Source organism: Ptychodera flava, chromosome 21 (genome assembly GCF_041260155.1).
Source record: "Ptychodera flava strain L36383 chromosome 21, AS_Pfla_20210202, whole genome shotgun sequence".
NCBI classification, from domain to species: Eukaryota; Metazoa; Hemichordata; class Enteropneusta; family Ptychoderidae; genus Ptychodera; species Ptychodera flava.
In genome coordinates this window covers 356,989-426,088 of record NC_091948.1, presented here as the reverse complement: position 1 = coordinate 426,088, position 69,100 = coordinate 356,989, and the positions used below count along the sequence as shown (strand labels likewise).

At 37.5% G+C, this 69,100-nt stretch overlaps 2 protein-coding genes and 1 long non-coding RNA gene across 8 annotated transcripts in view; all 3 read left to right on the top strand.

The window, feature by feature from the left end:
• The first annotated feature begins 12,477 nt into the window (after positions 1 to 12,477).
• Positions 12,478 to 16,880, top strand: LOC139120921 (uncharacterized). Its single transcript, XR_011549177.1, has 3 exons — positions 12,478 to 12,804; positions 16,662 to 16,706; positions 16,844 to 16,880. It is a non-coding gene; the product is annotated as an uncharacterized lncRNA (long non-coding RNA).
• A 7,484-nt stretch (positions 16,881 to 24,364) lies between these two features.
• Positions 24,365 to 52,139, top strand: LOC139121020 (sodium-coupled monocarboxylate transporter 1-like). 5 transcript variants are annotated; one of them, XM_070685601.1, is made up of 17 exons: positions 24,365 to 24,379; positions 29,031 to 29,090; positions 41,905 to 42,044; positions 42,244 to 42,463; positions 42,897 to 43,014; positions 43,539 to 43,606; positions 43,836 to 43,990; positions 44,949 to 45,071; positions 45,507 to 45,592; positions 45,849 to 45,899; positions 46,676 to 46,734; positions 46,890 to 46,978; positions 47,658 to 47,800; positions 48,069 to 48,222; positions 49,857 to 49,962; positions 50,384 to 50,520; positions 51,478 to 52,139. In XM_070685601.1, the coding sequence occupies exons 3-17, from the start codon at positions 41,914 to 41,916 to the stop codon at positions 51,581 to 51,583; spliced, it is 1,746 nt and encodes a 581-aa protein (XP_070541702.1). In that variant the 5' UTR covers positions 24,365 to 24,379; positions 29,031 to 29,090; positions 41,905 to 41,913; the 3' UTR covers positions 51,584 to 52,139. The 5 variants fall into 5 exon arrangements, with proteins under 5 accessions (XP_070541702.1, XP_070541700.1, XP_070541701.1 ...); XM_070685599.1 differs by lacking the exon at positions 24,365 to 24,379 and adding an exon at positions 28,788 to 28,861; XM_070685600.1 differs by lacking the exon at positions 24,365 to 24,379 and adding an exon at positions 28,788 to 28,861 and having other exon boundaries at positions 28,951 to 29,090.
• A 9,611-nt stretch (positions 52,140 to 61,750) lies between these two features.
• LOC139120919 (sodium-dependent multivitamin transporter-like) overlaps positions 61,751 to 69,100 on the top strand; it is a 12,552-nt gene continuing 5,202 nt past the window's right edge. Inside the window, exons 1-7 of one of the 2 annotated variants that reach the window (XM_070685509.1) lie at positions 61,751 to 61,820; positions 62,835 to 62,994; positions 63,165 to 63,384; positions 63,722 to 63,839; positions 65,362 to 65,429; positions 65,885 to 66,039; positions 66,617 to 66,754. In XM_070685509.1, coding sequence (XP_070541610.1) covers positions 62,864 to 62,994; positions 63,165 to 63,384; positions 63,722 to 63,839; positions 65,362 to 65,429; positions 65,885 to 66,039; positions 66,617 to 66,754 — 830 coding nt within the window. In that variant the 5' untranslated portion in view covers positions 61,751 to 61,820; positions 62,835 to 62,863. Of the gene's footprint in view, positions 61,821 to 62,834; positions 62,995 to 63,164; positions 63,429 to 63,721; positions 63,840 to 65,361; positions 65,430 to 65,884; positions 66,040 to 66,616; positions 66,755 to 69,100 lie in introns of those variants that run through there. The other variant, XM_070685510.1, reaches the window with a different exon arrangement.

Genomic DNA, 69,100 nt, shown 5'->3' with positions numbered 1-69,100 from the left:
CTATACATTTACCCTTTCGCATCAGTTAAAACGACTTTATTGGAAAGCTCGCGGCATTCGTCAACAGCCAAACTAGCACTTACAATGTGGCCTTCCGTACAGTTATCGAACAATCAGAGTTCGACTGCAAGTAAAAATAGAAAGTAGGACAATCCGAGAGGATTATAAACAATATAAAAAAAAAATTGAATGCATAATGAACCCATAATTTTAACGATTACACCGCTAGATGGTTTTGAAATTAAAATGGTCTCACTATTCCAGCTGTTCAAAGAAGAAACTTATTTTACGCAAGGGTTGATACGTTTATACCGAACTCCCACATTTTTTTCAAAGTCGACACAAACATCAAACGTATATCTGCAAACCATCTAGTCGACGACGTTAGAATCTAATTCTTGCTTTCGACACAACAAGAAGTCTTGCGAGAGTTTTGCCTGCCAGGTTGTTTCTTCCGTTAGAATACAACAAGTCTACGCATTGGCATGTACACCCACCCTGCTGAAAAAACGACTGTCCATATATTAAAACTTTGTTCTCTAATCGCTACATAGGTCGATTTGATTAAAACAGTTAGGCTTTTCATTTTTCTACTCACTTTAGTTCGCCCGTTCTTTTACTGTAGCACAACACAATACATTTGCATGCATTTCTAAACCGAACCAAAACAGTGGAAACATAGCAGCGTTTGCCAACAGCCATGTCACTGGAATGTTGCTCACGCTTATGTTTTAGCTATGTGTCCGTCGAGTTCGGCCGAAAATCACACGAAACGAGCGTTTGTGAAGCAAATTAAGTACCAGGTATGAATTTTGAGAATGATAGGGAACGGTCGACGGTTACATGATAGATGAACTTGCTACTTTTCACGGTAAAATCGAACGTCGAAGATGACATGGTGGCACAATCCCTATACGAAATAGCCATTTCATTTCCTGACTTGGTTTTTCTCAAGCATATGTACACACGTCTATGGGGCGCATAGTCCAAGAGCGGAATAGATCACAGGGGACTGTGGTCGGGGAGAATTACTACATACGAAGAACACGTACTTTTGGGCCACGGTACTTTTGTTTTCAAAGACACTCCCAACTGACATCCATGGTGATACTGTGAAATTGACACTCCCAACTGACATCCATGGTAATACTGTGAAATTGACACTCCTAACTGACATCCATGGTAATACTGTGAAATTGACACTCCTAACTGACATCCATGGTAATACTGTGAAATTGACACTCCTAACTGACATCCATGGTGATACTGTGAAATTGACACTCCTAACTGACATCCATGGTGATACTGTGAAATTGACACTCCCAACTGACATCCATGGTGATACTGTGAAATTGACACTCCCAACTGACATCCATGGTGATACTGTGAAATTGACACTCCTAACTGACATCCATGGTGATACTGTGAAATTGACACTCCTAACTGACATCCATGGTGATACTGTGAAATTGACACTCCTAACTGACATCCATGGTGATACTGTGAAATTGACACTCCTAACTGACATCCATGGTAATACTGTGAAATTGACACTCCTAACTGACATCCATGGTGATACTGTGAAATTGACACTCCTAACTGACATCCATGTGATACTGTGAAATTGACACTTCTAACTGACATCCATAGTGATACTGTGAAATTGACACTCCTAACTGACATCCATGGTGATACTGTGAAATTGACACTCTTAACTTTGACAGCTATGATTGTTTATTGTTGTAAAAAAAATCAAATGAATGAGAAATGAAAAAAGGATGGGTGTCAATTATGTACAAAATGAAACTAAACAAATAAATGCCTGCGCAACGGTAAAAACTTTATCAAAACGTGGTTACAATTTTAAGATTGAACACAAAGCTCACGCATAATGATATGATAGGATAATTTTTATGGTATGTCGTTTTGTTAACATTTATTCGTCCATGTTGTCTTTTTGATGAAAAGCGAAAAGTGAAACTGGTTCATTTTGTTATAATTTGTGAATTTGTTCACCAGGAAGTGGTGTGTACCATGTGATATTTCTTTATTATTGGATATATGCCAAACAAACCGCGATCTCAACTTTATTCCAGGTAAAATACAGATGTATGCTTCATCGTTAGAATTTCGTTGCCAAACATTGACTTGGTGAGCTTGGTCTCACATAGCCCATTCCCAAATTTAACAGAGTACCTTCGTGAGCTTAGCATGTTAGAGCATCACGTATCTTTGCTGTACATTACAGGACCGTTGTAAAGCAGCTCAATGCTTCAGTAAAGTGCGGTGCAATTCAACATGACAAATGTCCGATGGCCTTCAAAAAGTGATGTCTGATTATGGAGGGGTGTTACAGTCGTTTCAGCGCGGCGTGTACCTATGAGATCACACGGCGTGTGACAGCATGTACATGTGTGATCACACATCGCGTGTCAGCGTATACCTATGTGATCACACGGCGTGTGATATGATGTACCTACGCGATCACACGGCGTGTGATATGTGTACCTGTGTGATCACACGGCGTGTGACAGTGTGTAGCTGTGTGATCACACAGCGTATCAATGTTAAATAACGTTGTCACAACTGTACTATGCTGAGTTATATGATATAATGAAATGACACAGTGATACATTGTGATTCACGAATGTTTATTCACTGTTAAAAGTCAAATCAACAACAAACATACAGTGTGCAAATTCTGAAAAAATGTGTTGACAGTCATTGCATTGGTAAGTGACCTGTGAGCAACTACGTCCGTCCCTGAGAGTAAACTGTGACTTCGACAATTCGCGGCTTTGGTGTCTTGGCAAAATTATATAAATAATTCAAACTTTTGGTAAGTGATGTCACATCAAGTATGATGAAATGTGACCTAGATGGCAAATATTGCTTAGAGGCGACCTTGAAAGTAACGTACATTTAATTTTACAATTTTAGAATGTTTAGGATTTTCGAGAAACATTATACATACTGGAATTTATTCGATAGAATTTCAATCTCAACACTCAAATCTCCATCTGAATATTATTACGCTGTCCATAGTTAGCATATTGTATATGAACGCTTATCAGATTTCTGTCACAGGAAAAAATTTGCAAGTTACAATGTTTGTGAAACAATGTGACATCTTGGTAGACCATGGGAAATCATGTTACACCTTGTTTATACCCATTGTTTCCCATGATGTTGATATCAAATGTGTAAAGTGTGAAAGAGGCTCCCCACCTAATTATCCAAGATGTTTTTGTGTCGAGTTTATGTTTGGTTCGTTTCAAAATATGTTCCTACATTCTTATCCGATTATTTGTGTTAATAAAAAATGTTTGTTTCGCCTCGGATATTTGTAGGGAAGTTTGGATTAGTGTGTACGGTAATGTTTTGTTTGTGTGGGGAAAGCTTATGGCGAGACGCAGCCGGACCTATGGTGTTACAATGTTGATAGAGTGGCCCTTTGACGCTTGCGTTTCGAAACCCGAGTGTGGTTTCTCATCAGTCGCAATGTAGATTCTTTCCTTAGTTTGTGTTTGTGAAAATTTATTTTAATGCATTTTAGTGGTCTTGCTCTTCGAGTAGCGAGGCAAGTATATTAATGTTTGGGTGTCGTTGTGAGTCCGTTTGGTGGTTCAGTTTGTTTGTTCTATGTTTCTTTACTTCAGTAAATTTGTTTTGATTAGATAGTGTGTCTTTTAGATTTTTGCCGAGGTTTGTGAATTTTTAGGCAATAAGTACCACTGCGGAGTACTGATTTTATGTTTTTTGGATCAAGATACTTACAAGTATCATGATCGATGTGTTTGTACTCGTACATTTTGTTTTATAGTTCGTGTACTTTGTTTACTGTTTGTTCTGTGTCGTCACTGGCTAGTTGTGTATACTTAGTGTTGCGTAATTGCCTTTCGCATTCGTGTACGTAATCTTTTGTGTTGACAAAGACGAAAACTCACCCTTGTCGAAGGGTTTTTATGGTAATTTGTCCACTGTTTGCAAGCTGGTTTATCGCGATTCTTAGGGCACGCGACATGTTTTGTTTCCTTGTTTGAAAGGGTATCTCTAGAAGTGCGAGTTTAGCAGCTTCAGATAGCTTTCAGGTTTTTGTATTTTTTGCTGATCGTGGAGTCCAATTTGACTTTTCTTTGAATACGTGTTGTTGCGATTGTTTGTGTCTCATGATGTAGCGTAGTCACATTATTTATTGAAATCCTGAGGTGTTTTTAATCTGTTTGGTTTTCAGTAAGGTGCGGAAATGTGTTTTTATCGTTTTTAGAAAGTTTAGCTAGAAGTTTAGAAAGCTAAATTAGAATTGTCTAAATCTAAATCTAAACTCCAGCTAAATTAGAAAGTTTAGAACGCTATTTAGATCGGGCTAAATATCATAATCAGATATATCGCTGGAAAAAATTTGGACTCCTCAGAGCCGAGCTAAACTCCAGCTAAATTAGAAAGTTTAGAACGCTCTCTTAGATAGGCTCTAAGGAGTCCAATTTTTTTTCCAGCGATATATCTGATAATTACGATATTTAGCCCGATCTAAATAGCGTTCTAAACTTTCTAATTTAGCTGGAGTTTAGCTCGGCTCTGAGGAGTCAAAAATTCTTTCCAGTGATATATCCGATAATTACGATATTTAGCCCGATCTAAATAGCGTTCTAAACTTTCTAATTTAGCTGGAGTTTAGCTCGGCTCTGAGGAGTCAAAAATTTTTTCCAGCGATATATCCGATAATTACGATATTTAGCTCGATCTAAATAGTGATCTAAACTTTCTAATTTTGCTGGAGTTTAGGAGTCCAATTTTTTTTCAGCGATACATCCGATATTTAATGAAGATAGGAAAATGCATTTCCATTAGTTTGTTCAAAGTCACTGTGGTAAAAATGAGGGTCTTTGATTTATTCCTCCATTTTGACTGACAGGTGTAATAACCTTCTTTGCCACAATCTTGGCTCACAGAAACAAAGTCTGTTGATAAGAACAATTAACACGTTTTAATCTGACGATTGTCAAATTATTAGATCACTTGGCACGGCCACACAAATATGCTCGACCACACTAAACCTGGAGCTCCCTGGGGTCAAGTTTGTTCTAGTCTGTAAGCGCACAATGGAGTGTCATAGCCTTTTGTTTTCCATTGAAACTGTAATCTACTAAGTACCGGTGATTTCCTCGCAAAACAATCTGACGCCAACCTAGGAGAAATGCATGAATTCATTATTTGTTGACGTGACAAAGCAGTACATCACTGGGTATTTTTATCTCGGTTCAACAAGTTCTTGGTATTGTAGACGCTGCCCGTCACTTCCCTGAACGAACGCCAAAGAGGTGGGAACTGATCAGCGAATATGTCAGCGAGCGTGGTGCAGGGACAATTCATAGAGAGTTCAAATCGGAAACAAACCAACAACCGCATTTTTTACCGCATTACACATCAACTATCGAGCAGCGTACAAGTTAATTTGGTTGCCCTCCTATATTTTATATAATTTTCTGGGTTCTACAACATGTCGTCTTCGTACTTTATCATTCTCTGAAATGCACGTTACCATATGTCACATCTAAGAACAAATCGGAACAGAGAATTTCCTTGTGTTCTCCGGCTATCTTTAGAAATTGGTCCCATTTTTTAAAATTTAAGTCAAGAATTTTTGTTTGTCCTCCTAGTATTTTATACAATTTTCTTGGTTCTACAATATGTCGTCTTTGAACCAATCCATCTTCAAGTTTGAAACACTCGATACCAATATTTCACATCACAGAACAAGTTGGAAAAGAGAATTAGCGGTGTAATTATTCGGATACTTTGCTGAAATTACTTTTTGCTCCTCAGGGCCGAGCTAAACTCCAGCTAAATTAGAAAGTTCAGAACGCTATTTAGATCGGGCTAAATATCGTAATTATCGGATATATCTCTGGAAAAAAAATTTGGACTCTTCAGGGCCGAGCTAAACTCCATCTAAATTAGAAAGTTTACAACGCTTTTTAGATCGGGCTAAATATCGTAATTATCGGATATATCGCTAGGAAAGAAAATTGGACTCTTCAGGGCCGAGCTAAACTCCAGCTAAATTAGAAAGTTTAGAACGCTTTTTAGATAGGGCTAAATATCAGAATTATCGGATATATCGCTAGGAAAAAAAATTGGACTCTTCAGGGCCGAGCTAAACTCCAGCTAAATCAGAAAGTTTAGAACGCTTTTTAGATCGGGCTAAATATCGTAATTATCGGATATTTCGCTAGGAAAAAAATGGACTCTTCAGGGCCGAGCTAAACTCCGGCTAAATTAGAAAGTTTAGAACGCTTTTTTGATCGTGCTAAAAATCGTTATTATCGGATATATCGCTGGAATAAAATTTTGGACACTTCAAGGCCGAGCTAAACTCCAGCTAAATTAGAAAGTTTAGAACGCTTTTAAAATCGGGCTAAATATCGTAATTATCGGATATATCGCTAGGAAAACAAACTTGGACTCTTCAGGGCCAAGCTAAACTCCAGCTAAATTAGAAAGTTTAGAACGTTTTTTAGATCGGGCTAAATATCGGAATTATCGGATATATCGCTGGAAAAAAAATTGGACTATTCAGGGCCGAGCTAAACTCCGGATAAATTAGAAAGTTTACGCTTTTTAGATCGGGCTAAATATCGTAATTATTGGATATACGCTAGAAAAAAAATTGGACTCTTCAGGGCCGAGCTAAACTCCAGCTAAATTTGAAATTTTAGAACGCTTTTTTGATCGGGCTAAATATCGTAATTATCGGATATATCGCTAGGAAAAAAAAAATTGGACTCTTCAGGGCCGAGCTAAACTCCAGCTATATTAGAAAGTTTAGAACGCTTTTTAGATCGGGCTAAATATCGTAATTATCGGATATATCGCTGGAAAAAAAATTGGACTCTTCAGGGCCGAGCTAAACTCCGGATAAATCAGAAAGTTTAGAACGCTTTTTAGATCGAACTAAATATCGGAATTATCGGATATATCGCTAGGAAAAAAATTGGACTCTTCAGGGCCGAGCTAAACTCCAGCTAAATTAGAAAGTTTAGAACGCTTTTTTGATCGGGCTAAATATCGTAATTATCGGATATATCGCTGGAAAAAATTTGGACTCTTCAGGGCCGAGCTAAACTCCAGCTAAATTAGAAAGTTTAGAACGCTTTTTTGATCGGGCTAAATATCGTAATTATCGGATATATCGCTGGAATAAAATTTTGGACTCTTCAGGGCCGAGCTAAACTCCAGCTAAATTAGAAAGTTCAGAACGCTTTTTAGATCGGGCTAAATATCGTAATTATCGGATATATCGCTTGGAACACGATTGGAACTAATTTGGAATAATTGGATATTGAAGAAATGTCTGTTTAATCTACAAATGTAAGCTTATTTGCTTTTCTTTTTAAGTTACACCCTTGTTTTTATGAGTAATTTGTAATATTGCAACATTCAGCTATATGGCACCTTGCAGTTTCGAGAAATTTGAAAAATATGAAGATCCAATTATCCAAAAATAGTTCTAATCGTGTTTTGGAAAAAAATTTGGACTCTTCAGGGCCGAGCTAAACTTCAGCTAAATTAGAAAGTTTAGAACGCTTTCTAGATCGGGCTAAATATCGTAATTATCGGATATATCGCTGGAAAAAAAATTGGACTCTTCAGGGCCGAGCTAAACTCCAGCTAAATTAGAAAGTTTAGAACGCTTTGTAGATCGGGCTAAATATCGTAATTATCGGATATATCGCTGGAAAAAATTTGGACTCTTCAGGGCCGAGCTAAACTCCAGCTAAATTAGAAAGTTTAGAACGCTTTTTAGATCGGGCTAAATATCGTAATTATCGGATATATCGCTGGAAAAAAATTGGACTCTTCAGGGCCGAGCTAAACTCCAGCTAAATTAGAAAGTTTAGAACGCTTTTTAGATCGGGCTAAATATCGTAATTATCGGATATTTCGCTAGGAAAAAAAATGGACTCTTCAGGGCCGAGCTAAACTCCGGCTAAATTAGAAAGTTTAGAACGCTTTTTTGATCGTGCTAAAAATCGTTATTATCGGATATATCGCTGGAATAAAATTTTGGACACTTCAAGGCCGAGCTAAACTCCAGCTAAATTAGAAAGTTTAGAACGCTTTTAAAATCGGGCTAAATATCGTAATTATCGGATATATCGCTAGGAAAACAAACTTGGACTCTTCAGGGCCAAGCTAAACTCCAGCTAAATTAGAAAGTTTAGAACGTTTTTTAGATCGGGCTAAATATCGGAATTATCGGATATATCGCTGGAAAAAAAATTGGACTATTCAGGGCCGAGCTAAACTCCGGATAAATTAGAAGTTTACGCTTTTTAGATCGGGCTAAATATCGTAATTATTGGATATACGCTAGGAAAAAAATTGGACTCTTCAGGGCCGAGCTAAACTCCAGCTAAATTAGAAATTTTAGAACGCTTTTTTGATCGGGCTAAATATCGTAATTATCGGATATATCGCTAGGAAAAAAAAAATTGGACTCTTCAGGGCCGAGCTAAACTCCAGCTATATTAGAAAGTTTAGAACGCTTTTTAGATCGGGCTAATATCGTAATTATCGGATATATCGCTGGAAAAAAATTGGACTCTTCAGGGCCGAGCTAAACTCCGGATAAATCAGAAAGTTTAGAACGCTTTTTAGATCGAACTAAATATCGGAATTATCGGATATATCGCTAGGAAAAAAATTGGACTCTTCAGGGCCGAGCTAAACTCCAGCTAAATTAGAAATTTTAGAACGCTTTTTTGATCGGGCTAAATATCGTAATTATCGGATATATCGCTGGAAAAATTTGGACTCTTCAGGGCCGAGCTAAACTCCAGCTATATTAGAAAGTTTAGAACGCTTTTTTGATCGGGCTAAATATCGTAATTATCGGATATATCGCTGGAATAAAATTTTGGATTCTTCAGGGCCGAGCTAAACTCCAGCTAAATTAGAAAGTTCAGAACGCTTTTTAGATCGGGCTAAATATCGTAATTATCGGATATATCGCTTGGAACACGATTGGAACTAATTTGGAATAATTGGATAGTGAAGAAATGTCTGTTTAATCTACAAATGTAAGCTTATCTGCTTTTCTTTTTAAGTTACACACTTGTTTTTATGAGTAATTTGTAATATTGCAACATTCAGCTATAGGGCACCTTGCACTTTCGAGAAATTTGAAAAATATGAAGATCCAATTATCCAAAAATAGTTCTAATCGTGTTTTGGAAAAAAAGTTGGACTCTTCAGGGCCGAGCTAAACTTCAGCTAAATTAGAAAGTTTAGAACGCTTTGTAGATCGGGCTAAATATCGTAATTATCGGATATATCGCTGGAAAAAAAATTGGACTCTTCAGGGCCGAGCTAAACTCCAGCTAAATTAGAAAGTTTAGAACGCTTTGTAGATCGGGCTAAATATCGTAATTATCGGATATATCGCTGGAAAAAATTTGGACTCTTCAGGGCCGAGCTAAACTCCAGCTAAATTAGAAAGTTTAGAACGCTTTGTAGATCGGGCTAAATATCGTAATTATCGGATATATCGCTGGGAAAAAATTTGGACTCTTCAAGGCCGAGCTAAACTCCAGCTAAATTAGAAAGTTTAGAACGCTTTGTAGATCGGGCTAAATATCGTAATTATCGGATATATCGCTGGAAAAAATTTGGACACTTCAGGGCCGAGCTACACTTCAGCTAAATTAGAAAGTTTGGAACGCTTTGTAGATCGGGCTAAATATCGTAATTATCGGATATATCGCTGGAAAAAATTTCGGACTCTTCAGGGCTAAGCTAAACTCCAGCTAAATTAGAAAGTTTAGAACGCTTTTTAGATCGGGCTAAATATCGTAATTATCGGATATATCGCTGGAAAAAAATTTGGACTCTTCAGGGCCGAGCTAAACTCCGGATAAATTAGAAAGTTTAGAACGCTTTTTAGATCGGGCTAAACATCGTAATTATCGGATATATCGCTGGAAAAAATTTTAGACTCTTCAGCGCTAAGCTAAACTCCAGCTAAATTAGAAAGTTTAGAACGCTTTTTAGATCGAGCTAAATATCGTTATTACTGATATATCGCTGGAAAAAAATTGTTGACTCTTCAGGGCTGAGCTAAACTCAAGCTAAATTAGAAATTTTAGAACGCTTTCTAGATCGGGCTAAATATCGTAATTTAGCTGTGTTTAGCTGTGTTTTATCGTGTTTAGCTTATTTAGCTCCCATTGACAATACACAGAGTTTAGAACAGGAACACGGCGAGAGACACAATTCCGCACCGATAGGTTCTTGCTTAGTTTCATGTTGTTGTCGGCTTTTCTTTGGAATAGCTGATTTATTTCCACGGCCATTTTTTCTGCTACGTTACGGTGATTTTTTATTTGTTTGTGTGTTCTATGTCATTTTATGGGGTTTTTTTGCGTAGTTCTCTTTTTGGAGTATTTGGTGGCCCTGAAAAGGGCCGCTTGGTATGGGTTTTTGTTGACGCCTGGCGCGTTTGTTTTGGCGATGAGCCTTGTTCTTCTTTTCGCCGATTCGATGTGCTTGGTGATTAGGCGTTAGCCGCCTTCTTGTCACCAGTGTCGCTGATTTCGTTGATTTTATCATTTGCTGACTTGATTTTTTGTCGATTCATTTGTTGTTTTCTTCTTGTTGTAGTGATAGGTAGTTGTTGATTAACTGAACAAACTTTGGACCATTGTGTCTTTCTTGTTTATGCCACTTTGTTGTAAACGCTTCGTCTGGTTTTTGGCCCGGTACTTGTGCTCTTGGGTTGAATTGCAAGCTTCGTGGGACCACTGCTTTTTGCAGACACCTATGGATTGATGCCAGTTGTTGTTCGATGTTGTGTCGGTTTATGTACAGTTGTTGAAGCAGGTTTCTTGTTATTTTCATGTGGCTGAAGATTTCGTTGCTGACACGATCTATGGTGGGACTAGGGTTTGAGAATGTTAAAATTTGTGACTTACTACTGATGTTTCTGCAGTTCGGCTGAGTTGCTGGGATGAGGGTCGGGTCTCCGTCGTCCGAGGATTGGTTTAGTGTATCTAGTTGATTCAGTTACATTCTAGCGAATGTGTGTCGGAGGAGGCAAATTATTGCTCAGTTTATGGTAGATAGACATGTGCAGGAAGTCTATTGTTATATTGTGATTGGTCGGTTATCACATCAAGGCTCTGTGTGATTGGTTGTTATTTCAAGCGATTTTATTGGTTGGTGTGTTGGATCCGATGATCCTGATATTTGTTTTTAGTTCGTTATAAGGAAAGATAGGTGACTCGGGTTTTGCAAAGCCATAGCATGTTTTCCCGCCACTTTTTTGTATTGTTGTAATGATGGTTTGTTACTTCGTTCTTGATGATAGATGAGGGATACTGAAGGGTATTCTCGGGTTTGCCCACTTTCGACTTAAATCTGCTAGGCAGAGATAAGTAGTAAAATCGAATGTATAAAGTGTGAAAGAGGCTCCCCACCTAACTATCCAAAATGTTTTTGTGTCGAGTTTGTGTTTGGTTCGTTTCAAAAATATGTTCCTACATTCTTATCCGATTGTTTGTGTTAATAAAAAAATGTTTGTTTCGCCTCGGATATTTGTAGGGAAGTTTGGATTAGTGTGTACGGTAATGTTTTGTTTGTGTGGGGAAAGCTTATGGCGAGACGCAGCCGGACCTATGGTGTTACAAAAATGATAGAGTGGCCCTTTGACGCTTGCGTTTCGAAACCCGAGTGTGGTTTCTCATCAGTCGCAATGTAGATTCTTTCTTAGTTTGTGTTTGTGAAAAATTATTTTAATGCATTTTAGTGGTCTTGCTCTTCGAGTAGCGAGGCAAGTATATTAATGTTTGGGTGTCGTTGTGAGTCCGTTTGGTGGTTCAGTTTGTTTGTTCTATGTTTCTTTACTTCAGTAAATTTGTTTGTTATGAAGGTTATGAATTATAAATATCTTTTGTAAAATTGTTTCTCTTGCACTAATGTGTACATCTGACTGGTCCATTGAAAATGATAAATTTTGAGATTTTTACAGGCAATATTTAAAGTTGCTAGGTGGTATTGCCTCAAAGTTGTGTGTTTTAGCATGTTCAACGCCAGGGAATATAATTCAGGTGTTTTGCTGTTTACCAAAACATTTGCGTTGTTTGTTATTTACAGAGTACTGGTAATAACTTGACCAAAAGAGAGCTAATAAAAAGGTAAGAGTATGGAACTTTCATGCTGGCTATGAAGTTTATTGAAATTGATATTTATCACTTGGATTACGGGAAACATATGTTAACAATTTAATTTCGAATGAGCTTTAATTTTGCTATTAAACGGGAAGTTACAGGACCGTTGGTGCACGATAGGGGATTACTGATGACGAAGCCATTTGCATACACTGGATGGGAGCTTTTGAATTACCAGAGCATTGCTTTGACCGTATGAGAATTTTGAATAATCACGATGGAATTTTCGTGACATGCAAAGAGGGGTCAAATGGTTGCACAGGGAACACATTTTGAAACATATGCATTCTCAGAACATTTTTTTCAGTTTATTTTCGATTCAAGTTTAGTTGCCATATATTCACAGACATCATATGCAAGATTCAATGACAATGAACGCCTAAACCATGACAAAGTTGTGGGATTCTGGGACTAAACACGGCATGCCTTTTCAGTAGCGTGGCTTTTTACATTTTCATAGATTTACAATAATCCAGCTTTTATAGGGGAAGTTCCTGTCTAAGAACATGCATTTATGTTATTTCAATACTTAAATACACAGAAAGTCCAGAAGATGCCGGCAAGGAAGCGTCTTCAGGTAGGTGTTAGCTTCAACTCATTCACGTAAGCTTATGACCTGTAAATTGTTTTTCTTCATCTGTGTAATACCATCAGATTGCTCCCTGCAAAATCTTGAGTGTGTGCTGCATGTTCTGTCTTAATATCAGTCTGAGTAGGAAATGTCAATTTGCTCAAATAATATCCTATAGTAAAATACATCCAATTTAGTAAAATAAAACACAGAAAACAGAATTAAAGTCTCACAAAGCACTTATCTGAATACTACACTTTTTAGCTGACATTTGGTCTACCAATGGGAGCTAATAATATTAGTCTGCATCTGTCCTCTGTATGTATGTACAAATGTATGTATGTGTGTATGTTATGTATGTCCTTCCACTGCAAAAACTTGAAAACCACTACACATTTCACGTTGATATTTTGTGTGCTGATGCATTCTGGACTGTAGATGGGATTTTCTTCAAATGAAGTTGTCATCACCAAAATATGCAAACGGGCTTAAGAAATTTAAAAATGATCAAAAATTAAAAACCCAAGAACCACAGGTCAGATTGCTTTGTAAATCGGTTTGCAAGTTTGTGAGGTGGACCTTATATAGTTATATTCATTTGTGTCTTCTTCGTTTCTTGGTCAAAAGTCATCTTCTTTGAAGCCACATGTCCTATTTCTTTGAAATTTGATATGGAGGTTCCTGGGGATGACCATAGTCAGGTTTTTTTTTATCATAATGAAAGTTACATGTATGTAGTTTTGGGACAATTTTCCCCATTTTTGGTCAAAAAATTATTATCTCTGAAACCACTTATCTGAATGCTTTGGAATGTGATTTGCATATTCCTAGGTTAAGTAACCTCAGTCCAATTTGAACAAATCATGGTGGTATTGGCATATTTGTATTTTGGGGTAATTTTTTCCGTTCTTAGTCAAAAAAATATTTTCTCTGAAACTGTTGATCCGATTGCTTTCAAATACAATATGCATGTTCCTAGGGATGACCTTAGTCTGTTTTCCTCTAATTGTGGCAAAATTTTGCATATTTGTCTTTTTTGAATAATTGGTCCCATTTTTTTTGTAAAAAATGTTTTCGAAGAAGTTTTCAGGTTGCAGGTAATCACTCTTGCTTTTTCTGTTGTATAAATGAATGTACTAATTCAAAACAAATGTGAGCACAGTGTCCCTGACACTATTTTTAATGAAGATTCATCAAATATCATTATAGTCTCATATAGTATTCATAGTTTACATTGATATCTGTCTTTTGATATTTCACAAATATTTTTAGCTCCGCTGTCAGCGACGCGGAGCTTATCAAATAGGTTGATTTTCCGTCGTCGTCCGTCGTCGTCCGTCGTCGTCGTCGTCGTCCGTCGTCGTCCGTCGTCGTCCGTCAACAATTGCCTTCTCCTCTGAAACCGCAAGTCCAAATGCTTTGAAATTTTATATTCAGCTCACTTGGAGTGACCTCACTTAAGTTTGTTCAAATCGTAGTGAAATTTGCATATTTGTATTTTTGGGGCATTTTTTGGTGTTTTTGGTAAAAAATCTTCTTCTCTGAAACTGCTTGTCTGATTGCTTTGAAATTTGATATGCAGTTTACTTAGGGTGACTTCAGACAGATTTGTTTAAATTGTGGTGAAATTTGCATATTTGTATTTTTAAGGCAATTTTTTTCATTTTTGGTAAAAAAACCTTTAAAAATCTTCTCCTTCAAAACTACCAGTCAGATAGCTTTGATATTTGGTACATATGTCCCTAGGGATGATCTAATTCAGATTTGTTCAAATTGTGCAGAAATATGCAAATTTGCATTTTTAAGGCATTTTTTGTGATTTTTGGTCAAAAATGTATTTCTCAAAAAGTACTGGTCTGATAGTTTTGAAATTGGCATACAGGTTTCTATAGATGAACTAAGTAATATATATTAAATTTCTGATGAAATCTGTAATTTTGTATTTTTGGGGCAATTTTTGCCATTTTGGTCAAAAAATGTGTATTTCCAAAAGTACTCATCTGATAGCTTTGAAACTTGGTATACAGGTTCCTACAGATGAACTAAATGATATTTATTGAAATTATGATGAAATCTGCAATTTTGTATTTTTGGGGCATTTTTTGCCACTTTTGGTCAAAAAATGTGTATTTCCAAAACTACTCATCTGATAGCTTTGTAATTTGGTATACAGGTTCCTACAGATCACCTTAATGATATTTATTGAAATTATGATGAAATCTGCAATTTTGTAATTTTGGGGCAATTTTTGCCATTTTTGGTCAAAAAATGTCTTTCTCAAAAAGTACTGGTCTGATGGCTTTGAAATTTGGTATACAGGTTTCTACAGATGAGCTTAGTAATATTTATTGAATTTCTGATGAAATCTGTAATTTTGTATTTTTGGGGCAATTTTTGCCAATTTTGGTCAAAAAATGTGTATTTCCAAAACTACTCATCTGATAGCTTTGAAATTTGGTATAGAGGTTTCTATAGATGAACTAAATAATATTTATTGAAAATTATGATGAAATCTGCAATTTTGAATTTTTGGGTCAATTTTTTCCATTTTTGGTTAAAAAATGTGTTTCTCAAAAAGTACTGTTCAACAGCTTTCAAATTTGGTATACAGGTTTCTATAGATGAACTAAATTTGATCTTTTGAAATTATGATGAAATCTGCAAATTTTATTTTTTTTGGGGCGATTGTTGCCATTTTTGGTCAGAAAATTTTATTCTCCAAAAAACTACTCATCGGATAGCTTTGGTTGACATGTTCTTGGGGATGATCCAATGTGATATATTCAAAGTACAATGAAATGTTCTATTGTGTATTTTTTCAGCTATTTTAGCCACTTTTTTCTGGCCACTGCATTGAGCTATCAAAGATTTCCACCTTCTTCATCAACATGTGTCAAAATAGTTATTCTCTACATAAACACAGCGGAGCTATATCGGCCGCTAGGTCGCTTGTTAAGAGTAAAATAATAAAGCAATAAAACACACCCAGTAACGGCATACCACAAGATTTTTACCAGTTGACGACATATATACACAATGGTAGCGAGTGCATATATGAAGTGAACTGGTCAAAATCGAGTGTTACACTGTCGCTGGGTGTGATTTATTGCTATTATATCATAACAGTATATTGAAATTCTGGTGTGGAACATCAGGAAAGGACTTGCTCTAGCCAAAATCTCGTGCGTGTGCCAACCATGGTATATCGCGAATATACCACGGTTCTTTTTAAGTCTCGACCAATCAGATCACTGCATTTGTGCCATCAATATAACGGTATCATATAATTTTATTTTTATCATTAAAGAGGAATGATACGCTCAATTTCATAGATGATGTAAAGAAGTAACGTTAAAAATGCAGTACAAGACATTGGCTTGAATGACTTTTAATGGCACATATCTGACTATTGGCCTCAAGCATTTCTGCAAATAGTGGAAGTGACATTAGCAAATCCGTGATAAAAAATTTATCACAATTTTCCCATTCATCTGTTAACACAGTCTTTTACGCACATAAATGTTACATTTCTTTGTAGCTGATCAGCACAAAAACCAAACACTTGTGTCACTGAAAAGGTATACTCCAAAAGTATACTGTGTGTTGACTGCTTAACAAGTCACATGTCTTTTCTTTTTACATTTTGCAAGGTTGTAACCCCGTCATGGCCACAACCATCATATTATAACAATTTCTTACACTTGTTGCAAACTCTGATAATTGAATTGCTGATCTTATTGCATTGAAGTGATGACTGAAGTAGGTAACTCCATTAAAATTTTCATATAGTTATGAGACACTTTAAAAAACGTGCAAGATTACTACTGCAAGTTTTTCATTTCAGTTTTTGTTATTTATTTCAGTTAGATAAAGAAATTGTGGATTTCTGTACAAAAAGTGATACTGAGGTATGTATTTTCCTTCTATATAATTCCAACAAAGTCAGTCCAGTAAGATGCTATGTAACATTTAGTGCATTTTTCAATACAATGGGCGAACAAAGTCTTCTCTGTAAGTGATGTGCTCTCTTTTATTGATTCAACAGGAAGATGAGGACGATCAAAAAAGGAATGACAGTAGGTAGGTTGAAAGATTTATAGTATATTTTCAAGCAAGGATACAATCATACATGAACTATTTTATTTAATGCAGAGATGGTCAGTATGATTCCACCCTGATGTCCTCTGTGCTTACACTGTCTAACCTCAGAAGGCATTGTTGAGTTAGGGAAAAAATGGTTAGAATTGCAGTTAATGTTCCGGTACAAGTAATTGACCCTTTTAATCTAACAATTCTTTAGTGATTAATAAGCTCAGAACCCCCTGAAATTATATATTTGCTTAAAGCCTAGATATTGATGAACATTTTGGTTTCTCAGGTGTCACCATTATATACATAACTGTCACAGGACAGGTAATTTAAATAACCTTCCAAAAACTGGTTAATGCCTTGAGATATCTTGCTCAAATTTGCATGAAGGCCAACTGTCATCACAATCTTCCAAAGTGTGTCTTGGAATATTTTTAAACCCCTAGATTGATTTTTATAATGTGACAACTTCCAGAGCTGTGAATCTGTCACCTTGAACACTGTGCTACAAAAACTCTGATCAAGATAAATAAAATCCAGAAACACTTTGGAATTTGTCACAACAGCTTGCATTTGTGTGAAATTGAGCCCGATATCTCAAAGCATTAACAGAAGACGTTGGGAGAACCAGTTTTGGTAAGGTTATTTAAATAACCTGTCATGAAACAGTCATGCAAGCAATGTTGACACTGTAGTAACCAAATCGTTCCCCCATATCTAGGCTTTTAGAAAAATATGTAATTTGGGGAAGTGGCGGTTTCTGAGCTTATTAACCACCAATGAATTGTTGGATAAAAAGCGTCAATTACTTATACAGGAACCTTAACCATGGATTTACTCTATTTTATGTGCACGTATTTTATTGTTAGCCTCAAGTGTGAAAACCGGAAGTGGTGTAGTTGACCATCATCTACATAACTATTTTCTAGTCTGGAAGATTCAGTCATGTGTGGGTCAAGGCTGTGTCACACTGCAACTTCTGACCATCACTACGACTAAAGGCACATTGTTAACAAACCTGTCCTCCAACAAAATAATGATGAATTCATGTTCAAAAGCTGTGTTCCAAATAGACATATTTCTCTAAAATGGGACAATGAAACCATCGTCTGCAAAGTTCTGTTAAGTTGCTACAGAGTAGTCCACCTTCTCAACCTTTTGATAGATTATCTTCCCTGGGTGTAATATTCTGGCATGTTTAGATACACTTTATCTTACAACACCTTAGAGTATGACGGAACAATCTGAACCATACGTGGAATGTACTAATAAGATTATTAATAATTCAAATTTATGTTTTTCAGCTTACCAAAGAAGATGCACATGCAATAATATGCATGTGGTTTGGCAAGAAGAGGATAGTAGACATTGATTATAAACAATTGAAACTAGAATACAAATCCATGATGATTGGCGAAAGCCCATCATCGAAATGTAGACTAATTGAAAATTTGTCACAATTTCTCGTGGCAAAAAAGTTTGTCATAATTTCAGACAAGCGACCATTGTCAAGAGATGACATTAAAATCATGGAATAGCTTTTAAGAAGGAGGCAGTCCTTTTAGTTATTTAGTGAATCATTGTTGATGTGAGAGTTCTCTTGTTTTTTTAATAAACATTTTTTTAAAATCTGTACCAGAATAATGTAGTGTGTGAATAAGGTGTATGCTTCTTGAATGATTGTGGTGAACAGTCCAGAAAAAAACTGTTTCCAGTTACCTGACTTTCTAGGGGCTGTAATTGTTTTTTTCTCCATCATGACATTATGCAATAATAAGTAAAAATATGAAATCAAATGCAGTTTAATTATGTCATACAATCCAACATGAAAGATGACACTTGGTCAATTTTAGAACACAAATACAATTATTTTTACGTATTTAACTGGGTCACGAAAAACAAAGTTCCATCGACGGAACCTATTTCTTCAAGGCTCGTTACAGGAAACACATATTACATACTTTTTATGTAAAATGGTATTGTCTCTGTCAATCCTGTTTTTCAAAAATCAGTGAATCAAAAGTCTCTCGATGAGCCGCCTTATGAAATGATAAATTAAATGTCCACAATAATATATATTGTGCAAGTACCTGGGTCGGATGTAGTTATACCCACAATGCACTGTTCACAATACTGATATTTCCCTGATTCCCAACATTTCACAAGCATTGAGAATGTTGGGTAATACCATTGTTTCCCAATGAAATACCCAAGGTTTCACAATTAATTAACATACACGCGCTAGTAGTACCCAAGATAAATGTTGTGAATAGCCAATCTTTGGGATTTCCCAACATTGGGGAGGGTACAATTATGTTGGGAATACCATGGGTGTCAGAAAACCAATATCTTGGGAATGGCCAAGGTCTGTACATTATTCCACAATATATTCCCATCATCTCACAACATATCTCAATATATCCCTATGATTGTAACTTGCAAATTTTTTCCTGTGTGTTCGCAACAAAACGCGTATTGGTTCAAGGGGAATTTCACCAAGGCTGACTTTTACATATGTGCTAGCTTTTCGGTCACTTATGCCAGAAAAACCGTTATCGCCTCAACGGACAAAAAGAGTTGCGGAAGTTGCATTTTAGGGCTTCATCAACGCACTGTATTTTGAATCATGGTCATCATGTGATGACAGGGACCATCTTCCGATGGGAATGGCATTTGTCACTCACTCAGGTTCACGCCAGGCTCTGCGTATTTGCATAACTCAAACAATAGTAATGCAAATATGCATAGCCTGGTGTGAACGTGGAGGACAATTGGTGAACTTCCCCTTTAAGTAAGGAAACACAAAAGTAATACGTAAAAATATTACTTCAAAACTAAATTTATACTTAATAATACAACCCATACATACATACATACATACATACATACATACATACATACATACATACATACATACATACATACATACATACATACATACACTGTAAAAATAGCGGACGCTAGACGCGTCTTTACGCGTTCAAAATGTACATGTCGGTGTTCAAATTTGAACGGCTAGTGTTCATATTGTTAACACTAGTGTTCATAATATTAACAATGATGTTCTAAACCTGAACACTATGTGTTAACAACGATCTCCTTCAAGTGTTCAAAAACTCAGCATCACAGAAATTTTACAATACTGTGAAACAATTAACAGTCTTTTGTGTTTTTTTCTTTACAATGGCTATATTAAATTTACTATTGCTTCACTGTCCGGCAAAAGTACACGGATTTTGGTGTAACGAATTTCACACTAAGTGAAAAATATTTCCGGCCTACAATTGCTGAAAGCATGTTTTTTCTAAAAAAGGAAGTATACAAAATAATTTTACACGTTTATTACGGGTTGAAAGTTTAAAAATTAAAAAAGAAAATCAGAAAACCACCATGAACGTTTTAATTTTAACATCGGCGTGCAAGGGGCGTTCTACTTCTTAACACTTAGTGTTCAAGTTTGGTGTCTTTTCCTATCCCATGATGCATCAAAACGGAAGTTGCGACATTTTTCTTGTAAGCGCACCCTGAAGTCGTGATCGTGCGGAAGCAAGACCAGAAAGGGTAAGTTTCCTCTCCAAAATAGTAAAAGTATTCGATTTTTGAAGCATCTATATTATCGTCCTTTGAAATTAATTGTATTGTACCTTGAAATAGCTTAACTACGTGAAAAAAACTTTTTTCTTTCAGTGGCTGCTATACCAACAACTAGCTGTGACTACGCAGTGGTACTTTTGGCCATGGCGTATCGATCGATCTCACTCGGGTCAAGGGTCATCACAATACAACTGTAGTGATAACCCTTGACCTGAGCGCGATCGATACGCCTTGCATAGTACCGCTGCGTAATCACAGCTAACATATGTCTTTTAGTAAACACAATCGCATGTAAAACATCAGTTAAACATCGTAGAGTATACAATGTATTGTTTCAGCATATGAGAGTTTGGCTTTTTAATTTTAATCAATTGATCACAAGAAGCAGCAAATATTTTGTAACAGTTTTGAAGAGAGGCACTGTATATGAACGTCTCCACTTTTCCTTATAATAATCAGCCCCTTGTCTTTCATTTAAAGTTTCATCTCGCCATATTACCTATTGTTGCATTTTTTCAGGATGTAAAAAGTTGGATTTAACTGAAAATCGAAGAGTTGTTATAGAAGCTGGTGGTACAGATAACGAAGAAGATGAGTGTACAGGTAGCTGTCTGGAAACAAGCTTGAGAAACTCAGCTCATCTCTAATGTAGATTTAAACTTTCAAGGGTCAGTAACTGAATTTTGATAAATTTCTGTATTTTTGTTCTGAATTAATCTAAGCTTTGGTAGCATGCTATGATCAACTAAATGTTGCTGGGGAATAAGCTTTCACAGACGTGTAGTCTCCCTTATTTAAATTAAAGCTGATATTTCTTGTTAGCTCTTTCAAAATGTGTACATGAAAATCCATACATGCATTTATGAAAGTCATCTGTACACTCAGTCTCAACCATTTGAACACCATCTGACATCTTTGTATTTGCAGGCAGCTTTCAAGACAATATGACAAAATGTTTTTACATAAATAAATTCAGCCTTGAATGGATGTGAAAGCGACAGACCATTCAGAGTAAAAATGTCCACTCTGAATTACTGATTTTTCTGAAATTTTCACTCTGAATTTTCTGTCACTTTCTGCTTCAATTTTTCATCCCCCCTTGCATCTGATGAAGGAGACTTCACGTACTTTGAAAGCTTATGCCCTTGTAACATTTAGTTGATCATAGCCTGCTACCAAACCGTAAATTATTTTGTATTATAGCTCAACACGTCTCTTGTACTTAGCAACTGGTTTTTAGCTTTGCTGTCAGCTAAATAGGTGGATGTGTAGCATTGTCCTCAAATTTGTACTTCCAAAGGTTTTTCTTCAAAACAGCCTGTGCGAATCCTTTAATATTTGGATTACAGGTCCCAAGGGATTACCCTAATCAGATATGTTCAAATTATGATGAAATATGCAAATTTATATTTTTGAGGCTAATTTTGCTATTTTTTGGAAAAAATCTTCTTCTCTTTTACTGACGTCTTCAATATTTTGTAAACATGTCCCTAAAAATGACCATCGTCAAATTTGTGCTAGTTGTGATGAATATTCAAATTTTTATATTTCATGGCAATTTTTGTCATTTTTGGTCAAACAATCTTTAAAAAATCTTTTTCAAAACTGCTAATCGAACAGCTTTGATATTTAGGACATAGATCTCTCTACTGGTAGTCTTTTTCAGATTGTTAAAATTATGCAGAAATTTGCAACTTTGTGTTTTTTGGCATTAAAGACATTTCAGACATTTTTAAGACATTTGGAATTACCAAAATGTGATATATTCAAGTTATGATGAAATGTTCATTTTTTCATTTTAAGGGTGATTTTTACCATTTTTTAGTAAAACAAAATTGTATAAAAATTAATAGCAGGGTACACCAGAATTTGAAAGGTTTTTACGAATATGTTTTAAATTTCTGAGAGGTATATTTTTGAAATGTCACCCATTTATTTCAGGGTTTATTTAAAGATATTACAAACAAACTAACCTTTTTTTTATGAAGGACTTTGTTGGACAAGGAAATAGGTTTTACCCTGCCAAGGACCCACTTCCCCCACTTTCTGCATGTTGTGTCTTACTGTGACACTTTGACAACTTGACATGTTGTGTTTACTTTAGTGGGGACAACTATATGCCATGTGCACCAGAGAAGCCTTGACTAACTTCTTTTTTCTTCAAATTTACTATTGTCCATATAGGAGGAAATGTCTTTAAGAAACCATCTTACAAAAATGGAGTATGCATTTCATACATATACGTCTTTTCAAGACAAGAAGTGTGCCAAATTTTGAGCTTTTTCAGATGATTTTTGTACGCTTTAAACAAGTATGAACATAAAACGTAATCCACAATATGGTGATTTTTATTGCTTATGTTTTTGATAGGAAGGTGTTAACACTGTTGGTTTTTTCCTCTGACAAACTTTACATACAAAGTTGCAATGTTTATTTACCCATTTACAGTAAATTATTGTATTTTACTCTAGAAATGTTTCGTGTATTTTTAGAATAAAATAATTTTACAGGAAATCAATGGTCTGTAATGTTATTTCAAGGCTTGAACATACCGTGAACGCCCAAAATTAAAGGTGTTCAACAAGCGCGCATCATGTGTTCTAGCCTTTAACACACTTATCGTTGAACGGCGTCCATGCGTTCAAAAAGTGTTACAGCCCTTTGAACGCGTAAAAGCGTTCAATTTTTTGAACACATTTCCTGTGCAACGTGTGTTCAGATATGGAACACCATGGTGTTCAATATAATGTCTTATGAACACGTAGCGTTCAAAATCTGCACACGTGTGTTCAAAAATTGAACGTTGGTTGAACACGTAGTGTTAAATTTCTGAACGTCTGGAGGCGTTCAAAAAGTGTTACAAAAAGGCGTTTAATTGGTGTTCTATCCTTGAACACTTAACTTTACAGTGTACATACATACATATATACATACATAGATACATAGATAGATACATACATACATAGATACAAAATACACAGGGCCTACTTGAAAATGGGCTTGCACTATTTGGACGAAAGACTGGTAAAAGACATTTTGTGTAATAACACAAGGCATAACTCTTAAACATGCAGCTTCTGCCGGCAAATGAACGTAACGATAAAGCATTAGGCAAGCGGGAAAACACGTACTCTTCTTGTGCTGTCGTACAGAATCGACCTTTGATTGTTTCATAAAGAAAGAGAGTTTCGAAGCACACAAAATTCTATTTTTGATGTCATGCATATTACAAACGCGGGAACAGAATTTGCTTGAGCCACATGATTGCCTATTCGTTTGAAAGTTGTCTCTTTGTCAAGTTCACCAATCCACAGTATCCATTCAAGTAGTAGTTTCATCACCAATATTGTTTTCAGGCACATAAGTGACATGCGTTATCTTAAACGTAAACTCCTGTCAAACTTACTTTGATATTTTTGATAACGTCATGATATGAATTGTTTATGTTCTTCTCAAGTCAGAAAAACGGATGACATTCGCATATCAAAATGTCAAAATTTTGCACGAACTTTCACAAAAGATCACAATCTCACTACTTGATAATCGACAACAAGCGTTACATTCAGTTATTCGTTTCAGTTTTCCTCCAGTGAACATACCTTATCCACTACCAAAAAGTACATTCAGAGAATGAAAAAACATAGTATTACATTCATGCTCTCACGTACATGACTCTAAACAGATTCGCGGGAAACTAAAGAGTATTTCCAAAATGTATAATGTAGAATAAGGGGTGAATTGACAGACAGTGGTCATCAAGTCTTATCGATTTAAATGTGTACGAACATGAAAAAAATCGACAGTTTTCGCGATAAGTGTTGATGCATGACTTGTATCATACGGACATGGTGTAAAGCACAACGAGGTAGTTTAAAATTCTTTTGCCGTTTTCACACAGGTAAGAGCCAGCGTTTTGCCTATATAGCATTCTCGCGAGCCAGAGCATGATTTCCGCTCCGCGGACCTACGCAAAAATCAAGGTAGCGCCAAGCTGTTGCCGTAAAGAGGCACGCGGTTTACGACGATGCGATATCGATATTCATGTCTAAGTTAGGGGAACAACGAATGTAAGCTTTTCCCGATATTGTAAGTTACGGGAACAACGAACACCAGCATAGGTAACGACAACTTTATAGCTGGGATCAAGAGGTTTCCGTGTTCCTTGTTCTTGCCATTGCACAGAAGCCAAACATGATGTGTGTGAAAAACAGACACTTGTGGGTAGGTACATGGTGTACGGCCTCTAATGGAAAAAGGGTCAGAGAGACCGTTCACCGCCGTGTATAAAACCACAAGCGATTGTAGTGTGAAAGACATCTGAGGCGAGTGCGAGCGAGCCATGGGCCAAACTTTTACCCAGTACATACCCAGTGCGCTTATAATAGAGCGTTTGTGATCATGTGGTCAGGTTACATTCCAGTGAAAAAATCCTTTCGGCCAATCACTGTTACTGGAAATCTAGTAACTGTTGATCAATCTAGCTTGTATATTGGCATGGTGAGCTTTCAAAAACAGATTTTGAGGACGATAAAACATGTCAATCGGGAAACTAGTTCTATCGGTATTCACTTCATCATTCACTGGACCAAAAAATCACCGACAAATCGTGTGCACGGTCATCACTCGCAAACGGGGGTTAAACGTGTATACGCCTCACTCAGCCTCACTCAGTTCGTGCCTCGTAACTGGAAGACATGAGCTGTAATCTTTTGGTCAAATTTCCCTGAAGCAACTTTCAATCATTCTCTTTCAAATTAACAATTTTGGGTCATCGGCAAAATTTTGCTTCTAGAGAAACAAATTACCTATAAACCGTTATTTGGAATTCAAAATGGCCGCCATCCAGAGTCACTCTATGGAGAAAAATACAATTTCTATTTTCAAAAACTAAGACGATGAAAATTCATCTTGCTCAAAGAGCTTTAAAAGGAGCCCTTACATGCGGTAGACCATACAAGTATTGGAAATGTTGAGATTTTTAATATCTGTCCCCGAGGAACATTCTACCTGAACCCAGTAAGGGAATGGACAGAGATTACAAGGGGTTGAAGGTCAGTGTTCATTTGGGGTGGGTTGCAGTTTTTCGCGCAAACATTTCTGAATGGTCATGAAATTTCGTGCATGCCTTCGGGTAGGGTCGCCGTTGTTTGGGCTGGAGGGCCCACCGTGCACCCCCCCCATAAACCTACTACGTTGGTATTTTTTGTTCCTTGGCATCTGCTGAACTAGAAAAAAGATGTTAACATTGGATATTTTGGATGCACTACCTGTCTGCACTGGTTTTTGATTTGTATCTATCGCAAAAAATGACGAAAAATGGGTAGGGGTAGGGGTACTATATCCTCCCCTAAATTGAGTAAACCAGCATGAAATAGCACAAACCTTACATTTTTTGGAAAGCTCAGATACTGCTCTTTCTGAGGAATACCAATTTTAGCAAAATTGATTTGTGTACATAGAATAGGACGACTTTAAAATGAATTTTTTTGACAATTTTGAAATTTTTTACCCAAAATACTATGTAACAATTGTGATTTACTTTTTATTAAGCAAAATTTTCACAACTTTTTGTGTTTAAATTATTTATTCCAACATATTAAACAAGAAAAAAAGTGTTAACATTAGATATTTAACTCTACACTACTTCTCTGGAGTCAATTTTGAATTGCGTGTATCTGTATGGGATGTGCAAAAGCTAGGGGTAGGGATACAACATTCTTTCCTTGATGAAGTAAACTGGCTTGAAATGCCATATACCTTATAGTTTTAGAAAGCTGAGATACTGGTCTTTCAAAAATGCATAAGGTTTTAGTAAAAAAATATGACGTCATAGAATTGGATAACTTTAAATCGATTTTTTCTGGTAATTCAGTATTTTTGACCGGAAGAAAATACGATAACTATTGTTTCCTCCCAATGAAGCAAATCAAACAGATTTATGGATGTTATTTACTAATTGCAATGTGCTGAAGAAGAAATTAAATGTCAAAATTGGGTATTTACAATGCATTATTGTCTCTACTCACTAAAATTGCAAGTTTTGCTACATTGGTATATCGTGAATGGGCATTTTATTGTTATGCAATGAACTAATGCACAGCCTTAAAAAGAAGACTTTAAAACGCGCACACATAGTCATATTGCCATTTTCTCCTTAAAGTAAATAGATTGTTGATGACTGTCTATTTTTATAATTTACTTTTTAATATTTTTTTTATAAAATAATTTTGATAAGACGTATTTGGAAAATTGTCTATGCCTCCTTGTCTTACTTATACAGCAAGCATTACTAACAATCCATCAGGCCGTGGGCTAGAGGGGGCGTCTACGTGCACCTCCCCCCCCCAACCCCACAGGATAACTAACCTGTATTTTTCAGAAGCATTGGGATCCCTAGAATAAGAAATAGGATTTTAACAGACAACATATGGGGACTGAATAGCTGTCACGGTCATGTTTTGTATGATGGGGTACCGCAACATCACGATTTTGTGACCCACATGGATTTTTGTCAAACCTGTCTTCATGTACGTCATCTGCTGAGCTTACTGTTTAACATGACCAGGCTTATGGGGTATCATTGGAAAGGTGATTTATTCTTCTTAAAAATGGTATATAGTAATATGCAATATTCTCTATAGTTTTCATGAAATAGGGCCATAATTTACCCCATACCCCAAAGTTTATGTCGCAAATTACTGTCAAAACTAATCTAAATTCTACCAATTATTTACCTAGACATAATACAAAGGGCAATGCTGTGTGTTAACTTTGTGTTATTTGCTACAGGTACATGTTAGAAGCCTAAAATAAACTTTTGACAGAAAAAATATCTGGATCCTGTAGCTGTAACAGTCATATTTTGAAGGGTCCCGCAAAATCACAGTATTACTGAATCACATTCGTTTTTGTTAAACCTGTCTTCTTGTAAGTCTTCTGCTGAGCTTATTTTGAACATATTCTGCTCAAACATAGTATGTTTATCAATGTTTGTTCGAACATATACAGTTTTCTACGTTCGTTGGTTTGAAATGTATGCCTGTGTCATCTTCTCCAGCCAACTGAATTTATTCGTACATTTTTAGCTGGCTAAGGAGTAATGTGTCGAGATAACTACTAGTGTAAGCAGACAATTTATGGCTGCAACCGCTTTCTAATTTTAAAGTAAATTCTCATCTACGACGCATCATAATCTGAAGTTTAAACTTGTCCATCGATGACCGACATCATTTACATTATTTATAGATGTATTTCTTTGGTAGATGCCTAGGGGCACGGGGTGTTTTTAATTACACTTTTATGCTTGCGCCAGATATAGACTGAACCTGGTTGTTTGCTCCGCAGTTACCAAACTTATTTTCTGAAGATACCTGCTTTAGTTCCCGGACCTACGATGAAAACTTTCTGTCGTTAGACAATATGTCGGTGCTAGTCTCAGAAGCAGTCGAAGAAATTGTCGATTTGCAGATCAATGAAACCAAATTTGACTTTCGTTGGTTTGTATCGAACAAATTCCAAGCGTCTCCGAATGAAGTTCTTAGCATATCAGACTCATCAAAGGTACCTGCAGATCGCAGCCTATCAGCTTTGGTTATATTAATTATTAAGCTCATGGGTCCAGTGCACTTTTTACATACTTTGTGCACATAAACATTTTTGACCCCTCTTCGTATATCACATTACTGAGTTTTATCAACTGTGATTTTTAGCCATTTTGCTCATTTTACGCTGTTTTTACTTCCTTTCCAAATTTCTTTGCGTTATTTGTGACTTTTTATTTTAAAAACTACCTTTGCTCTCATTTTAGTCATGTATTTTGTTTTCTTAGTCATGTACAGCGCGCTGAGACGTATGTGTAGTGCGCTTTAAAGAAGTTTTTAATAATAATAATAATAATAAAGATTTATGGTTTGTCAGTTTAAATTGATAAACTTTTACAGCAATCTCCGACAAACTGTATCCCGACTGAAAGAAACCCACATCCGGGTATTTTCTCTTATTTGCCCTTGGCCACTTTTTAATTCTGTACTTAGTAGTATAAGAAGTAAGTCGTTCAATTTCAGACAGAAAATATAAAAGACTTTAAAAACCGAGGAAAGAAATACATTATGGCCATCCCGCTTTGTCACCAATGAGTAAAACCAAACAGCATGTGATAGCTTCTCATGGTGGCTAGCCTACATTTCACACAAGAAAGAGTAGAATTAGCATTGGCAAGATAACGCCATAAATCAAAGAAAAGGGCCTACTTTGGCAACATTACATATCATCTTGTTTACAATTTAGTCAAAGTACAACTTGGACGTAAACAGCTTTAAACGAATGTTTTGAACATTAGCCTTGGCATACCTTCTGTAACGCAGACATCAAGTACTACTGGGTAAGGTGAAACATTCCATCCATGAATAGCTTTATCTTTCACCTTTAAGCGGTAAATTATCAATCAGCATCATGTATCCATTTTCTCAGTTGCTGGAGAGGCGCTTGACATATCCTTTGCATGACCCTTGCAGTCTGTTTGACAACCAGATGCCTTTATGTATTCCCAGGGGGCGTCGATTTTGACCAACGAACTGTTTTGAGGGCCACGGCGGAGGAGGGGTACTAAGGTAAGCTGTTAAATCTCGATACTAGCAATTTAGCAATGTTAAGTTTGCTGTGGAGAGGTTTTGCGAAATATGATGAATTCAGTCTTGTCCTTCAGTTCAAATTGAAATTGTTCAACATCTCTGGATACCTCTGGAGCGGCAGCCCGTCCAATCACAGGTACACGCAGATATAACCACATCAGTACTGTTTTAATAGATCTACACTGGATACCTGTGAAAGCTCGTATTCATTTCAAAATGTTATTTACTATTTTGAAGATTGTCAGAGGTATTGCACCTCTTTATCTGACCAATTTAAGGTACCTGTATGTACCGACAAGAGATCTACGATCTTCTGAGAAATTGCGTGTAACTACTCCTCGTTGTTATTTTAACAAGTCTTACGGTCAGAGAGCTTTTACGGTATGTGCTCCTTTGCTGTGGAATGCACTGCAATCAGAAAGTCGTTGCGACAGAAATACTATATCTTTGCAAGTATGATTAAGGCCTACCTTTTTACTAAATTTTACTCGTAATTGTGGCTTTTCAGCTTTTTTAGCTGTCTTGTACCGTGCACTGAGACGTTTGTGGAGTTTAAGAATTAATTAATAATTTATTTATTATTATTATTATTATTATTATTATTATTATTATTATTATTATATGAGCACTAAAGTCGACAAAATTGCAATTATGGTCAAATTGTTATGATCAACCATTCTGCCCATCATATCCATTTATATTTGAACGTTTCAATCAGTTTTCTATCATGCTGTTCAAAAGTCCACTAATGGTGGCCTCAGTGTTGAAAAGATCACTTCCGTTGTAATTTTCATTGGGACCAAATGGCAAAGTAAATCGCCAGTTTTGGCAAACGGTACCTAAATAATGAATACACTCCATATGGACAACGCCTTGTCTATCGAATGCTTACAAGCATTGAGTTATGAGACAGCAATATTTATATCGACAGAAAAGTATGATGCAACATTATTGCATCACAAACACGTTTTCAACATGTGCGCTGTGTTTTCCCCGAATAAACAAGCTGTGACGTCACTGATGACATACGCAGTTTTCCCGCAGATTAAGCCACAGGTGAATTGTGCATGCTCCTTCTTGGCATTTAAGTAAATTTTCATTTCATTCTGAAAACGACTGACTATAGACTGTAGTTTCTCTAAGGTCTATGGACTGACACAGCATGCCGCGCCGTCAAAACTTCTGAGAGTAACCCAGAAGAGCCTATCATGTTCATCGGAGCAAACGAACAACACGACTTGATGTCCATAGTTCAAGAGGGTCTGGGAACGCGGACACATGGATAGCAACGATGAAGCTATTCAATACGGCATATCGAATTTAGATAATACAACAAGAATCCGACATTATTTTCCTTCGGGATTTCCGTGTCTCTCCAAAATTACTTCCACATACAGTCACTTTTAATCAATTTGGAACGTAACAACCTCCTATTGAATACTCCAAGGACACACTTTTATCCAAACCAAGTCTGTCCGACTTTTAAGTGCATTTTTTATATTAATTATGTTGCCCCAAAATGACATATCAAACCAGAAGCTATAGAGTCATCTTGGGTGATTACTGGAAATAACCTGGTTTTTACCTTCATGTCTACTGCCTTTTCATTCCCTTGCCATTTCTCGCCTTTTTGTAACACACTAACTAGCATGCGATACGCTGTACCTGCACTGTAAAGTTAAGTGTTCAGGATAGAACACCAATTAAACGCCTTTTTGTAACACTTTTTGAACGCCTCTAGACGTTCAGAAATTTAACACTACGTGTTCAACCAACGTTCAATTTTTGAACACACGTGTGCAGATTTTGAACGCTACGTGTTCATCAGATATTATATTGAACACCATGGTGTTCCATATCTGAACACATGTTGCACAGGAAATGTGTTCAAAAAATTGAACGCTTTTACGCGTTCAAAGGGATGTAACACTTTTTGAACGCATGGACGCCGTTCAACGATAAGTGTGTTAAAGGCTAGAACACATGATGCGCGCTTGTTGAACACCTTTAATTTGGGGCGTTCACGGGGTGTTCAAGCCTAGAAATAACATAACAGACCATTGATATACAGTAAAATTATTTATTCTAAAAATACACGAAACATTTCTAGAGTAAAATACAATAATTTACTGTAATATGGGCAAATAAACATTGCAACTTTGTATGTAAAGTTTGTCAGAGGAAAAAACCAACAGTGTTAACACCTTCCTATAAAAACATAAGCAATAAAAATCACCATATTGTGGATCACGTTTTACGTTCATACTTGTTTAAAATGTACAAAAATCATCTGAAAAAGCTCACAATTTGGCTTACTTATTGTGTTGAAAACACGTATATGTATGAAATGCATACTCCATCTTTTTAAGATGGCTTCTTAAAGACATTTCCTCTTGTATAGACAATTGCAAATTTTGAAGAAAAAAGAAGTAAGTCAAGGCTTCTCTAGAGCACATGGTATACATGGTATATCCACACTAAAGTAAACACAACATGTTAAGTTGTAAAAGTGTCACAGTAAGGCACAACATGCAGAAAGTGGGGAAGTGGGTCCTTGGCAAGGTAAAACCTATTTCTTTGTCCAACAAAGTCCTTCATAAACAAAAAGGTTTGTTTGTTTGTAATATCTTTAAATAAACCCTGAAATAAGTGGGTGACATTTCAAAAATATACTTCTCAGAAATTTAAAACATATTCGTAAAGACCTTTCAAATTCTGGTGTACCCTGCTATTAATTTTTATACAATTTTTTTTACCAAAAATGGTAAAAATCACCCTTAAAATGAAAAAATGTATATTTCATCATAACTTTAATATATCACATTCTGCTAATCCCTAGTGTCTTAAAAGTGTCTGAAATGTCTTTAATGTCCTAAAAATACAAAAGTTGCAAATTTCTGCATAAACTGAACAATCTGAAAAAGACTATCAGTAGAGATCTGTGTCCTAAATATCAAAGCAGTTCGATTAGCAGTTTTGAAAAAGATTCTAAAGATTTTTTGACCAAAAATGACAAAAATTGCCATGAAATATAAAAATTTGAATATTTCATCTCAACTAGCACAAATTTGACTAAGGTCATTTTTAGGGACATGTTTACCAAATATTGAAGACGTCAGTAAAAAAGAAGAAGATTTTTGCCAAAAAATAGCAAAATTAGCCTCAAAAATATAAATTTGCATATTTCATCATAATTTGAACATATCTGATTAGAGTAATCCCTTTGGACCTGTTATCCAAATATTAAAGGATTCGTACAGGCTGTTTTGAAGAAAAACCTTTGGATGTACAAATTTGAGGATAATGCTACACAACCACCTATTTAGCTGACGGCAAAGCTAAAAACCAGTTGCTAAGTACAAGAGACGTGTTGAGCTACAATACAAAATAATCTACGGTTTGGTACGTAGCAGGCTATGATCAACTAAATGTTACAGGGGCATAAGCTTTCAAAGACGTGAAGTCTCCTTCATTAGATGCAAGGGGGATGAAAAATTGAAGCAGAAAGTGACAGAAAATTCAGAGTGAAATTTCAGAAAAATCAGTAATTCAGAGTGGACATTTTTACTCTGAATGGTCTGTCGCTTTCAGCTTTAATTTAAATAAGGGAGACTACACGTCTGTGAAAGCTTATTCTCCGGCAACATTTAGATGATCATAGCATGCTACCAAAGCTTAGATTAATTCAGAATTAAAATACAGAAATTTATCAAAATTCAGTTACTGACCCTTGGAAGTTTAAATTTACGTTAGAAATGAGCTGAAGATCTCAAGTTTGTTTCCAGACAACTACCTGTACACTCATCTTCTTCGTTATCTGTACCACCAGCTTCTGTAACAACTCTTCGATTTTCAGTTAAATCCAACTTTTTACATCCTGAAAATAATGCAACAATAGGTAATGGCGAGATGAGACTTTAAATGAAAGACAAAAGGGGAGACTTTCATATACAGTGCCTCTCTTCAATACTGTTACAAAATATTTGCTGCTTCTTGTCATCAACTGATTAAAATAAAAAAGCCAAACTCTCATATGCTGAACAATACATTGTATACTCTACGATGTTTAACTGATGTTTTACATGCGATTGTGTCTACTAAAAGACATGTGTTAGCTGTGATTACGCAGCGGCACTATGCAAGGCGTATCGATCGCGCTCAGGTCAAGGGTTATCGTTATAGTTGTGTTGCGATGACCCTTGACCCGAGTGAGATCGATCGATAGGCCATGGCCAAAAGCACCACTGCGTATTCACAGCCAGTTGTTGGTATACCAGCCACTGAAAGAAAAAAAAGGTTTCTTCACGTAGTTAAGCTATTTCAAGGTACAATAGAATTAATTTCAAAGGACGATAATATAGATGCTTCAAAAATCTAATACCTATTACTATTTTGAAGAGGAAACTTACCTTTTCTGGTCTTGCTTCCGCAAGATCACGACTTCAGGGTGCGCTTACAAGAAAAATGTCGCAACTTCCGTTTTGATGCATCATGGGATAAGAAAAGACACCAAACTTGAACACCAAGTGTTAAGTAGTAGAACGCCTCTTGCACGTCGATGTTTAAATTAAAACGTTCATAGTGGTTTTCTGATTTTCTTTTCTAATTTTTAAACTTTCAACCCGTAATAAACGTGTAAAATTATTTTGTATACTCCCTTTGTTAGAAAAAACATGCTTTCAGCAATTGCAGGCCGGAAATATTTTTCACTTAGTGTGAAATTCGTTACACCAAAATCCGTGAACGTTTACAGGACAGTGAAGCAATAGTAAATTTAATATACCAATTGTAAAGTAAAATGCACAAAAGACTGTTAATTGTTTCACAGTATTGTAAAATTTCTATGATGCTGAGTTTTTGAACACTTGAAGGAGATCGTTGTTAACACATAGTGTTCAGGTTTAGAACATCATTACTAATAATATGAACACTAGTGTTAACAATATGAACACTAGCCGTTCAAATTTGAACACCGACACGTACATTTTGAACGCGTAAAGACGCGTCTAGCGTCCGCTATTTTTACAGTGTGTGTACGTGAAGTTGTACAAGTGATGACGTGTACACATTACCTTACACGCAAGGGCAAATTTTTCGTGTTTCGATGATTACAAGGCTACAAGTACGCGTTAACATTTTTGATTTCGGATGTTGCGATAACAGCACAAAATGTCACATTGTAGTGATCAATCAAGAGGGGACCCGTATCTCTCAACCTCAAAAATATAACGACAGAAGGACAGCTGTAAATCTTTATTTCTCAAAATCAAATCCAAGGCCGGTGACATTTTTTCAGAGACTCCAATTTCCATTACTCAAGGGAACAAAAAATGTCTTCCTTCCCGCCAAAAGACAGATATGTCCGGAAATGCGCTTGCGCACTTCTTTCCATCATAAAAAAATAACTGCACTAAATATTTTCGATGCTATTGGTGACAACTTTATGATGCCATATATTTTACTTTTAGAGATAGCCACATACGATGTATTCTCATGAGTTCAGACGCCATCTCTGATGATGTTTCGACAGATTGAGAGTATTAAAAAGCGAAAGACAGTACTAATCAGGCTTCAAGAATGAGACCTCCAAATAGACAGAGCCCCCTGTCGCATTCTTATTTGCAAGTCTAGGGTGCATCAGTAAGAGGCGACGCCGAAAATATGAAGAAGGTTGATCTAAAAGGCAGCCTGTGAATGATCCACCTGCCATATCATGCACCCACAACCATAAAACTAGTTTCCTTTGGATAGATAGGACAATGAAAATATGTATCACAGTGTCCCTGTAATAAGTTGACCACTCTCTGTCCTTAGTGATAGGGCACAATACGTCAGTTATATAGAAATTGATAAACTGGCATTTTTAGAATGTAATTAATGCCCTATGATATATCTACTTGGCTAGCTTTGCATTTTTGGGAGCTATCACGAGCATCACCACTATCTCTGTGCGATTTTGACAAGAGATTGCATGTTACAAAAATCGGTGTAGTATAGGGTATCACACTCGGTCGCCAATGTCGATAATCTTACTTATAGACTGCTCTCATTCTTATCTTCCACATTTGTTATCTTTGGGCTGCATTCACAAATACTGGATGGGGAGGACTGGAGGAATTCAGGGGGATTTGAAAATTCCTGTAGTTGCAGGGGGCTCCTCCAAGGTTTTGCTCTGGGTATAAGGGCGAGTATCTGAAAATGTTTCGGTTATCTATTTTTTTTACATTTTAGATTCTATCGTTTGGTAGACAAGTCAATGAAAAATGAACAACATTTTCATGTCATGATTAATAATTAAACAAATTCTGGAACATTTTATCGCATTTCATGACGCAGCTATCTGTTGGCAGGGTAGCGTGCGTCTCTATGCGGGTCAAAGGTCAACCCGTATCCGTGGCGGGGTTGACCTTTGACCCGCATAGCGACGCACGCTACCCCGCCAACAGATAGCTGCGTTTCCACAGCTAACCAAAGAGGGTGAATCGCGCAATCGCGCAGCCCAGATGAAAAATACATGCTAGGATGATCGCCTCAGAGGCGGCGCAAATAAAAAAGTTTTTTTTTATTTTCATGTCGGAGCTGAAATTTACGGTCGGTCGGGAGATGAGAAACACAGAAAATAAAAATGTCGCCCTGAGCTAAGGACTGAACATTTTAGCATAATAAGGTGTAAAACAAAAGATTTTATTGATACAAAAAGCAAAAATACTGTACAAACTATCAACATTTTGCTGGCTTAAGAAGTTTCTCTAGGGTCTATGGTTTGGCCTTATAATTAGTGGGGGAGGGAGCCTTGAACATTTTTGATCATGTAGAGGGTTTGGATTTCAATTTTTGCGGGTATTGAAGGGGACCTGAAACAAATTTAGATTTAAATTGCCACTCTTCCAGACCCCCCTCCCTCACAATATTCGTGAACTGAGCCTTACGCAAACAAATATTTCTTTCATGGCATCATATATCTCTCTTTGTACTTTATGTCTGTACACTGTACAATCTAATCATTTTATCGTATCGCCACGTCAAATTTAGGTGTTGCCGTCTGGTCAAACGCGCATGGACAAACTCTCACTTCTACCGAAATGTTTAAACAAAATTCTACACTGACCGTGCTTATTTGTTTACATATTTATTTGTTCAGTCATTGACGGACTTTTGCCTCATGAGTTGTCAACCAAGGTAACGGCCATAATTATCCGCCCTGGCTATCGGTAGAAATAACAAATAGGGTGGACACGGATGTGGACTGTCATGAGTTTTTAAAATATATAATAGCTATTAATCATAACAATAAATCAACGTCTTTCAGGACCACGTGCTTACAAACTATGCAATTGTACCAAGCAAGTTTCATGGATTTCAGCGAATTTTTCTTCGCAGCCTTCAACGTCAATCATTACTTACAATTACCGTTTTCTTCTATAGGCCCTAAACATGCAAGCTATACCTTTTACGCTAAAAGCGAGAAGTAAACTTTTGTCAAGGTAATTAACTAATTCGCGTGGGGGTCTAGTGACCTATTTAATATGATTCAAATCTTACTGGTGTGTTCAGCATGGTCGTGTTTGGAGACACCGATTTGATGTGCGCCCTCCAGGTATCCAACGTAGAGGACATCTCGCCCGAATGAGTCGTATAATTTCAGCTATGGACACTCCATAAAGTTGAATGACTGTAATTAAGCTTAATAGGACATTTTGAGCTAAAAGAAAATGAGCGAATGATTAATAAAACATCCCAATAGTGCCATTATTTACCCCAGTAGATACCATGCCCCCTTCCCATATACATTTATTATTTTTTCCATGAAAGAAACTTTCCGAGTCGATGGGAGACAGTAACTAGAAATGAGAAACAGCCTCCTTGGGATGCAGTTCGGAAAGCTGAAAACAGTGAAGTAAAGTGTGAAAAAACAATTTCGTGGTGTGACCTTTGTCCAGGAGTAGACTTACACTTGTGAGATCAAAAAAAAAAAAGGAGCAGAAAATTTTTTGTAATAATGAACCACATCATATTCCCAATCGATTACTGTTTTGTTCTTTTTCTCCGCCAATAACCAACGTTGGCAAGCCAATTCGAGTATTTATCGAAACACAAGCTCTGTTTCTCTTCGTGGCAGAGATTTTGGCGTAGACATGTTTCAGACACAAAACATGCATTCCGATTTGAAAAAACCTGAATGGAAATTCCCTGGAGACAAAACTTTGCCAAAGAAGCTACAGCGTTTGACGTATATCAATGACAGAAAGTGATTCCAATATCATTTGAAATGTCTGTAGGAGCCATGGAAATGCTTGGGTAATAGAATGATATTAATGAACATATTTGGTGGCCATATCCATCTACCTTTGGTATCTAGCGAGGAGAATCAAGCCGAACATCTTCGCTGATATAATATTCCAAGAAGAGGGAATAAGTGAAGCAATCACGTTGTTACAAACAGCCTAGGTCGAGACGATGGAGAAATGCACATTTTGTACGGTTGCGATACAGTGGCGTTTCGTCTTGTTAGAGCGCTACAATTAATGTGAATGTTATACAAAGCACTTGAGATGAAAAGTATACTGAACGTATCCAATTACACAGAAGAAAACGTAAACACCGTCGAGAAATATGAGAAACACAAGAGAATGAAGAAGATAAAACAGAAATTAACATTTCTTGAATAGATCAGCCGGTTTTAAAATTTCGAGAAAAGAGCGAAGCGTAATAATAAGGGAGAGGTGCAAGAAAAACGAATATAAATAAATTACAAAAGTTCAAAATGAAGAACTTTTTGTTGTCATAATTTTTCAGGTACCTCTGTAATTATCAAAGAACAGCAATGAATACAATCACTAACCAGACAGATATTATCAAAGAACAGCAATGAATACAATCACTAACCAGACAGATATTATCAAAGAACAGCAATGAATACAATCACTAACCAGACAGATATTATCAAAGAACAGCAATGAATACAATCACTAACCAGACAGATATTATCAAAGAACAGCAATGAATACAATCACTAACCAGACAGATATTATCAAAGAACAGCGATGAATACAATCACTAACCAGACAGATATTATCAAAGAACAGCAATGAATACAATCACTAACAAGACAGATATTATCAAAGAACAGCAATGAATACAATCACTAACCAGACAGATATTATCAAAGAACAGCAATGAATACAATCACTAACCAGACAGATATTATCAAAGAACAGCAATGAATACAATCACTAACCAGACAGATATTATCAAAGAGCAGCAATGAATACGATCACTAATCGGACAGATATTATCGACGTTATCAAAGAATAGCAATGACTACAATCACATACCAGACAGATATTATCGACGTACAAATAAAGTAACAAAAATTGAACGCTGTCGATATATTTTACCATAACTATGAAAACTTTCCAAAGAAAATAATTCTCAAAATCTTTTTATTGCTCCGTTAGATTATTTTGAGTTTCTTAATTAATTTTGTTTGGGTTTCTTAATTACTTTTGTAACCGATCTGCTGTCCCGAGGATTCCAACTTTGCCATTGCATCCTAAAACGATGTCTTTTTATCAATAAAAATGTCTTTTTAATTGTCTGTATCATTTTTCCTCGGTCTTCCATCTTTCTTGGAGAGGAAAATCTAAGCTAAGTTTTCAATCATCTGTCAACGTATGCAATCTTGAAATCAATTATCAAACATATGAAACAGCCAGAATTATTCTTTCTCTCCCTGCTGTAATATTACTCTTCTTGTCATGCCAGAAAATCCCAAGAGAGTTTGACCGGTTGACCTCGCTTTTGATTTTATGCAGGAAATTACAATAACAATGCTTGGTCGAATGACGCAGTGCCTTGAGGGTGGGATCGCCAGTGGTATAGGGGGAGGAGTACCTTCCCGATGGTGATAAGTGGTGCAGATTACCGTCGCCTAGGTGACTGGCGTATACGCATGCTAAAAGACACCTATGGTTGATTTCCTGTTGACCAGTCGAATGGCAGAGTTGCAAATACCTGGACTGAACCATTTGTTTGTTTTTTTTTGTGGGTGTCGGTGGTACTTTGACAATAAAAGTAAAGATGCACAGATATTGAGTTTATTGTCTTGTTTATGAGCGGCCGGTATTTCCAACAGCATGAATTACGTGCATTTGCCCTAGAAGAAATAAATAATTTCGAATAAAACATCGCGAATGTAACCACATTCCCTAAGCTTGACGTACACTTAAGTGCCCCAAAGAACCATGGAATCACCAGACTTTCGATCGAAGAGATGAGTTTTGCCAAACCGCGTATACAGAAAAAGTGGCAGATGACTTTATTTTTAGAATCATAGACAGTATAGCGAGATGCAAAAAATGTGAAAGAGGCTCTCCACGTATCTATCATAAATGTTTTTGTGTCGAGTTTGTGTTTGATTCGTTTCGAAAATGTGTTCCTACATTCTTATCCGATTGTGTTTGTTAATAAAAATGTTTGTTTCGCTTTGGATATTTGTAGAGAAGTTTGGATTAGTGTGTACGGTAATGTTTTGTTTGTGTGGGGAAAGCTTATGGCGAGACGCAGCCGGACCTATGTTGTTACAAAAGTTGATAAAGTCGCCCTTTGACGCTCGCGTTTCGAAACCCGAGTGTGGTTTCATCAGTCGCAGTGTTGATTCATTCCTTAGTTTTTTTCGATTAGCGAGGCAGTTATATTAATTTTGGTCACGTTGTGAGTCCGTTTGGTGGTTCGGTTTGTTTGTTCTATATTTCTTTACTTCGGTAAATTTGTTTTGACTGGTGTACCTTTTAGATTTTCGCGGAGGTTTGTGAATTTTTAGGCAATAAGTACCACTGCGGGGTACGGATTTTATGTTTATTGGATCAAGATACTTACAAGTATCCTCGTTGATGTGCTTGTTCTCGTACATTTTGATTAATAGTTCGTTTACTTTGTTTACTGTTTGTTCTGGCTTGTTGTGTATAATACTGAGTGTTGCGTAATTGCCTTTCGCATTCCAGTACGTAATCGTTTGTGTTGACAATGACGAAAACCCGACCCTTGTCGAAGGGTTTTTTTTCCCGAAATTTGTCTATTGTTTGCAAGCTGGTTTATCGCGATTCTTTTAGCGCGCGACATGTTTTGTTTCCTTGTTTGAAAGGGTATCTCTAGAAGTGCGAGTTTAGCAGCTTCAGATAGCTTTCAAGGTTTTGTTTTTTGTTGTTCGTGGAGCCCAATTTGACTTTTCTTTGAATTGGTGTTGTTGCGATTGTTTGTGTCTCACGACGTAGCGTAGTCATATTTTACGACTTTATTTGTTGAAATCCTGAGGTGGTTTTATTCTGTTTGGTTTTGTTGGTGTCCGAATTAATTTAAGGCTTTTGCCTAGTACTATTTTATGGAGTTTCATAGTTTGAGCGATGATAGGTTGTTGTTGAATTTCATGTTGCTGTCGGCTTTTCTTTGGAAATAGCTGATTTATTTCCACTGCCATTTTTTCTGTTACGTTACGGTGATTGTTTATTTTGTATTTAATGTTGTGTTACAGTTGTTTGTTATGTGTACGATTTTTGTTTGTGTGTTCTATGTAATTTTATGTTTTTTTAGTAGTTCTCTTTTTGGAGTATTTGGTGGCCCTGAAAAGGGCCGCATGGTGTGGGTTTTTGCATAGACTCTCGGCGCTTGGCGCGTTTGTTTTGGCGATAAGCCTAGCTTTTCTATGCTTCTTTTCGCCGATTCGATGTGCTTGGTGAGTAGGTGTTTGCCGCCTTCTTGTCACTGTGTGTGCGTACATGGACGGTCTGCATAGCTCTTGAATGTGGTATCGATTTTACAATCAAACTTACAATTTAGGAGTATATATCAAAACTGATAAATGATTTTTGTTTTCACATGGGTTCACAAAATTTACGGCTCGGACTATGATTTTACAAGTTTCTATAAAAAGTATAAGGCGCGGGTATTATATATTGACTGATTACTGTAGCTATGATAGGCTACATTCAGGTCGGGCAGTAATTAGTAGGCAAAACAGGTGGTTTTCACCGTGGGCAGAACTCGGTGCAATGATACTGAACATTAATAGTAAGCCTGTCACCTTGAAGGTAATGCTGTAGGTGAAACAAAGACTTCAAACGCACGATGGCACAAACAACACCACAAGTGAAACGTACACATAGAAATACACGCGTTCCTACGTTGTGCCCACCCGGGCCACGCGATTAAAATATGACTGATAATGCTGGATAGTGTTAATTGGGTCGGTAAACAGTCAATTAATAGTTTAATTGACTACCTGGGTGATTGGCAGGTCGTGTCTAACGACGCATATGCAAAGCAGGCCAAAAGACAAAAGCCCCCAAAGATATTGACAGCTGGCCAGGGGTCACCATGAATACGTAATGACGCTTCACTACGCAGAAACTGCGTAGTCAAGCCCTTCTTAACCGGTCAAACCCTCTTGGCATTTTCCCTCATGGTCACTTTTTAACAATGTTTTTCGATATCGAGGTTTAACTTCATTGTCGACGACCTTAAAAAAATCAACGTATCTATGCCGAAAATAAGAGTTTCCTTTGGTATATTTCATTCTGAAGTGAATCAGGACAGATGGAATGGCTACATCTCTGTCAAGGTATAACGACAAGGTAACATTTTGTGCGCGACAGTTACCGAAAACATAAGCTTCTCACTAAAATATGGTAATCGAGCTTGGATAACGGCCGGAAATTATGGCATACTAAGATTACGAGAGAAAGGAAGCGATATCAAAGACTTGAGAAAATTAATATTTTAACTTCATATTTTTCAGCTTGAGGTAATGTCTGACTCAACGGAAGTGATCCCCTTCGGGGTCGTCGACTATGTCGTCTTCTCCGCTATGCTTGCAGTCTCAGCTGCCACTGGAATATACCACTGTTTTGCAGGGGGAGGACAACGATCCACATCAAAGTAAGCCCCAGGTTCTTCCCTTCTCCTCTTGATGTTACCGAGCAATTTTCACTCCAAAGTAAAAACAAGTGGAGCAATATGTAGAAGTGGTATAGCCAGTAAGTGATGACATCAAAGGTGTGTGTGTACTTATGGAAAAGAGGTCAAAGGTTATGATTCAGGCGAATGCAAGATTATAAGACTTTTTTCTCCATTTAAGGTTTCTGGTCGCTGATCGCAGCATGGGATGTGTACCCATTGCAATGTCAATGTTCGTCACTTTCACGTCATCGATAGCTGTCATGGGATTCCCGGCCGAAATCTACCTGCACGGCATAAAGTACGCTTTCTACATCAACACCTACCTGTGGGCCTATCCTATTTGTGCGTATTTCTTAATTCCCGTCTTCCGTGGCATTGACATAACCAGTGTCTATGAGGTCAGAACCGATTTAATAAAATACCATGTTTTCACTACTTTTAAGTTGTAGTCGTTTAGTTTTGGTTTTCAAGGCAACTTAGCTTTCGATGTTAGACAAACTTTATGAATAAGTTTAGACATTATATACCATTTTCTCCGAAAAACACACCTAGAATTCTATTAATTACACTATGCTGCCCCGCTTCAAAATTTGCGTAATTACAACGTCAAAATTTATCTATTGACAAGATCCAGTATTTGCTTTACGTCGTAATGGACTTACATATATTTTCATTTGTCACATGGCAGGACAAAGAGCAAATTTTTAGAACAATATCTGTCTGTTGTTTTGTATCTCTTTATTGGTTTAGCATTACTCTATACTCAATATAAACATTTACTCTACTTATTAAATGTAATTTTAAATTCAATGTGTCACTTTCTCGTTGCAGTACATGGGTATGCGGTATCATCTGAGTTTGCGCATAACCTGTACAGTCATTTTTATACTGCAAACATTGCTGTACATGGCGACCACAATGGTGGGACCGGCGTTGGCTATTGAAGCGGGTAAATCGTTGTTTGCAAGCATAATACTCCTGGCCACATAGAGAACTAGGCCTGCCAACAAAATATCCAAAAGTCATTAAACAGGATGAATAGTGGCCAGTTTCCTCTATATGTCATTCTGTCGGTCTGTGTCTGTCTGTCTGTCTGTTTCTCTCTCTCTCTCTCTCTCTCTCTCTCTCTCTCTCTCTCTCTCTCTCATGCCATTGCTTTTCTACAGAGTATTTCATCGCATGAGGAATCACGTGCAGGTTAGGTATCCCAGAACAGGACACGTCCCTCTTCTGCCCCAGTACTTTTTGCAGCTTGCCCACTAACTAAACGAATTTCTAACAATTTCGTATGAATTTTTAAATTTTATCAAATTTCGACGGGTCAGTCAGACACTGGTACATGCATGTAACACGTGACGTTATCTTGAGTCTGAGGGAACACTTGAGTTGCAGTGGGTCTTCAAATAGGGAACACTGAGCAAGTTTGCCACCGTATGATATGCAGGTGATAACATGTGCAATTTTTCTCTTCAGTTCAGGGGCTTGAAATGTGGAAAACTGTTCTCATCACGGGAACCATTGCTACGTTTTACTCAACCTTGGTGAGTGTTTACAAGTAGCTTTAGTTGGTTCAACTCAAGCCTGAGCTTCGTGATTTCAAAATAGTTTATCTTTGCATAGTGTGTTTACAGTTTTTTAATATTAACAAAACACAAAACCATTCTCTGAAATTGTCTCCAGTTGTTTTCCTCTGAGAGGAGGTTGTACATGATCGCATCAAATCTCTGGGCATGGCTGCACTTACGTATAACTGTTGTTCATCCTTCACAGGGCGGAATGAAGGCAGTGGTATGGGCTGATGTCTTTCAATTCCTTGTCATATTCGGATCGGTCTTGGCGGTGGCTATCCTGGGAACGATCGAAGTCGGCGGACTTGAAAAAGTCTGGAATAATAATGACGTAGGAGACAGACTTGAATTCTTTGAGTAAGTTTTGACATCTTAGGATAGCATGAACACGGTGGCATTGTATGATGTCTTGTAGTTTTAGCTTCATCGTTTGGTCGTTTTGTGTTCATCCTCGAGGAGATCGTCAAACGAGCAGACTGAAAAGCGTCCAGAAAAAGTGATGACGTAGGAGACAGCCTGACATTAAAACAGCGTAAGAATACAACGTGACAAGTTTCATGGAAATGCAGAATAGTTTAAGAAGTAAAATAACAAAATCAAAATGGAGGCATCTAATTATTGCCAGCAATCATATTTTTCTATTTTCCTTTTTTATCATTTTTATTCATTTAGAAATTATAGATAATTCTGATCTAACTTCAGTAATAAGAATTATTAAATATAAAATATAGGAGTCATCCATGGGCTATACTTTTCTTCCTCGGTGAGTTTGTACATCGATATATGTACGCATGTATGTACATACATTGTATTTCTATTACATAATGCATGATACATAGATACATAGATACATACATACATACATAGATACATACATACATACATACATACATACATACATACATACATACATACATACATACATACATACATACATACATACATACATACATACATACATACATACATACATACATACATACATACATACATACATACATACATACGTACGTACATACGTACATACATACATACATACATACATACATACATACATACGTACATACGTACATACGTACATACGTACATACATACATACATACATACATACATACATACATACATACATACATACATACATACAAAGCGATGCTACTTACTATTCACACTTGCCATTCACTCAAGAACACAATTCACCTGCGGCGGGTGAGTGAAGCATCTTCCACTTAGAAATGTTTTCATAATATCTGGTACACAGAATACGCATTACACGATATATAAACGAATGAAAACATATTTTGAATCCATTTTTCAGTTTTTCCTTTGATCCAGTCTTTGGTCTTACGATATCTACTGGTATATCTGTGTTAGGCGTTGCTGTGCAGCAATCGGCAGTGCAACGCTACCTTGCAGCTAAGTCATTGGGCCATGCAAGAGGGTAAGGCATACTTCTCTCCGTGTCTAACCACAAGATAATTACATTATCAACACCGTACCATACCACATATATACACCACACGGCCTCAAATCGAATGACGTCACATACCACATACGTCACGTCACATCAAGACATTTCACATCGTATCGTGTCACGTCACATCACATCATGTTGCATCAAACCATTTCATGTCATGTTATATCGCAGGACATGACATGACATCTCTCATATTTCGAATAAATGACAGTTCTTGAATGGAATGAAGGTTATATCAGACTCATTCAACGTATTATGAATCTTCCATGAGGAAAAAAAGAACGCGATAGGCTTCAATTGAAGGGCATGAAACGATGGACTATTTAAATACTGTGATATTGCTTATAATCGCCATTGGTTTTATGATATTTCATTTTTATGAATTATTTTTCATTCCAGGACATTAATATTAAACATACCATTCTATTGGGTGATGTTTCCCATCATGTACTTCAATGGATTAGTGCTTTATGCTTACTATAACAGTAAGTATTAGTTTTTGATCGTCTCAGCATTTCTACGACAAAGGTGAGAACTTCCTGTCACAGACTTTGCATCATCATAGTCGCGTATCGAAATAAACAAAAGAGACATTACTTTTTACTCGCTCACGCCAAAACTTTATGGAAAAATATTTAACGCTCTGAATTGTCATAAAGTGGCCTTGGGCTTTCCGTAAATCATTGAATCATGACTCCGTGAGATCCGGACAATTACAAGACTATGCATTCTTTCCATCAGATAAACTAACCCCACTGGAGCCCGCCATCAACTCAACTTTCCCATCACCAGGTGAGTGGATAATCACATTGTGAAGCCATTCTTCCTCTGTCAGTGTACAAATAGATCAGTGGATAGGAGCAGCCAACAATACTGTTTTGTGCAAAAGCTGAGAGTAAGCGATTTCTTTGCGAGAGGGGAGATTTTTCCGTATCAGCGGATGGAGGAATTGGTAGGCAATTTTTCCCCCGGGGTTATTTCATTCTCGTGTTCAAGAGGAAACTTCAAAAAGGCAAGGATTACAATTCAGTTGTTTTCGGAAGTTATCTGATGGGGACTGTAAAAAGATATTACAAAGAGATTGCGGTGGACATCTTTATTATGGGAAAGGTGTTTCGGGAGTAGTTTTAGTGAGGGGGCTTGAAGTGGGAAGATTTCCGGGTCAGAAGTTCGTAAGCAGGAGGGGAATTTTTCAAATCGTTGCGGAAGGGCATCTATTTTTCCCCTCTTGATTTTATTTTGTTCAAAATAGCATATTTGCATGTAAATACCCCGTTACAGAATCTCAATGTCGGCTGGCTTGCTGCCCTTTTGGTAGACAAAGAAAGTGTATCATTTATTTTCCAATAATTAAATATTTTTTCATGCTGGTCATCTTATACCTTTTTTAACAGTGGTGTGTCGAACACTATTGCTAGTTATTTATGTGTGTGTGTGTGTGTGTGTGTGTGTGAGAGAGAGAGAGAGAGAGAGAGAGAGAGAGAGAGAGAGAGAGAGAGAGAGAGAGAGAGAGAGAGATTAGTATTGACAGTTTATCTCACTGTTCGACAATTATATTTCTTAATTAGGCATCATGGAAAATGGCGAACCCATTCGGTATGAACCAGAATACACAGCCATCGATCAGGTACACCATAGTCGTTTCAAAGCTTTTCATTATGTTGTTTTAATTCTTTAAATGACAGCTGACAGATGAGTTATGCAAAGAAGTATCCACGTGAGACAGTAGCTTTATGTTTCTCTGTTTCATTTGATGTTATAGCTTTTTGTTTTGAACAACAGATTTTGATGTTCTTCGTGAGTTCCCAATTTGGTCAGATTCCCGGTATGCAAGGATTGTTCGTAGCCTGTCTCTTCGCTGGAGCGCTAAGGTGAGTTTGTTAAAAATCATGACACACAGACCACATCGTCTTATATAGACTGAAAAATATATCGCTGTGGAGAGCGTTCGGCATGCACAATACTGATCGCCGTTAAAGCATCACATTATTCATAGTTTTTCCTTTTGCTCAGTAATTGCTCAACGTTTTGACATTCGAGTTTTTGGTAGCAGTGTAAACTCAATGTAGTCCAAGCTCATTGCTTACAATAAATCGCCAGTAACTACTTTCAGCAGTGGGCGACTCTTTGTTTTCAACTTCAAACTGCAGTATGGTTCTTTTGTTTGAAAGTTTGGCAATAAATGACGAGCAAGATATTGTTGTCATTTATAGTTTGTTTCCTAGCGGTATACACGTCGCAAATCCTACACGTTCCACTTCGAATATTGCTGGAGAGGCATCTCCCTAATCAAAGCTTGTCATTTGCTACATGCAGAAAGTCCTGTAGGTTTCCGCTATGTAAAACAAAAGAAACGCAGCGCAAACGTCAGTGATTTGGTTCAATTATGGCACACATTGGGATATAGAATCTCTGCTGAAATTGTAGAGAGTACGTAGGACTACCACCATCATGCGACGATTAATTTTTCTAATCCCCTAACCCCCTCCCACCCCAACAGAGGACATTCATAAAGCATTATTAAAACTAGAACTCATATTTCACGTACAGTACCATCTCGTCAGGACTCAGTGCCATCGTGGCCTGCATCTTGCAAGACATTATTAAACCATGGAGGAAGTGGCGATTCGAAAGGACGAAAATACAGTCAACAGCTACCGACGCCTGGGACACGAACATGTCTAAAGTATTAAGTAAGTAAGATTTAGTGGTGTATGGCAGTGCTGAGTCAAGTTGTCTTCAAGCTCAGCGAAATTCAAATTCCACACTTCTTTCCACTCAAAAGGCGCGATTTTTAGATTATATAGTAGCATAATTATCTATCTAAACTGTCTGCATGTTATCTCAACCGAACTGGCCCACTCTGTTGTTTAAAATGGCGAGTGTGGACAAATGTCAGGCAACGCGTTTAAAGTGTTTGCGTTTGTTATCGATTGACAGTTATTCCTACTTTGTTAACAGATTGTGTCTTTGGTTTGCTTGGTACCTTGGTGGCATTCCTTGTACCGTATCTCGGCTCTTTTGTCACAATATCGAATATCCTGGGCGGCGTATTCGGCGGCCCTGTACTAGCTATCTTCGTCATGGGAATGTTTATACCCAGGACTAATTCATGGCGAGTACATAATTTATTTTTCACACGCACAGTGAAACCCATGGATTAAGTTTGAATATATCAATGCTGTTGTTGCCATGGATACAGCTGACAGCTATATAAAAATGAAATATTGTTCATTCCTGTCTTTCATGTTAAGGTAGAATGCGCCTCGAAGACAGATATTTGAGCTCTCAGATTTTTATAACACTGTTCAAGTCTACCACTTGAGGGCGCTCATTTTGAAGCTCTTGGAGTGAATGAAGTTTTCAAGGTCTCAGTTTAGTGAAAACTGCAGATTTGATTTCTCCCCATAGAGTTTACACAGGGATGACGACCATTTCGAATTTCAAATATCGGTAAATGTTAGGTTACTAGTATTTGTTTCTCTGGTACCAAAATTTTCACAGTTACTCTTGATTTTTATTACGTTCAAATGTCAGTATATTACGTATCCGATTGTCTCTGAGGCTCCAGTGTTTCTTTGTTCAAGATAGCTTTATGAAGGTTCCGATAAAAATACACACAAACAGAGCTATTCCCCGAAGGCAAAGCCTGTAAAACCTTCGTGAGTTTCTTCATATATATATATTTTAAAGCATTAAGAACGAGTCATCGGAAACCCTGTAAAAGCAAGTAGTAAAAAGAAAGGTGCAACTCAAAGAGATGATTACTTCATTTCAAGTCAATGGTAGCTTAGTACTATCGAGTTATAATTTGTAAAGAGCTATAACCAAAGACAAATCGTTTGAAACTTTGTGTCACACACGTGGGCTTATGGTTTAGCGATGTGTGTCTGTCTGTCAGTATACACGATATCTCAAGAACGGCTGGACAGATTTCAACCAAATTTCGTAGATAGCTTTAGATATCAAATGGTAAGAAGTGATTGGATTTTGGTGGGCGTGATATGCATATTAATGAAGTTATCAAAGTTTTAATTTGTCTGTTACATGGTTGTCTATGGGACCCATGATGACCATAGTGTTATATACCAAGATTTACTGCACTAAATATGATGAAACTTGCCATATGAATTGTAATATGCAAGATACGATGATATCAACCGGGACTCGAACCCACAACGCATAATATGCAAGAAATGATAATATTTGGAGCATCATGCCAATTAAATGCTAATTTGAATATTTTGATTAGTGATACAATTCTAAAATTGGTTCACCAATTTTGATAAAACGTGCATTTGACGGTGCTGTGAGACATTCCGCGTAGATTTTGAGCAAAAGTTTCAGTCTTTCAATTTGGAGGTGCTTACTACCTTAACACTCAACCAGATATGAGCTGAGCATGCTCATATGTGTAGTAGTGAGTCAGGGCGGTCATTTGGTTCAACTAGTCTTTATCATAGAAAATTAAATTTAATGAGGAAAATTAAATTTGCAGAAAACAAGCCAGTGAAAACTTGAGTTACTCCTTGAGCTACAAAATGAGCTCTTCACAGGTGGCAGTCGACGAAAACAGTATTGCAAAAGTTTTTAGAGGTCCGAATATCTGTCCTATAGTGTATCTACCTCAAAGTATTTTTTTCGTTCAGGCAGATAATGTAACTCATTGTTACTTGTACATATATCACAAGGAGGTAAGTGTATTTATTGACCTTTCCGATGATAGTCTGCATCCTCTAATACTTACAGGGGTACGTTTATTGGTTTGGTGTTTGGATTCGCGTTGGGTGTTTTCATCAGTGCTGGTCCAGTCGTAGCAGAGCAGCTCAACGTGGAGCCGCTTCCTATACAAAGGGTAGGAGACACAGAATAAAGCACACAAGTGCATCCGCAGACATCTGTATCCAAATCCGAGACTCCTCGCATGTCATGGAAGCAGGTCGATAAGCCTTTCATTATACAATATCCCGGTCATTTCGAATTTACGCCGTTTTAAAAGTTCTGAATCATCGTGATAAACCCTTGCATGAGTGATACAGGTCCAACAAAAAAAGTACAGTTACACTGTGAGCAGGCAACACATTTAGGCACAGTCAAATCAGAAGAAGAAATGTTTCGAGTCCCTGTATATCTTAAAAGAAGGAATCTTCCTCTTATGTCATATTGGCCCAATTACGGACAACAACTTCAGTTTACCCAAAGCGCTAAGTTCATATTTGAAGGCTATAGAAAGCATTGATTTGTTTCATGTAACTTAAAATTCTGTCTTTCCACAGATTTCGTTCATCTGGTACCCGGGTGTTAATTTTTTCACGACGTTAGTCGTTGGCGTCGTCACCAGCGAAATCGCGAATTGCATAAAGCCATCTTTGATCAAACCAGTTGATCCTGTACTTCTGGCTGTGTTTCTGAGGTAAGCGTTTGTAGAACATAATAGTCGTGTATTAATTTTAAGAAGTAATTGTGAGATTATCAAAAGGATCAGATATTTTGAGTTCTTGGTGGAAAATATGAATTCTGATCAAGAAGTGTAGGGTCTAACAAGCATGGTGTAATTTGAAACTTGAATGTGAAAATGCATAACATACAAACAGTGTTATAATATGAATAACAGACATGTATGTACAGTGTCATTTTAAATGCACGGGACCAATTTCTAATTTCGGCTGTTGCAGGTACGCTGTCTAAAATTGTTATGGCTATGTTGAGGGCGCTCTTGGGTTTGCTGGTTTCCAAAACGTACGGATTACTCCATTCCCCAAAGTTGAAGTTCGCACCTAAGAACATAATGTGAAAATTTCACAAAATTCGACCAAACCCAAGGAGTGAAATTTTTTACAATGTTGAAAACGGGAAAAAAGAAGCCAGAAAATCGGGTGATTTACATAAATATGAATGAATTCACACTTCTTTCTTATCAAACTTACGACTGCTTGTCTATGCAAAAAAGTGATTTCAGCAAAACACGCGGTGTTTTGTGCAACACCACCTTGAGTGATTATTAGACCCAATAATGGCCACTAACTCTGAAATCAATGTATACTCTGGACAGTACGAAGTAAGACTATGGTGACGATTTTTACTGGCCATTTTGTGAGCATTTTGTGAAAATACATGTGAACAAGTCAATTTGCGCATATCTATAACTACTTAAAAAGCGATCAATATGATTTTAGTCACACAAGATATCTCAATAATGCGAACCCGATAATTAAATTCAATTAATGGACAAGTTACAATTCGTTAGAAGTATAACTTCAGTTTCAATTCGCTCGTACATCGAAGTGAAAGTTGCGTAGATCTTCGCAACTATGGTAGATAACATTATGATGCATATTTTAATATCTTAATGACTGTACTTGTTTCACAGACCAAAACATCCGAAAAGTGAAGCTGGCAATGGGATCAAGGAAGATAAAATACCGTTGAAGGAAGAATGGAGTGATATGGATGGAAATTCAGATAAATTGGACTAATATACTACTGTAACAGTTAGCAGTAAAGAAATGTAAAAATATCTTAAGATTCTCAAAATCATGAATATTGTAGCATAGGTTTTATGAACTTCAGCTTTCTGTAAGAACCTTTTGGAGGTCTTGAAAGTCGTCATGTGTGTTAGTGATTGTGTTTGGGAGCGACTTACATGTCGTGAATATTATCTTTGGCGGGAAAATCCGGAAGACTATATGACTAAAGTAGGTAAAAGGTTGAATGTAGCACATTGTCTTGTTAGTCATTATGATTTGTCAATTAACATCAATTAAATAAAAACTGTCAAATATCAATCAATATATAAAACATCAATCGATGCCATGGATTCACTTGTATCGTTTTGCAGTTTCATCAACCAGGACATTGGAAGCTAGCGGTGCCATTAAACGGGAATGAAGTATGCTATCACTGCATAAAATATGATCATATTTTCTCGATCCGCAATAAAATATGTTATCGAAATGAATTACAAGCATTGCTATTTCAGAAAATTGACAGGACGGTCCCTTAGTATTTATATTATTAAATTGTTGAAGCTCTGGTAGCTATGACTTGTGACGTATTGTTCTCTGTCTTTCTGAAGTCTGTAAAATACAACTTCTTTATATAGTTCGCACCCTCGCACAGTGCGTAACCGAACTGTTCAAATCCGGTCTGTATGTGTGTGCCATGTCCGTATTATTATTGGCAGCCTAATTGGAGTTGGGATTGAAACTTTTCTGTCAAAAATATCACCGTCTTGCATAGTGTGTAAAGTGCATTATGGGTTCATTCTGGAAAATTTAAAGGAGAAGAAGCGAAACTGTATTTGTTTTATGAGAGAAGACAATGAAAGTATCATCGAAAGTTACAGCTGTTGACCCGTCCAATATCAAATGTGAAAATGCAATCAATGTTACATTGTGACATCCCTGTGCGATGGTCGCAAACAGAGGAACATTAGTCCACTTCTTCACACTCCTGCCAGAATAGTACTTATTGTTTCAAATTTTCTCCTAATTTGAAGTCTACGAAAGTTAGTAAAGATGGAGTAAGGCAAGTAAAAATCTGACAGCTTTAGTTTATTTTCCGCACAGACGATATGGTTACTATACATTTACCCTTTCGCATCAGTTAAAACGACTTTATTGGAAAGCTAGCGGCATTCGTCAACAGCCAAACTAGCACTTACAATGTGGCCTTCCGTACAGTTATCGAACAATCAGAGTTAGACTGCAAGTAAAAATAGAAAGTAGGACAATCCGAGAGGATTATAAACAATATAAAAAAAATTGAATGCATAATGAACCCATAATTTTAACGATTACACCGCTAGATGGTTTTGAAATTAAAATGGTCTCACTATTCCAGCTGTTCAAGGAAGAAACTTATTTTACGCAAGGGTTGATACGTTTATACCGAACTCCCACATTTTTTTCAAAGTCGACACAAACATCAAACGTATATCTGCAAACCATCTAGTCGACGACGTTAGAATCTAATTCTTGCTTTCGACACAACAAGAAGTCTTGCACGCCATGACAGCCAGCAAACATCAAAACTCCCACTGGGAGATTCACAGCATATATATTTACTGTTGATCAGATTTGTTTCCTTCCTTCAAAATTGATTTATGGTTTGCTCTCGAGTTTTGCCTGCCAGGTTGTTTCTTCCGTTAGAATACAACAAGTCTACGCACTGGCATGTACACCCACCCTGCTGAAAAAACGACTGTCCATATATTAAAACTTTGTTCTCTAATCGCTACATAGGTCGATTTGATTGAAACAGTTAGGCTTTTCATTTGTCTACTCACTTTAGTTCGCCCGTTCTTTTACTGTAGCGCAAAACAATACATTTGCATGCATTTCTAAGAAACTGAACCAAAACAGTGGAAACATAGCAGCGTTTGCCAACAGCCATGTCACTGGAATGTTGCTCACGCTTATGTTTTAGCTATGTGTCCGTCGAGTTCGGCCGAAAATCACACGAAACGAGCGTTTGTGAAGCAAATTAAGTACCAGGTATGGATTTTGAGAATGATAGGGAACAGTCGATGGTTACATGATAGATGAACTTGCTACTTTTCACTGTAAAATCGAACGTCGAAGATGACATGGTAGCACAATCCCTATACGAAATATCCATTTCATTTCCTGACTTGGTTTTTCTCAAACATATGTACACACGTCTATGAGGCGCATAGTCCAAGAGCAGAAAAGATCACAGGGGACTGTGGTCGGAGAGAAATTACTACATACGAAGAACACGTACTTTTGGGCCACGGTAGTTTTTGTTTTCAAAGACACTCCTAACTGACATCCATGGTGATACTGTGAAATTGACACTCCCAACTGACATCCATGGTGATACTGTGAAATTGACACTCTTAACTTTGACAGCTATGATTGTTTATTGTTGTAAAAAAATCAAATGAATGAGAAATGAAAAAAGGATGGGTGTCAATTATGTACAAAATGAAACTAAACAAATAAAATGCCTGCGCAACGGTAAAAACTTTATCCAAACGTGGCTACAATTTTAAGATTGAACACAAAGCTCACGCATAATGATATGATAGGATAATTTTTATGGTATGTCGTTTTGTTAACATTTATTCGTCCATGTTGTCTTTTTGATGAAAAGCGAAAAGTGAAACTGGTTCATTTTGTTATAATTTGTATATTTGTTCACCAGGAAGTGGTGTTTACCATGTGATATTTCGCGCTTCTTTATTATTGGATATGCCAAACAAACCGCGATCTCAACCTTATTCCAGATAAAATACAGATGTATGCTTCATCGTAAGAATTTCGTTGCCAAACATTGACTCGGTGAGCTGTACATAGACCATTCCCAAATTTAACAGGGTACCTTCATGTGCTTCGCATGTTAGAGCATCACGTATCTTTGCTGTACATTACAGGACCGTTGTAAAGCAGCTCAATGCTTCAGTAAAGCGCGGTGCAATACAACATGGCAAATGTCCGATGGCTTTCAAAAAGTGATGTCTGATTATTGATGGGGTGTTACAGTCGTTTCAGCACGGCGTGTGGCAGCGTGTACCTATGAGATCATAGGGGCCTCAGGCTCCGATGATGGTCAAATTATGCACTGTAAAATTCAATACAGCCATTATACTATATACACATGCGCTACAAAATTCAATACAGCCTAACTTTACCAAAGGGATGTCACTTCATTGCCACACACTTTCTTTTCCATCGCCAAAAATGCACCTAGCAAGCATCGAAATCGGTAAAATTCGACGTAGGGTCAAAGTTCAATCATACTAAGACATTTTTACCTTTTACCGATGAAAAGTCGACAAATAGGCAGGTTTTTCAGCTCATCTTGTCGTCTCTTAAAAAAAAAACTTAAACAGTTAAGTTCTCCCATTACGAGAATCAAAAACTCGTTATTACGAGAATCAGAATCTCGTAATTACGAGATTTTCAAATTTTTTTCTCACAAAAAATGGCACGAATACGCTACCGTATAAACGATAGCAGAGAATGATTGCCATTTTATGGCTTCTAGCTGGTGATATTTCAATGACCATGATCTTCAAGATCTTTTCTATACGCATTGATGATATACGTGATTTCACCAAACACATGATGTCTCCCCTCTACCATTGTAAGCATTTTCTCTGCCTTTACGAAATAAAATATGACCAGAACCCTGTATTTCAGCGTCCTTTACAGACTCGTTTAGCCACGTTTCAGTTACAGCAACGCAATCGCGGCGATCACCGGCTATAGTATCGAGGTCATTAAGTTAATGAAGTCGATCTTTCCTACGCACCGTCTTGACGCTTCGTGCATTAAGATAAAGAAACGAGAGTTCGTTGACATTGCGAACACCTGAAGAAGAGTATGCTTCGTCATCAGTGATTCATCAGTGATGAAACTAGTCCGTGACATTTGTTTCCGTTGTTTCGTCGAAAAAAACAGTCACTGATCTGGGGAAATTGACATGGTTGACAAAACCACTCGTCAGATGTAGTTGAAAGATGTTCGTATTCACAGTATGAAGGTATATTAGGGAGCTTTCAGTAATCACGGCCGGGGGTTGGGCCGGCAAAATCCAGGGGGTGTCACCTTAAATTTGAAAACTGCAAAGGGGTGTCATGTATTTTTCACACACCATAGAGGGGGAGGGTCACTTGATTTTCAGAAGTATCGATCCCGTCAAAAAGGAGTTTCAGTGTACAAAACTATTCTAGGAAATAAAAATGACTCTCTGAACTTGATAATTTCGTTCCCTGAAGTCATTTCACTGTAATCTAAATAATAGTATATGTATTTATCTGTTACATGAACATCTTGCCTCAGGAACTCTATACAGGCTAATCTACTTGTAAATAGAGCTTGCTGAGGGCAAATGAACAATTACTATCAGTCTTTGGCTTAAGCTAGGCAATGACATGTGCAAGCCACAAATCTGGCTTATGTTGAAAGGTTCCCCTTGTGCTGTTGCACAGTACTACTTTTGATATCTGACCAGTTTTCAAGAAAGATGTGAAACTTATCTGGATAAATAAACTTATCAATAAAATTTGCGAATTAATGGAGCACCTGTCCTGAATGAATATGTAAAGGCACATGTTTCTGAGAGAGCTGAAAATATGTATTTCTACAATAACTCAAACTGCGTCCATGAATATACCAGACTATCCAGTGTACGAGCAAGGGCTGCTATCCCAGGTTCGACTTACATCTAAAAATATTCAATTTTATACACAACCATTTCCATATCGGTGAACTGTATATGGAATACATGGAGGAGGGCTGTCTTGAAAAAGAGCAAAATGTGAGTTGTGTAACCTCTACCCCTTCACTGGACCCAAAATGGACAGAATACCGCAACCCGTCCCAGATCCAAGTAGACCCTACCATTTCAGAGATGTATTTGATACTCCAAATGTACATGATGATGGTCAACCAAGACAATCCGATGACTGGCAGCCCAGAGTGAACATTACCAGACTCTTCAGACAAAACCAAGTATCACTTAGGGACCGTTCAGTTTTTACGGCCTGGGGGAGGGCCGGCAAAATCTTGTCGCCGGTGTTCAAAAAAATATAGACCCCCCTGCATTTTTCGTCAAAAAAAAGATGACCCCCCCCTTTGTCAGACGAAAAAATTTGATGACCCCCCCCCCCCCCTCTCGCTGAAAAATAACCAAAACCCATATGTCAAATTTACCCGCACGGTTTGGATTTGAACTGCGGTACGCGGCGCACTTGTAGCAGAGATGCCTGTGCACAAACTTCTCAGCCACATCCATGCAAACGCCTGTTAATTAGGAAGACTGTAAGGCAATTTTTAACTTCATTTCCATAGACAACTTATGTCCATGGACATTGTATAAAGTAAACTTTATTGGAGTGGTTCGCCAAAGGCAACCCTCCAGTTAAGAGGGTCATGGACTATTACATAAAGTCAACTTTATTCTAGTGGGCCACCAAAGGTGGCCCGCCGGTAAAGAGGGTCGATCATGGCAATTGCATAAAGTAAACTTTACTGGACAGGGCCGCTGAAGGCGTCCGTCCGTTAAGATTGTCATGGGGTATTACATAAAGTAAATTTATTGTAGTGGGCCGCCGCAAGCGGCCCGCCGGTAAAGAGGGTCGATCATGGCCATTGTATGACGTAAACCTAATTGGAGTGGGCCCCCAAAGGCCTCTGGCCGTTAAGAGGGTCATGGGTAATACATAAAGTATATTTATTGTAGTGGGCCTCCGAAGGCGGCCCGCCGGTAAAGAGGGTCGATCATGGCCATGGCATAAAGTGAACTTTATTGTAGGTATTATGTTTTTGAAAATGTGGTGACCCCCTTCTTTCCTACCAGTGAGAAAAAGATGACCCACCCTTCGCGGATTCCAAAATTACGACGACCCCCCTGGATTTTGCCGCACCCACCGGCCGTAAAAACTGAACGGTCCTTTACCATGACAGCATCAAGGAAGTGTCACAGAAGTATGCAGTGAAAGAAGGCATGTCATCAGTTGTCTTCAACATCTGACATTGTTGAAACAAACACGAGTGATAAGAAGTGGAAGAAGACAGCAAAAGAAGGAAGAGCAAGAAAAACAGTACAAGGATTATGATTGGTTGTCCATGGTGATGAATGGTTCACTTAAGAAGTTATATGTACATGAACTTAACAGATACTTAATTTATCACAATCTGACAACCAAAGGGAACAAAGGCGACAAAAATCAAGGCAGTTTCCTGTGATATACTCAAGAGAGAACAAAATAGCATGGAAAGTCAGAGAAAAATCATACATCATTTGGAAATTGTCCAAAATACAGATAAAGAAACTGACAGTGACATATCAGACTCAGACCTTTTAGCCGAGGAAGAGGATGATTATGTTGTTATTCATGAAATTGGCAGCAGCACAAGTGTTGAAGAACTTTTCGAACCTTTAGGGACACAGTACATAGTGTATACGAGATCAGGAAGAAGAGCAGGGTCTTGGAAAAATCTATTTTCAAATAATGTTATATAGTATATATGCACCGGTAATAAAACGTTTATATCGTTCAAAATTGGATCAATACTTAAGGTAGTATGCACCTCGAAAGTGAAAGACTTAAACTTTTGCTCAAACTTTCTCAAACGAAACTTTCAACCACTCTCTTACCAAATCAACAATAAAAATCGGGGGTCACCGTGCAAAGTTCGGAACTAGCAAAACAAATTGCTCAACATTTTGCAATTTTTGAAATTCAAAATGGCCGCCATCCCAGTATTAACTCTGTGGGGGGGAAATTAAATTTTGGATTTTCGAAAAACTAAGACGGTAAAATTTTTGAGAGTCTGATATCTGTCCCGAGGGGCGTTCTACCTTAAGCAATGTATGTGGGTTTTTTTGAGGGGGGGGGGGTCACGAAATTTTTGTCATCTTAAAAGGGGTCATCGATTTTTGAGGGCAATCGGCGGGGGGTTTCACTTCTTTTGACTGACGCACAAGAAGAATTTGCCGGTCCACCCCCGGCCGTAATAACAGTTTGCTCCCTAAATGCACTTTGTGTGATACCATGTGTTGCAAGTGGCGCATTGAATGTCTCGCCGGTTACCCTTGACAGGTTTCTCGCACAATCTGCACGGACATTTTATTGGACCAGGATTTAGTTGTGCGTCGCCGCTCATAATGATCGACAGCAGTGAATAGTACAAAGTTATGCTGCTGCAAACAGTAGATGTTTACCGACGATTGGCAGGATCGCTTAGATCAAACACCTGCATATGATGCAAATATAATGATCTGATGTTCACGCATTTGCATACAACCATCGTTATATCACCAGGTGTAAACGTGTATACCTCGTTGGCAGTATCCGTACGAGAGAGAAAACCACTTTGCCCAGCTAAACCTTTTAAAATCGAAATTGTCAACACAGTGAGAGTTGCTCCTAGTATGCACCATCTTTAGGTTTATTAAATCAGAACTGCAGGATACGATTAATAGCCGCAGAAACAAATTTTATAAGCATAAAAATGCAGGTCTCATACCATTAGAAAATTCAGCGACACGGCGAAAGATAGCGATGAATCAGTCAAACCTTTTTGGCACTTTGCAAGATGGTGAATAAGATTAAAACTTTAACCAGTATGACCACTCTTCGTAATAGTGACGAACTTGCCTCCGTAGCCACCTTGACTAGAACTGCTGCTTGGCGCTATTGTTGTAGAGTAATGGCAGGTTTCACACAAGTAAAACTCGACGCATTCTGTGCATTGAAATATAATCGAATCAGACAAAATGTTTTTTTCAGTCGGTTGTTGCATACAAGTTTTTTAGAAGACATTATCTGTGATACGATATAGAAAATGTACCTTGTGTTGTCAGCAGACCACTGACCAAAGATACAAAGTTGTCATCAAAAACCTGTTCCACACAAGTCCGGTTCGGCAATTGATACGTGGCAGCGTTCAATACAATGGCAGACACTGAGAACCGTGCCGTTCCGTTGCAAAACACAAGCAGCAATTGCAAGTCGATGAACGCTGAACGAGACGAGAAACATTCAAAAACACCAACACCAGTATCAGACAACAGCTTGTAGAAGTTTGGAACAGGTGCCGCCAACTGGTAAATTTCATGAATTTCGCAAAATCATCACAAAACACGTTTTGAAGGCTGATATACCGATTTTTCTTATTTTTGACCCTGACCTAAAATTTGGAGGGGAAAGTGAGAGCTGTTCGTAACTGCCCTCCCACTGGCATACGCTGAAAATATGCCCTCCCACTGAATTTTGATGCCCACTGCCCTCCGGTATCTACAGTCTGCCCGCTCCCCACTCCCCACAACAATTCAAGCTCCCAGCTGCCCTCTCCCCACTACTGAAATTTCCCATTGCAAACTAGATGCCCACTAGGCACCCCAGAACAACGCAAAACCGTGCGAGCAGTTAGTAGTATACTTGGAACATTGCTCTCTAAGTTATTGCCCTCTAAGTTAGGCGCTTAATTTCTCCTCAAGTTTTATCAAGCACGCCGCTTTCCCCTCCCTCTACGTATTTTCCGGTGCCCACTGTCAAAAATTTTCTCCCCGCCCGCTGAAAGTATTGAAATTTCTTCCCCGCCCACAGTAATATCGATATTTTCTCCCCGCCCGCTGATTGGTTTTGAAATTTGCCCGCCCGCTGAAAAACTTCACACGAACACCTTTTTGCACGAACAGCTTAGTTGGCGGCACCTGTTTGGAAGCTCCTGGTCACGATAGTTGCCGATATTCCACTATGATGATAGCGGTATATAAGACGAAAACAAGGCGAGAGCGAGGAAGAAACCCGTCCGACCACCACAGCTGCTGTTGATCCTCCCAAAAGGGAGGAGTTTACGTTTTCTTCTTTTACTCTCTCTCTGATTATTTTCACTTCGAAATATGTACGTGCGAGTTCTATGACCTTAAACAACAAAGTTAACACATCGTAGCATTAATTGCTACTACCACAACAATTTTCGATAATTCCAATCTGTAAGTGTTTCAAACAGCCTGAGCATAGTTCATATTTAGTTTATTTTTTTATAAAACATCCATGGTTTTCCAAAGCATTAGCCCACCACCGGTGTTAAGTGTGAGCGAAAAAAAGTAGTATGTATATAGGTCATGTGATCTTTCACACCTCACGATAGCCAGAGTCAACATACGTGCATGGGAGAAATAAATATTTCAATTACAATGGTAACGATAATTTAATCTTATCAGCACGATACTTATATTTTCGACATGTGAGTGATTATTGTGTACCTCACCATACAAGCAATTACAACGTTAACATTCATTCTGTCTTCCTACGACAGATCCTGTCACAAGATCTCCATCTGCAAAGGAGTTTACGTTTTCTTCTTTTACTCTCTCCCCTCCCTCCCTCCCTCCCTCCCTCTCTCCCCCTCCCCCTCTCTCTTTCTCTCTCTTTCTCTAATTATTTTCACTTCGAAATATGTACATGCAAGTTCTATGACCTTCAATTTCGAAACATGGATTTTGCAAACTTTATTGATTTAAAAAGCCATACACAACTATGCAAGTACTTTCAAACTTTAAGTTATGTATAACCTTACATAAAGTAACTAAGACTTAACAAACCCAGGACGCTGTCAATTTCTACTATTTTATCATTGCTTGAATTAGATAAAGTGAAGTTTTTTATACTCTAACACCGACTACATGTATACGAAATTACCGCCCCGCACTACTGCAGCATCGACCACCGCTAAATTTCTCTAAGACTGGCAACCCGTATTATATTGACCACAGATGTTTGAATTGGAACTCACTGCACGTGATAGAGTTCCTTGTTATCACATGGAATTTGAGATTACCTAGGTCGAGAGATAAACAAAAGTTCAATTATTCGGCCGATCTTACACACTTTTACCAGGTAGATCGAATACGTAAGAAGTAGATTTACTTGGGTAAATTTGCTTCTTTTCTCTTTGCCCCGGTGTTTATGTTTTGAGATCCTATTCAAATTATGCTTTCTGTCTATCGCCATGATTTACTCCGTCTTAGGAAAGCCTTTTTTCGCCAAATGACGAAAAAGATCGACAGCTCGTCCCTCTATAGAAGCAATTTCTCCCAAATCAGCAATAAAATAATTCATAGCTTCACGATAGCATTTTTATGTTTACTTATTGATGTCACTAACTATTCAAAGCTACAAGTCCAGGTCAACCTGTTACACTGTCATCGTAGCAAGAAACCGCTTCCTTTCAGGTAAGATCAAAATGCCACTAAGTTTGTCAGTCACACAGAAATAGAATGTATCAAGAACGTTAGTGCCCTCAGTCAACTCATAATCAGATTGTACGTTTTACAATTCCTTTACATTCAGAATCACTACAAGTTTGTCCTCACCTAATGCAGCGCTTTTTCATGACTACATTTTCATGAAACTCTATCAATATCTTTAATTTAAAAAATCAAAAAAAATTAAAAAAATTTAAATCAAAAATTATTATTTAATTGTGCCTGGTTTATTTACACAAAGTCTTTTAAGGGGTAAAGGCCACCCACACGATAATTGTCCTCTGTTTCCCCCATAATTCAGTGTGCTTCGCTATCTTATCATCTCGGTTGTAGCAACGGTTTGCCACGATTGTAAAAAACCATAAGGGAAAAATAAAAATAAAAACAGTTCTCTATTAATTACTGGAGAACAAAGCGTGACACCGTGGTTGAGTCTCATATTCATTGTAAAAAATCTCTGGATGCTTAAAAAGTTCTACCAATTGGTTCACTTCGCGAATTCGGTGACGTTTATATGTAAGTTTTGTCAGTCATTTTCTAAGAGACTAGGCCAGTTCCCGCGGAGTGTTTGATGCAGTTGCGATTTAATGTCTGTTTATGTATTGGTGTGAAGGTTGCCACTGCATGAAATTTCCTCAGATGAGGGGCTAAAAATTAAAGGTTAGACTTTTTAAGGCTGAAAAAATTACATCATATTTTTGGAGTGATGCTATAAAATATTATATGTAGAAAGTAGTAACCTCAGTACCTTGATTAGCCAGACAGGTGCGACACAGAGTTAAGGGGAGATATTACTGATATTAGAATAATGGAGTAGTTCATACTGGTGGCGGTCATGGAACTTTTAAGTACTAACATTGATGGCAAACTTTGCATTAATATTGAACTGTTACAAGCTGTCTGCCGTTACGTACCAACACTGTATTATCTTCTTAACTATTACATCTGGTTCAGTGAATTATATTGTGGTTTTCTACCCAGAAAAAGAAAGATAAATTCTTTCAGTTTCGATGTCAGACTCAACCGATGTCATACCTTTTGGGGTGGTCGACTATGTCGTCTTCTCGGCTATGCTGGGTGTTTCGGCTGCCACTGGGATATATCACTGTTTTGCAGGTGGAGGACAGCAAACAACTTCAAAGTAAGAAAGAAGCCATTTTGTTCGCTTTTATCAGAGAAATATAATTTAAAAGTTCACATTTTTGTTACAAGATTTTGAGCCAAAATTACCCTTCACAATTTCATATTGCCCAAGCCAAGTACTTGGTGTTCCTGTGTAATGATATCTTGTTTCTTTTGTCTTGATTTTAGATTTCTAGTTGCAAACCGAAGTATGGGATGCGTTCCGATCGCCATGTCTATGTTCGTCTCATTCACCTCAGCAATTGCTGTCATGGGGCTTCCAGCAGAGGTCTTTATTTACGGGATTCAATACGTTTTCTACATCAATAGTTACCTATGGGCCTACCCCTTTACAGCATATTTCTTCATACCAGTGTTTCGGCGACTTAATCTAACAAGTGTCTTCGAGGTGAGATGTCCTCGAACACTGTCTTCATTGATTTAATCTCTGAGGTACATCATTAGTGTATGCCTATTTCTTTTTTATACATAAATATATGTAAATGCCATTCTTCTTCATCACTGAAAATTCCCATCAAGGGTCAATTTAAACAGCGTTTTTCTTTATCTCACACACTGTACAATTCAACAACCGCAAGAATCAAGAGGAAGATAAATCAATGTCATGTGACACACTCATTTCTGTTGGCATAACAACGCGTGTACTTATGCTACACTCTAAATTTACACACCATCATGAAAATCGTGAACACTATGAGTTAACCTTTCATGTTTGTCTATTGCAGTACATGGGCCTGCGATACCACGTAAGCCATCGCATTACATGTTCCACCATCTCTTCACTTCAAATGTTGCTATACATGGCGACAACCATGGTGGGACCAGCTTTGGCTATTGAAGCAGGTAAAATATGCAACGCTGAAATGGTTTATATATTTAAAACAAATATATCACGAAGGTATTATAATGTGTAATACCTGTGTCTGTTCTGGTCAGTATCATAGATACTGTAAAATAAAATTATTTACACTATCTAATTTCTTTACTGTCCACCAACCTGCCATGAAATATGAATTCAAGTCTCTGAATGGTGTTGATATTCTTTTTCTACAGTACCTGTCACTACAGTAAACAAGTCCCTTAAGCCAATGTACTTGGCTGATAAGAAAAAATTCTTTGAATGCCACTTGAAGCAATAAACGTTTCACAGTCATATGATCCATACATCCACCCACCAATCTATCCACCCACTTACACACCCACCCCCCCACCCACCCATCCATTCATCCATCGTTGATTCAGCACAGTGTGACATGCCAAGGAAGATCCGAGAAGCCCTTCACATTAGACTTATCTACGGCGCCTATCTGACAAAACGTGCTCATCTGACAAAAATAACTAATGCTTGTAGCCCACACAATACTTCGCCTGTCAAAACGGGGTCATGAAATCTTAATTAAAGCAGTTTAAAATCACAAACATCACAAAATGGCCATAAAATAGTTGAAAATACAATAAATTTCATAGATTGCGTAAAATCACCGAGCACCTCAATTAATCACTATGTATCCATCGATTAACACATAGTGGTTGTCTTAAAGGGTAGAGGAGAGGGCCCGAGGTCACATGAGGTCGTCTGGTATCACTGTGGAGGGAGTATCAAAATCATCACAATGGCGAACGTTCAAGAGAGTACTTCTTGTTTTCTTTTGTTTTAGATCACCTTCCTCGATCGCTAATTTTGCCAGTTGAGTATATAAATTATACTCAATAAACATGCACCCACATGTAGTCACGTAGTGTCTCAACATGGTCTCAACTAGTGAGCGAGCCCGGCAATTGCAAAGACAACCATAACAAAAAGAATTAATTACATGTAAACAATTTGAGAGTATAGAAACAAAGTCCTTCGTATAGAAGACTTCGTGTACCGTAGCCCTGTGTACGATGCTACGCCAGGAACACACAGCATCGGAGGAGAAGTGCGCTGGCTAAGTGACTCCCTAGGCTATTGGTAAAAAGAGTTTTTGTCAGATAAGCACGTTTTGTCAAATAAGCGCCGTACAGACGTCATAATCCACAAATAAACAGAGATGGGGTCTTGAAATACCCCATATTTACAATCAGTCGATCGCATCGCCATCTAGTGGTCAACTGTAAATATTTCATTTCTTTTATGCCTTTCTGAAAAACATTGACAGCTTGTGTTATAGAAACTCCAAACCAAAATTACATTACATATCTAATATATCTTTCATACTTACGTAAGAATAGTCCGATTATCCTGAACTCCCAATCATATCTGTGATATGCATTTAGTATAACCAATCTTCGCTGTTTGAGTTGAACTCATAGTCCTATACTATTAGAAAGATTGTACAGATGCAATTCAATTTTCTTTTCGGTTTGTTTTGGTTGATATCAGTTCAGGGACTCGAGATGTGGAAAACAGTTGTCATTACAGGTACTATCGCTACGTTTTATACAACCTTGGTGAGTATAATTCTACTCATGTTAACGGGTAAATACAGCGAAATGAACCTCGAAATAATTCTTTACTTTAAAATGTCTAAAGTGTGCATTTCTGGTGACAAAGCAAATATGCCTTTCTCGTACGTTGGTATAATACGTAAAAATCACTTGACAAGTCCACTTTACTCACAAAATTTAATCCTCTACCCTCAAAAAAATAAAATTCACAGAAACATCGATGATCAACACAGAGCACTGTTATAAACGTAACATTTCTTTGATAAACCGTTAAGTGCTGAAAGCAGTCCAGTTTAGCAATTAAGCAATTTTAAAAATGACTCAGGGAAGAATAGGCTTGCATTCATTCTAGTCGTTTATGACGTCATCAAATTTTAATTTCTGATCAAAGTAAACGCTGTAAGAATGAAATATCATCTTGTAGGTGTAAGTAAGTGTTGCTTTATACATTTTTATAGGGTGGGATGAAAGCAGTGATATGGGCCGATGTATTCCAGTTCCTCGTCATAGTCGGGTCGTTGTTGACAGTGGCCATCCTTGGAACACATGAAGTTGGTGGACTTGAACGCGTCTGGAACAATAATGACGTCGGAGACAGGCTGAAATTCTTTAAGTAAGGTTCGATGTATTCGACCTGAAGATATTCATATGAAGCCATTGAGCTGCACATGCGCAATCATAACCAAAGTTGTTGGTGTGACACAGAAAAGAACTTCACATTTATGTCGCGTTCGACATATCCTCTCAGATCATCAGGACAATTAACATAAGTTCGCATGTTCTTTAATTTTCTATTCTTTATTTTACTAACTTTTTATGTGAACGACTAAAGTGAAGTACCTCTGTATTCGTTGATAATACCTTTTTTTACTCCCATTTTCGCCATATATCAAATCGTCGTCTTTTTCTCACAGTCTGGCGAGACTCTCAGATTTAAAGTTTTGATTATTCTTACCGCACTGTGGATTGTTTTGACCATGGTAAATATCTATTAAATCTTACAATATTAAAGATTTAAGATAATAAGATATTATGTATTAATTATCTTGTCTTTGTCCTCAGATTTAAAGTTTTGATTATTCTTACCGCACTGTGGATTGTTTTGACCATGGTAAATATCTATTAAATCTTACAATATTAAAGATTTAAGATAATGAGATATTATGTATTAATTATCTTGTCTTTGTCAGCTTTTCCTTTGACCCGACTGACCGACTTTCATTCTTCGGACTAACAATCGGTATCGTGGTAAGCGTTGTGACGGTCAGTGTAACGCAGCCCGCAGTACAACGGTACATCGCAGCGAAGTCTTTAGGACATGCGAGAGGGTAAGTGGCAATATTCCTAACAGGTTTTTGTCTGAAGTAATGACAGCCAAGGTTAATTAATGCAAGTACCTACGTCGTCTTTGTTCAGCCAAACTTGTCTCTTTCTGCCATAGAATGAGGATTTTACAGCTGTTTCTTTAATCTGATCGAAATGCATTTTACACTCAATCAGGCCTAAACTGGTTCAGAAATGCGGCGATTGTATCAGCAGGGCTAAGGACTTAGTGAAATCAAGATGTCGGTACGGTCTCTTCAATCTAGCCTAATAACAAAGCGTGCTTTCCTTCAAGTTTCATTATATTGAATATATAACGATCATTTTAATAATATAGGTGTATGTTTTACCTGATATCGTCCATGTTTTGATAGATAACGCCCTTCATTGGTTGGCCAATATGCTATGTGCTACATTCGTTCCTGGCCCTGCTGTAGTGTTATATTGTCCACAGTGGATTCATCTCTCGTCCAACGAGGAAAACCTATCATATTAGTCTTCATCTGTTTTTAATCGCTGTATACGATGAATTAATTTCTTGTACCTTTTCAAAAGCCATTGCTTTACAGAAAATACCAAGCAAATGTACGCGATGATGTGGTACGCGCAGAAAGGACGCGCGGTATTCCAGAACGTGGTAGCGACAGGGCTATATCACTGCACGCGACAGGGCTATATCAGCGCACGCGACAGGGCTATATCACCTGAGCCATGTTCTATCACTTTTTGTTTTATATCACGTGAGTGAGGCTCAGCCAATCACAGTACCTGAATAATACTTGAAATGTAATAAACTAAATTAAAATGATTATAAACACAACTTATAATAAAGCAAATTTTTCACCTAAGGCCAAAAAAAAAAAAAGAAATGTTTCTGGTCAGGCCTTTCTTTAAAAAATGGTGCGGCGACGCGGTTTTTTTTTTTTTTTTTTTTTTCCTCCTCCTCAAGGGAGGGAGCAGGGTCAGTTAAAGCGCCAAAGCTTAGCGGCTAATTTGCATAATCATTTGCATATCATTAATTTATATTTGCATATGGATGTAAGCTTGCACATGCATCCACACATACATGTACACTCACAACAAAATGCAATGGTAACACAAAAGTGTGCAGTTTGAACATCATGGAAACTCTTTATTACACTTAAATAAATCATCATAGTATTGTAATTACAATTGCAATTAAAACAGAAGATTCAGATTGAAACTTTGAGAGCAAGAAATGGTTCGTCTCATTGGAGTTTCATTAATACATATATTGCTAATAAATTGTCAAAACTTGCCAACAAAGAGGAAAATTCACAAGTTTAAGCTTTACACAATTCAAATGCAATTGAATTTTATATCATTTTTGAACGACAAACACCGCGAATAATTTTTCATCACGGGATAGATTTCAACCAGCGGCCCCCCCCCCCCCCCCCACTCCCCGCATAACTTCTACTTCCACTGAACATCGTCGTTCGATTCTTGATTTTAAAAATACCACCAAGATGATCACAAGACATGAACTTAGTACAACTAGAATCCCTCGAAAATCAGGTGTAAAATCTTTCAGAGAACGTGTCAGAGTGGAACCACACGCGACGCCAGGATCAATGTCAACACGTTATGAACCTGTCGACCAACATGGCCGCCGCCATATTGAAATTCATGCAATGTGAACTCGATCGCGATCGTGATCGTACTCAGACAAAACTCATCATTGTACAATCATAATCAACCTCACCAGTCAACTCTTGTTTCTTTTGCGGTCCATTTCGTTGATCAAAGCATGGGAATGTGATCAAAGGCCCTGCTAGTGCTACACCGCTACCTCTGTGAACACTTGTCCGCGATGTATACTGTCTTTGTTGGTCGTAGTAGTCGTTCTGGAATGAAAATTTGTGAACAACCCAGCCGATTCTTCTATTGTTTTAACGTTCCTCTCAACACTTCCGGACAACTTATCTGATGCATACCATACTTCACACCTTCCACTCTTTCACCAGGTTAAAAGTTGCAGTGAGCGCTTATGTGTAGACAATGCAGGCATCAGCTGGTAGCTACGCAGAGCGTGTGCACTAAGGATGGCGGGAATATTTTAAAGCGTAGCGGGAGAATCAAAGCGTAGCGGGGGGGGGGGGGGAAGGCGAAAGCGTAGCGGGACCGCTATGGCCTGGGGATAACACTGAGTTTGTAATTTTATCAATATAGTACCATTTAAACTGTTCATGCAGTCACTGATCATGTGCCCCAAAGAATTTTCTTTCTCTTCAGCCGTTTTGGTTTGGTGTTATAGTAATCATTATGTAGTTTGCCACACAGCCGCCGGCCTCAAACCAGGAAAAAAAAAGGGTGACGCGCTGTTGTTA

What these genes read in the sequence shown, in the direction of transcription:
- LOC139121020 (XM_070685601.1), top strand. Translation starts at nt 41,914, where the DNA reads ATGTCTGACTCAACGGAAGTGATCCCCTTCGGGGTCGTCGACTATGTC. An exon ending in GAACATGTCTAAAGTATTAA is followed by an intron (nt 47,801 to 48,068) that starts GTAAGTAAGATT and finishes CTTTGTTAACAG; the next exon opens with ATTGTGTCTTTGGTTTGCTT. An exon ending in CTTCTGGCTGTGTTTCTGAG is followed by an intron (nt 50,521 to 51,477) that starts GTAAGCGTTTGT and finishes CTTGTTTCACAG; the next exon opens with ACCAAAACATCCGAAAAGTG.